Raw genomic sequence first — 61,821 nt, 5'->3', positions numbered from 1 at the left:
TATTATACCAAAAATATTTAGTTGCAGATACTTCATAAAAAGTTTAGCTTTGAAAGACCCTTTCACTTAGGTCATCTCCAACTGAAGGGTCCAGAGGGCCAAATGGCCGAAAATAGCTTGAAAACCTTCTCCAACCAAGGGTCAGGCCAAAGGGCTCGTGGGCCTCACTGGACAAAAAAGGGCCAAAGGGCCAACCGACCGACCCAAAACCAGCCAACCGGCCTTGGGCCGAGCCAAAATTCAAATTGCAATGGCTAGCTATTTGACATCAGCTAGCCATTATTTTTTAATTGTTTTTTGGAAAATTTTTCATTTTTTTTAATTCTATTTTTTTTCCTACAACTTTCTAAGCCATTAAACAACATTAAATTAAATTAAGTAACATGAAACAACATTAAGTTGTTGTAGTTTCTAAATTTAAATTGTAGTTTTTAAATTTAAGTTGTTGTAGTTTTTAAATTTAAATAATAAATTATGTTTGGCCTTCGGTTGGAGATGGTAAGAAATATGGCCCTGCGGGCCTATACTGTTCATTAAAATATTAATTTCTTGGAAGACCAGAGTGTCACGTCCCGATCCCAACATACGTCGAGAATCGACACGTGACAAGGAAAATAACGTTCGTTGAATACGGTATAAGTTACGGAATGAAATACCTTAACTGATAACCCAAAATAATATGAAGGTGGCTAAGTTCTCCACAAAATATTTACAAATATGTACATCCCAAAAAGAAGCATAATCTTTGCTTTACTAAGAACAAGTATGAGATGCTCAAAAGAAAGTCCCAAAAGATAAAGTACAAGAGTGAATCAAGGGCAACCTAACACTCCAAGTCTCTGATAACTGCACTGCTACCCCCACCTACAAACTTCTCGGAGTCTATTCAAACCTGTCACCTGTACGATCAGTGCCTACACCATCGGAATGGCGCACCAGGCAAACAACAACCTGGATAAGTTGCGAAGCTTTTGAGAGTGACAATAATATCAAGTATGTGAGAATAATGCTAATGCCAACCATCAAACACAGTTTACATATCTTGAATATAAATCATTCATAAGAAATCAATACCAACTTTTGTAAACCCCGAAGGAGTCACCCAGACATCCAAATGTTCGTCTGAAACCAATCACAACATCTCACAACCATCTTCTCATACAACACAATGAAAAGTAGAGTTAGAGCGACTCAATATGGCCGAAGCCTACACTTTGAAGCCATCTCAATTCAAATTCAATAAATCCCAAGGTGAGTACGATTCCGGACCTTCACTCAATGGAATATCGAAATATGAGGGATTCGAGACCATCTCTCAACGGAATCCAAGTGGATACGATTCTGGACCCTCACTCAACGGAATTGCTAAGTACAATACATAACAATAACTAAATGAAACCCAAGTTAGATACGATTCTGGAACATCACTCAACGGAATCACGGAATAGAAGGGATTCTGGACCATCTCTCAACGGAATCCGAGTGGACACGATTTCGGACCATCACTCAACGGAATCGTAGAAAACCAACAACCAGAATGTACAATAGCTGAAAGAAATGAGACAAGCACATGCTACTTAATTTACAAAAACTCAACAAAGGGAGATTAGGCACAATTACTAAATTTAGAACCAATCACCGAAGCGAAAGGTGAAACAATATCAAAGCAACAAATCCCCATCATAATGGTTAACGGTCTATTACTAGTCCTCACTTTAATCTCAACATGTCAATCATACAAATCAAACCACATTTCCAATATACATGCCACACCCCATTTCATAAACATAAATTGATGTCGAAGTATTGGAATAAAAATTTGAATAGAACATATTCATAAAACCAATTCATATCCACACAAGATCATAATTATGACAACTTGGTAATTACTAATATCACATATATTAAAGTCACTCACTTGGAGTCCGTGCTAATGTACCCTCCCACGATAATCAAGGCATCATATTCTATCACCGCCTAACAAAGCACAAGTCCACATTTAGATTTCCTTTGATAATTCACATACTCAAAAATTCTCATGTCTCCCACAACAACATTTAATGAGGAATCGAACCGTCGTTCTAATGTAGAGTCCATGATCTTACATCATTTGCTTTGTAAAATCCAATCACTAGATTTTCCCTTATAAGTCCCTAAGGTCCTTAAACAATATCTACAATAGCATACTAAAATTTGATGTCAATTCAATGATAAGATTGTCAATTGTTAGAATAATCAAGTGGCAGACCTTATCGATAATATATACAATCAACAACATTTTCATAAATCAAATGTCACGTATCGGAAAATTCGACTTTTTTCAAAAATTCTCAAATTTTACAAGAATGAAGATCTCAACAAGTAGAGTAAACTTTATATCTGTAGCCGAGTCCAATTTGGCCGAAAAAGCCCTCAAATTGGCTCGCACCCAAAGAAACCCTAAGGTGGGAGTTCTTCAATTCGGCTTCCTTGGTGTTCCAACACCCCAACCACCAGTTGGGTCTTGTTCCTGGGTCCAAGGGAAGTTGATTAAGGGTGATGGTGATACTCTCCGGAATGACAATTCGTTGTCGAAAACCCCCGGGTTCTCCTATGGAGTTCTACATGAAATAGACCTTAAAAACCCTTGATTTTCCGTGAGGATGGAAGGAGGAAGGTAGTTGAACAGGTTGCAGGTGAAGGAGATAGGAAAGTCAGTTGAGAAATGGTAGAAGTTGGCCTGAAGTTGGCCGGTTGTGAAAGAAATGGCAACTATGGCACACGGGTTCAAGAAATGGGGGGAAAAGAAAGAAGAATGTCCACCTTTCTATTTTTTTTTTCTCCTCCTCTAATAAAAAGATTAGTCCCCCCCTCCCTTTTACTCCTAATAACCGGTTCCCTTAACCCACTTATATTTTTGGGCCTTTTTACTCTCAAGTGGTCCACAATCTAAAGTTTCACAACTTCAAACATCCGTAACTATATCGTTATAATTTGGACTCGCAAACAGCTTTCGCCTATGCGTTCGTGGGTTCAAGATCTATTTAAAGACACTAGTTATAACTTCGAAAGGTCAACGAAAGATAAAAATTGATTATGAAACTTCCAACTCGATAATTAATCAATTACTAAAATTAAAATAAACGGAACTAAAATTAACTAATAAAGATAACGTAATCGCGAAATACGAAATTAAATTACGAGATACATAATGAATGGTGAATTTCCGGAGATGGGATTTCAAATAGAGGGTTAAAATGAGCCTTCTTACCCTCATTCGATGGGAGATGGTCTTAGACTATCTCCAACCCTTGGCCTAATATCTAAACTTTTTAGCCTAGAAAATTTAGGTTTTAACCTAGAAACAACTTTTATGCTCAAACCCCTTTGACCTAAAATTTTAGCTCTAGATTATTAAAGAATCAATTTAGGCTAATTTTTTTTCTTAAAGTAAAATTTTGTAAAAGAAAAAATTATGTAGACTATCAAAATTTAATTTTATGAACATTTTAACCTAAAAATATTTAGATTCTGACAAATACTGAAAAATCACTAACCGATACCATGAAACTCGTTAAACACTATGAAAAAAAATATGAAACACATAAATTTTTTTTTTTAATTACATAAGCCGTTAGATTTAAATTTGGACCGTTAACTTTTTTTTTTACCGTTGATTTTCATCAAATTAGATCTTAACCAGTTGATTCAATTAATTTATAAATATAAAACTAAATAAAATATACATATATGGTGGGTCAGCCATACTAATTATGGGCTAAATTTGGTTTTGTTTTAGGTTTTAGATCCAATTTTAAGCTTGAGTTGGGTTGAATGAGAGAGGGAAAGATAAGTTATAGATCAGGGTTGGCGATGGTTTTAAAGTAAAAGTTCAGAGGTAAACTGTCGTTTTTTATTCTTGTTATACTATCAAATCGACAAACAACATCGCGAAAAAACCAACGATGTCGGTGCACATTTTGTTACATTTCTCTTTTGTCCTTTCCTTCTCATAACGCACTGAAAAAGTACCAGGGACAGCATTATGACAACGCCATCAGTACAAAATTGACAATTAATTTAACCAGAAATTAATGACATTGACATTCCAATATATTATATCAGTTGGAAAATAAAACATATTTATTATTAAATTAATAGTTTAGGTAATGTTGGATATTCACATTACATTTTATAAATTATAAATATAGTTAATAATCAAATTATTATTTAAATATTAATTAACGTATTTATTTTTTATTAGTGCGTCACATAGTTTGTAAATATGATTTACAAAATTAGCCTACTTAGTATTACTGTAACATCCCACATCAACCAACAGAGAGGAGGTGATGTACCTTATATATACATGTCCATCTTCATTTAGCACGAGGCTTTTTAGAAAATCACTGGCTTCGGATTCTATCGGAACTCTGAAGTTAAGCGAGTTCGGGCGAGAGCATTCCCAGGATGGGTGACCCACTGGAAAGTTCTCGTGTGAGTTCCCAGAAACAAAACTGTGACGGCGTGGCGAGGACCAAAGCGGACAATATCGTGTTACGGCGGAACCGGTCTGGGATGTGACAATTACGCTTAATTACAAAATACAATCAATAATGTTGTTCCTCAAACAGGCGGATTTGTCAAGAATACTTACTTTCACGATCGGTTAGTTTTGATTAGATACACACCATAACATGGTAGTAAATAATGCTATTCACACACCAAGCCCAATAATATTATTGTATCGCGTCATCCAATAAAAAGTATACAAGTGTCAAGTAAAAAAGATTTACCATCGCACGTAAAAAGACGTGTTGACAGTTAGACTTGAAATGGAAGTTTTTGAATTAATATGCAATACGCAAACTAGATCACATAAACTAATTAAAATATGAGAAGATGCTCGTAATTCAGAGGGGAATGTACTTGAGAAACCCTTTTTCATGGAAAAATATTAAAAACAAAACATAAGAAACCCTTCACAAGAAGGAACAAATACTTTTTTTCATTTCTCCCAGATCGAATGACGCTACGTTGATGAAAGGAAATGAGATGACTTTACTGAGGGTTGGGTGAGCGGCTGTTGGCAGCAGAAACCCTAGACCCCCACTCAAGCAACTCTTTGCTGGTATCATCCTTGTGGGCTATCACCTCAATGAAGCACAAGCTATCCTTCTTCGCCCCGGTTGCAGTCTCAATCGCTTCAATCAGCTCCTCTTCGCAACGGACCTGCAGAATTGAAAGATTCGGTTACAAGGGGTTTTGCGATCCAGGAAACCCTTTGATTGATTAGTTGGAACAGATTAAGGAGACGATTAGAATGCATTAACAAACTAATTACCTTGGTTGTCCAGCACTTGCCCTCCCCGTTGTGGATGGCATCAACTAGTCCAGTGTAGTTCCAGTTCTTGATCACATTGTAGGGTCCGTCATGGATCTCCACCTCAATTGTGTATCCGCCGTTGTTTATCAGGAAGATGATGTTCTTCTGCCCATTTCGGATCATGGTGGACACATCTTGAACAGTCACCTATTAGGCATTGAAACAACGAAAGCATAAAAACATGAACGAAACGTCCGCTCAAAATTAGTGAGTGAAAAATGGAAAAGTTCAAAAAAGCTCTTTCAAATACAATGCATAATTTAAATTAAATTCAAAAGACGGGTGATTGATGAAATATTATGCTACAAATCCGATAATGTTAACCGAGAAAAATTAATAAGGTTCCTAATGGGTACTTTACAATTTACTGCTAGAGAAAAAGAACTAAATGTACCTGGAAACTCCCATCGCCGATGAAAGCAATCACACGCTTCTCAGGAACAGCTTGAGCATACCCAAGAGTTGCTCCAACTGACCAACCAATTGATCCATACTGCATTTGGAACTCATACCTGCAAACCCAATTTCAACTTCCCAAGTGAACAAAAAAACATAGCATAGAAAGAAACATGAAAAACCGCATTCTCTCCTTGGCTTACCCGCAACCAGCCGGCAATTTCAGTTTCTGGCAGTTAAACCATGAGTCCCCTGTCTCAGCAATAACAGCAGTTTCACTTGACAGCATATTCTGGATGTGGTGGAACAGTACATTAACCCTCAAAGGTTCTTTCGGTGCAGACTTTAGAGGGTGTCCGTTGGGAACAAAGATCCTGCTGTAGTTCTCATGAGCAGTTTTGTTGTGCTTGAGCCTCTTTGCCAGAGCTCGGAGGAAATCCTTCATGAGAACACAACCAAATGAAGGGCCATTTGCTATGGTCACGCGATCAGGCTGCACCACAATTGCCTTCTCTTTCTTAAGAAGCAGAGAGTATCCAACAGAGCTGTAGTCATTGAAAATCGGTCCAGCAAACAAGTATGCATCTGCAGACTCCACAATCTCGGCGCAAAAGGCAGTGCTCACAGCACCCCAGTATGTTCCAATGAAATGGGGGTGGTGCTCTGGCACAAGCCCCTTTGCAGATGGCATGACAGCCAGAGCATAACCACTAGCATCAGCTAGTTCAACAAAGGCATCGCCAGCATGTGCAACTCGAAGTTTAGGCCCCCCAACCATAACCGGCTTTACTGCCTTGTTCAAGAACTCTGCAGCTGCCTCCACGGCAGCCTCTAAGCCCAAATGATTGCTCAATCTGCAGACCAAAACAAACAAATATATAAATTTCACACCTAAAAAGTTACAAAACATTTCCAGACACTTCAACTAAATGGAACAGAAACCCGTAAATCTGTACCTTGGAGACAATGAAAACGGAACAGGATCCCGGCTAAAAGTAGGATGAGGAATTCCAGCCAAGTTGCAGCTTATGCTGATATAAACAGGCTTGCTTTCTTTCAAGGCGGTTGAAATTGCGGTATCAATCATTTCATGAGCATCTTCCAGATTATTTACCATAGCCTAGTAAAAACCCACCATATGAAAATTAGCAAACTTTCAAAACGAACCAAAAAGGAGCAAAACAATACCAAATTTAGCAAAACCAAACTCACTACAAATCTTTCGCAAAACTCATCAATAACCCAACATCAAAATTCAAAATAAAAAATAAATTAAAAAACCAAAATCTTGATTTCATGCAAACCTGATAGCAAGTGACGGTCTGGAAGCATGTCAGCTCTTGGCTAAAATCCGGTAAGCCAATAGTGTGGTGAAGAATCCTGTGCGTCCCGTAATCGTTCGAGTTGGGTCCTCCAACTATACAAATCAATGGAAGATTCTCACTGTAAGCTCCGGCGATAGCATTGAGAACACTGAGCCCACCGACAGTGAAAGTAACAACACACGCCCCGACTCCCCGCGACCGAGCGTAGCCGTCAGCAGCGTACCCGGCGTTGAGTTCGTTGCAGCAGCCGATGTTGGTGAGCCCGGGCTCGGCGATGAGGTGGTCGAGGAGGGTCAAGTTAAAGTCACCGGGGACAGTGAACACGTCAGTGACGCCGATTTGGACGAGGCGGCGGGCGATGTGGCGACCCAGAGTGGCGTCAGAGGAGTTGACGGTGGAGGGGGCAGTGCTTTGGATTGCCGAAGCGGCGCCGTTCGGGAGGCTGCCGACGTTGGTGCACGCCGGCTTGCAAACGTCGAGGGAACCGATTTTGGTGTCCATGGGATTTATGGAATTTGGTTTGGGAAAATGGTTTGGAAGGAGGTGAGTTTTTATAGGGGAAGTGAGAGGAAGATACTAGGGGCGTTTTTTTTCATGAGAGACGGCGTTTGGACCGTTGCAGTCGGTTCTATATACTGGGTGAATGAGTGGCGCGCAAGTATTATAATATTAATTTTTGGTTCAAAAATCTTAGATGGGAACGGACATAGATATTTCTAATTATCCAATTAAAACTCTCTAATTTTTTTCTCCTTAAATATCCTACTTACTAAACCTTGATGTTGATTTGTATTATGGAAGAAATTACTTTGTTAATAAAATATTACCTTTTGTAATGTGTGTTATGCTTAGTATATTAATATTACTCAAATTATAATCCTAATTTTTCTTTGATGATCCTACTAAGGCCTGATTTTGTTTGTATTCTAAAATAAGTCATTTTTGTTATAAAATATACCTTGTGTAATGTGCGTTATGCTTAGTAGATTGATATTACTTTGTTGGGCCTGAAATTCACATTTTTGACTTAATTGAAATCAGCTCAGAAGGGTGGCTGCAAGTCTTAAACCAGTGGAGAGATGCTAATGATTCGACCAGATACTGGATAAAGTATGACTGTCTTGAGATCAAAATCGGTTTCTGATGAGGGAGTTGTTTATTAAAGAATCATGATTGGTTTTTCAATCAGGGTTTACTTTATCACTTCATGCAACTAGATTCAGAACCGTAGTGCAAATGAAACTCGATGGTGATGAGTTTTGGTGAAGGAAATTGTGAAGATAATTTTGTATTTTGAAGTATATGCTGATGAATTGAAATGTAACCAAAATTATACCACTCGGTAAACTTGGACATCATGAAACTCACCTCTATAAATATAAGTGGTTTTGCAATCTTCAACCCACACAAACAAACGCTTTACGTTGAATCCTTGCTCTACATTAAATCTTCTCATGTCATGAGAAAAATACTAACTAATTGCTCCACTAACCCCTCTGCCAGCACATATTCAGTTTAATTAAACATCGATGGGTTAACAAACCGGCAATATATTCAGTTCGATTGACCATCAGTGAACCTGTAGAATTAGTCGGCCTAGGAGTACTTTCAGTTTGGTTAAACAACACTATTTCTAGTTCGGTTAATTATCTATCCCAAGATTCAAGCGTAGAAGATTCATCAATTCTTTCATCAAGAGAGGTCACTTCATCAGCATTCATGGTAAAGTTAGGTGTTCCATGATTGGTTATTAACAACTGCATTTCAGAGTTCGTATTCAGACAGCCGAACTACTTTCATCGTAAAGACAATCATTTCTTTTGAGTATCTTTGTCCCTAAATCTTGATACCAATTTGGCGCACTTATATTTTCACAAATATAGTTGAACCAGTCGAACCACATGCAAAAGATTGAATTTTGTAGCCATAAAACATAACTTTATCTTCATGTTTCAGAACCCAAGGTCGAGAGTGTTCCTTTCTTGACCAAAGTTGCTCGGTGCAGAAGTCAGTAGCCCATTTCATCACCACACTACCAATAGCAGAGCAAGGAAATTTTCACAGGGTGGGCTAGCTTAAAGATTTCTATCTTTATAAACAAAAGAAACTTGATATTGTATTTTTTCACAGTATCAACTAGTTTAAGAAAACTTGCACAAAGTAAGCCAATAATTTTTTGTTATTCAAAAATACATGTTAAAATTCAAACAGATCCAAACTTGAAACATATATGTACAAGAAGTCATGAGAAAAAAGATCTAAGAAAAATAGATGATTTGTAAACTGTATTATATAATTTTATATAATTAAGCTGAGAGAACTAAGAGTAGTGACTAAATATAGGTGGGCTACATTCGGAAATCAATGAAAAGTACATGTAAAATTTTATTTTTTCCCGAAAGCTAATTGGGCTATAGCCCATGGTAGCCCTTAATGTGGCTCCGCTAGTGTACACTACCACATTTTCATCTCATTCACCCAACCGAGTTTGATTGTGAATTGGCACACATGCATCAACAAAATGACATAGTTAGTTCATTAGTTACTCCAACCGCGCGCCATATAGGCTTTAAAAATTTTAGAATCAACACACTCAAAATATAATCCTATTTTTGTCCATAATGATCCTACCATTTCTTGATTTTGGTTGTATCATATCCTTGATTTTGATTTATATTCTAGAAATTATTTTCGTAAATAAAATATACGGTGTGTGATGTGTTATGCTTAGTATATTAATATCACTAAAATTATTTTGTGCAAATAAAATACAACTTTTGTAATGTGTGTGATATATTCTATTTTTTAACTAATGCAATATATATAGTTTGATTATATGGAATGAACGCACTAATATCATGTTTCGTAAAAACTCTTGATTTGACAAAACCATGTCCTATACCATTTACAAAATTTTAGTTTTAATTCTCATCACATAAGTTGAACACTTTGTATTTTGAGGCCAAATGACCACCATCATGGCACCATGTGCTAATCTTCTTCTTCTTCTTCTTCTTTTTTCCTTTGGGTTTTGGGTTGGAAATTTCATAGTTTTGTGTGGCTTAGTTTAGTGGCAAAGTCAAATTAGCAGGAATGCGTTGAATTCTAATATTGTGGACACCAATATTCAGACCGTGCATCAATAAGATGAACAAACTGTAAAAAAGAAATATTAAGAAAATTCTTTTGCGCTAAGTAGAATAAAATTTTAAGAGCATTGGATTACCTAAATTGATTTGTATTGGTATTTTTGTTGTGGCTCCATATATTCAGACCATCTAATACTCGTTACATTTAATATTATGTAACATACAAAGGGAATTCAAAACATTAGTACAGTTTTGTTCACAAAAAAATATATATATTAGTGCAGTAATTGTAACCGTCAGCTCAAAATGGTAAACGAAATGTTAAGGAGACTCTCAATGTAGGACTATTCATAAACTCTCCGACACTTCGTATTTTTAGTATAATAATTTATACCATTTCACTTTTAAGAGTCTTCCTAGCATGACGGTGGACACATTTTCTCGGTTTTGAAGAAAAAGCATCAACTAATTATTAGCTTTAATCCGGTTTTTCCTAATTCCTAAAAATAATAAACTTAAATCACAATCTCTTACGATCTAGTTGTATTTTTTTTCACTTAAAAGTGAGGTTTTAAATTCGATTATTGTCAAATACAAATTTAAACCACATTATTACTAATTCATTATAAAATTAAGACGCTAAGCATATTCTCTATCCTTAAGACGCTAAACCCACCCTCCATTCTTGAGTATAAATAATACTGTCTGTAAAAAAAAAAAAAAAAAATATCGTAGTCTCGTCAGCTTAGCGTTGTCGGTTTCTAGTAAGTGCGCGTAATTGTTCAAATCACAAAGACGACCACAAGGACAAGAATAGAAAGAAAAGACACGTCCTATGTCAAGGTTGGTAGTGTAAACGCGCCGTAAAGGCCGACAATTCCGTGAGCAAGGGTTTTAAAGGACTGAAATCCACGGTCTGTGGAAACCGGAAGAGTTGCTGGTAATGGAATTGGATCCTCCCTTCACTTGAGATCCTAAGGATCAACGTACATATACCGTTGATAAAAAATCATGCGGTCTTAATATTTTTCTTGTTATGTGTTTTATATAAAACAAGATTACTTTATTTTTAAAAATATAAAAAACATTTAATTGGAACCACACAAATTTTTATCAACAGTTCATGTACGTTGATTCATATGATTCCAGGGGCAATGATCCAAATCCGGAGATTGCACATTGCAGTCAGCGTTGAACACGTACGTACCAATTAACATGTCATAGTAGTGACGTGGCACGCAATCACAGGCATGAATGAATGTGAGCCTTTTTCTACTCTATAGTCACGGACCAGGCAGCCCTTTTTCTTCTATGGTAAATTATGGGGCCCTACACTCTTGTTAGACTATCTTCAATAAAAATATGAAATTATTAGAATCAAATTACAATTGTTAGTTGATGTAATAATTTTAAGTCTTATATCAATTTTTATATTTCTCCAACCGATTTCTCAAATGTTATTTTTTTAATAATGTAAAGATTTAAATGGTTGTTTTTATTAAAAAAAAATTTGAAACAAAATCTTATTGGTTGAAATGTTAGTGGAAAGGATTCAGCATTAAACTGATCAAAATAAATTTAACATTGATATCAAATTTGACTCCTATACACAAGGGCTTCGAATCCAATTAGCAGATAACATTTCGATTAAAATGATCTTTTATGTCAAAATGCATAGACCTATCTCTACCTAAGATTTGACATCACCCTTGAAGATATTCTTTAGACCATCTCCAAAGGCAATGTCCAATTATAAGAATCAAATTACAATTGATGACTGATATGGCAATCTGAAGTTTTATGTCAAATTTTGTATTTTTCCAACCGAATTATTAAATGTTATTTAATTATTTAAATAGAGCTTTAAATGGTTGTAATTATTAAAAAAACATTGAAACAAAATTTTTATTAGTTGAAATGTTAGTGGAATAAGGCACCCACCATTAAAATGAATTCAATATAAATTTGACATTGATGTCAAATTTGACTCCAAATCACAAAACCTTCAAATCCAATCAGTAAATAACACTTCAGTTGGAGAAACTTTTGATATCACCATTAATATGCACAGTCGCATTCCACTTAGGATTTTGACATCTCCTTTGGTTATGCTCTTAGTTGATCAAATTTTAGAAAAGAGGAATGATCAACGCTCATTATGTTTTTTTTTAATTAATGATTAAAGTTGAGATTTTATCATAAAATTAGTCAGCAAGTTGAAGTTTTACAAGGTTTGATTCTTTACATACTGATGCGATGAAAGTTAAGCACTCAAATTAAACCCTCTTTTGACAATTGTAGTATATGTATAAGTAGGGATCGTTCTGGACCGGGGATTAGGAGGGATTGCTAATCTAAACTAAACTGACTTACAAAAAGAAACTTAAAAACACTTAACTAGACTCTATAGACTCAAAACACTTAAAAACACAAACTAAAACAAATTCTAACTAATTAGACACACTAAAGTAAAGGGGGATTGGGTTTTGGACGAAAATAAAGTAAAACAAAACAGAAACTAGAACTAAACAGATTTGCACAAAATTGGTTGTTTTGGATGGATTAGTTAGAGGTCCATTCTTCACACATGACACACTTGTACATGAATCGATTTCCAATTGCTTTTCAATAAACTACTATGCTCAACACCCCAGATTAACCGTGATGCACAAATTAACCCTTAGATTTTCCTTTACTCATTGAATTGGATGAATGCATGCGACAACCCAAATCATTCTCTAAAAGTCCCCTATATGAATGCATAATAGAGATACAATCAGAGATCATTACGTTCAATGAAAATCGTAAGTGTTGACGAGACAATTATAACTATGAATGCATGATACAATTGCCAAGAATTCAATTAACGCGATTGTGATAAACAACCTTCACTACTCATGAATATAAACTTGTAACGATTAGGTGAAACTCATTTATATTCTAGCATCTAATTCATGCATGAAAATTAAGTATGCATCCTTAATAAACATACAAGAATCAGTTATGAATAAAATAGATAATTGAATTGCAATCACAACTTATCAAATCGCAATTGGAAGAAATCAATTCATATCTCAAGCATGTTCATGGCTTCAAACTTCCCCCTAACTAAATGGGGCTTTAGCCACTCATAATTGCAACAAAATCAGAAAATGAATTTAACATTGGAAACAAAAGAAAGAAAACACTTAAACGCTCCAAGTTGACAGCAAGCACGTCCAAGCACTTTTCTTTCCTTCCTTTGCTACGGCACAAGGTGTTGGTGAGTGTTTGAAGGTTTGTTTGTATGGAGGAATGGATGTGAAGATGAATGGATGTGTTTGGATGAAGGTTGTGTTGAAATGGGAGTGAATGATCTAAAAAATATATGAACTCCATTTATGTTACACACACTTCCTTTTATAGAGGAAGTGCAAGGCAAAGCATGGGTAAAATGGAGTAGTGTTGAAATGATTCAAAGGTGAAAGTGGAGTAATGATGCAAAGCATGGGTAAAATGGAGTGGTGTTGAAATGATTCAAAAGTGAAAGTGGAGTAATGATGCAAAGTTGAGTAATGATGCAAAGCATGGGTAAAATGGAGTGGTGTTGAAATGATTCAAATGTGAAAGTGGAGTAATGATGCAAAGCATGGGTAAAATGGAGTGGTGTTGCAACAATGAATGCAAGTAGGGAATATGAATGATTGTGCACATGGTAGAGAAAGGAAAGGGAGGTGGAATGGTGTAGAAATGAGTCAAGGGTTAAGGTGGAGTGATGATTGATGCAAGAAATTTGAAATGATGGAGGGAACAAGGGTGGTGCTAGGCAATGAGTGAATGAAATAGACAAGGAATGTTGTTGGAACTTAGGGACATTGAGGATTAAGAAAGATTAAATCAAAATAAGGTAATCTTGACTCATGCTTCCTCTTTGGTTACTGAGCTCTTTGTCATTAATTATTCTTTCTTTTTAACACATTCCAAGCCTCTTTAGTCTTCAATTTCGTCCATCACCTTGCTCCATGCATGTGCTATCCATTCCAAGCCCAAAACTGCTCCAAAATGCACCTTATTGCTTTATAAGGCCTATGGACCTACAAACATACGAAAATAGCTTAAAATACATAATTAACTAAAAAATAACAACATAAATGCATGAGAACAAGCTAACTCAGTTGCATAAATATGTTCCTATCACATACACAGGACATTGTTCTCACATTCTTACATTTCATCTTAGTTTTTTCCATCTAATTCATTTAATATCATACGCATATGTTAAATAAGAGTGTGTAGAAAGAAATAAAAGATGGGTGGTTATCATATTTCTTTGAGGGTACCGAGCATTATGTGTTGTAAAAGATTATAGAATGATCTATCTTAGGCACTGTGATTTTTAATCGTTAGATCTTGATTATTAGATTATTGGCTAAGAGTCTAACAGCCAAAACTCATGTGAAGCATTCTATGTGTTGTCCATTACAATGAGAATAACTTGCATGCAATCAGTGGCGGATGCATTGAGGGGTAGGGGGTGCTGACCCCCCGAACTTCGGTGAACGTCCATGGATACCTTGGGTGTTGACCCTCCGAACTTCGATGAATGTCCATGGATACATTGAGTGCTGCTCTTTTGACACATGCCTACCTTGATATTTGGAGGATATCAGGGTCATGCGTGTCAACAAGTCAAAACCACTTCTAGCAAAACTTATAACAAAAAAATTGAGAATGAAATATACGAGAATAAACAGCTACAGAACAAAGCATTTGCAATTTCATTTTCATGTTTTATAATGAATGGGTAATTGTTCTTACCTTCACATGCGTAAGTTTCAAAACCGTTGTTCATGCTATTTTAACTTGAAATCTCCTACGAATTAATGGTCGAGTACCATTATACAAAGGATCTTGAATTTTTTCAACTCTCCTTCTTATCCTTATGTAAAGTTTCACGATGATCTAAATGTCTATATTTTAACTCAGTAAAAAATGAACTAAACTCCAAATTGTTTAGTCATCAAATAATTATCTCAACAAATAGACAAACCGTGTCGTTTAATTAAATACTAAAATTTTAACATTAATTGAACAGTTATGATTTCAAAATTAATTGAACAGTTATGATTTCTAATTTGATTAATATTTTGTAAAACTAATTTTTAAATGGTGAACTAAAAACTAAAGTACTTGATTATCACAACAATAGAAGATAAAACGTGAAAAGTCCATGTAGTTGTGAGTTTGGACATGTTATGTACACTAACATTCCCTCGTAAAGGATGGAAAAAATGTTTCTCACACAGCAAATTAAGCAACACGGTCGGGGAGCATAAAATTCACAATTATATTTGACTGCTTGCACCATATGATTAAAGATAGGGTGAATCTAAAAGACGTTCAGGGAAGTCAAGTGTCTCGGATTGGCGGAGCGGTGGCGCCACGCATACTGACTCCCATGTCAAGGACGTGGGAAATGGATTCTCTAACATTTCAACTATTCAAGCGATACTTCATGTCATAATAAGTAGAAAACGTGAAATCACATGTTTGTGTCTACACGCATATTTTATGATATGTGAAGTAATAATTTTTTCATGTGACAAATATGTGATGGACTTGGAGTGAAGTTTTTGTACAAGCATTGTGTGCTCGGGCTTGTAAGGTCGTCTAATAAGAAGTTGCCATATTGTTACAAATAGGACGGGATTAATCAAAACATTTTGTATGGAATTGTGAAATAATGTGGGACCAGAGAAATAACCCTGTGATTTAGTGAAAATTTTTCTCATTAACTTGAAATACCATCACGGTGCGCAAGTTATTCTCATTGCAATGGACAACATATAGAATGCTTCACATGAGTTTTGGCCGTTAGGCTCTTAGCCAATAATCTAATAATCAAGATCTAATGATTAAAAATCTCAGTGCCTAAGATAGATTATTCTAGAATCTTTTACCACACATAATGCTATGTACCCTCAAAGAAATATGATAACCACCCATCTTTTATTTCTTTCTACACACTCTTATTTAACATATGAGTACGATATTGAATGAATCAAATGGAAAAAACTAAGATGATATGTGAGAATGTGAGAATAATGTCGCGTGTCGGTAAAGAATCAAACCTTGTAAAAAACCTCAACTTGCTGACTAATTTTATGATAAAATCTCAACTTTAATCATCAATAAAAAAAAACATAATGAGCGTTTATCATTTCTCCTTCCTAAAATTTGATCACCTAAGAGTATATCCAAGGGAGATGTCAAAATCCTAAGTGGAATGCCATTGTGCATATATTATAATGGTGATATCAAAAGTTTTTTCAATCAAAGTGTTATTTGCTGACTGGATTTGAAGGTTTTGTGATTTGGAGTCAAATTTGACATCAATGTCAAATTTATTTTTAATTCATTTTAATCGTGGGTGCCTTATTCCACTAACATTTCAACTAATAAAAATTTTCAATATTTTTTTAATAATTACAACTATTTAAAGTTCTATTTAAATAATTAAATAACATTTAATAATTCAATTGGAGAAGTATAAAATTTGACATAAGACTTCAAATTGCTGACATGAACCATCAATTGTAATTTGACTCTTATAATTTGACATTTCCTTTGGAGATGGTCTAAGAACATCTTCAAATGTGATGTCAAATCTTAGCCTTAGGTAGAGATAGGTCTGTGCATATTTGACATAAAAGATCATTCTAACTGAAATGTTATTTGATGACCAGATTCGAAGCCTTTGTGTATAAGAGTCAAATTTGATATCAATGTCAAATTTATTTTTAATTAGTTTAATTTAATTGTGACCCTTTATTCTACTAACCAATAAGATTTTGTTTCAACAATTTTTTTAATAAGAAAACCATTTAAATCTTTAAATTATTTAAAAAAATAATATTTGAGAACTCGGTTGGAGAAACATAAAATTTGGGGTAAAAGACTGTTTACTACTCTCATGTTTTGTGGTTTTCAACATTTAGTACATCAAGTTTTTTTCGTCTCAGATTCATACCTAAAGTGTAAATTTTGGGACAATCAAACTGTTAAATCTGCCGTTAATTGTGACGTGGCACCATGACTGGGCGCCACGTGTCATCCACTTTTTTTTTCTTTTCTTTTCTTGTTTCTTCTTCTTCCTTCTTCTGCAACTTTTTTTTTCTTCCTCCTTCTCCTTCTTCCTTCCTCCTTCTTCCTTCCCCCTTCTTCCTTCCCCTTCTTCTCCTTCTTCCTTCTTCTTCCTTCGAATCTGGGGAAGTTTTTTTTTTTTTTCTTCTTCTTCTTCTTCTTCGTCCTTCTTCCTCTTTCTTCTTCTTCTTCTTCTTCTTCTTCTTCTTCTTCTTCTTCTTCTTCTTCTTCTTCTTCTTCTTCTTCTTCTTCTTCTTCTTCTTCTTCTTCTTCTTCTTCTTCTTCTTCTTCTTCTTCCTCCGACTGCAACTTTTTTTTTTCTTCCTCCTTCTTCCTTCCCCTTCTTCTCCTTCTTTCTTCTTCTTCTTCTTCTTCTTCTTCTTCCTCCGAATCTGGGGAAGATGAAGGTTTTTTTTTTCTTTTCTTTCTCCTTCTCCTTCTTCTCCTTCTTCTCCTTCTTCCTTCCCCTTCTTCTTCCTCCGAATCTGGGGAAGATAAAGGTTTTTTTTTTTTTTCTTCCTCCTTCTCCTTTCCTTCCTCCTTCTTCCTTCCCCTTCTTCTTCTTCTTCCTTCGTCTTCCTCCGAATATGGGGAAGATGAAGGTTTTTTATTTTATTTTATTTTTTTTCTTCTTTCTTCTTTCTTCTTTCTTCTTCTTCCTCCTCCTTCCTCCTTCTTTCTTCTTCTTCCTCCTCCTTCCTCCTTCTTCTTCCTTCTTCTTCCTCCGACTGCACCTTTTTTTTTCTTCCTTCTTCTTCCTCCTTCTTCCTCTCCTTCTTCCTTCCCCTTCTTCTCCTTCTTCCTTCTTCCTTCTTCTTCATCTTCCTCAAAAAAAAAAAAAAAACCTTCATCTTTCCCAGATTCGAGGAAGAAGAAGGAAGAAGAAGGAAGAAGGAGAACAAGGGGAAGGAAGAAGGAGAAGGAGGAAGAAAAAAAAAAGTTGCAGTCAGAGGAAGAAGAAGAAGAAGAAAGAAGAAAAAGAAGGAAAAAGGAGGAAGAAGAAGAAAGAAAAAAAAAAAACTTCCCCATATTCGGAGGAGGAAGAAGAAGAAGAAGGAGAAGGAGAAGGAAGAAGAATGAAGAAGGAGAACAAGGGGAAGGAAGAAGGAGGAAGGAAGAAGGAGGAGGAAGAAAAAAAAAATTGCAGAAGAAGGAAGAAGAAGAAAGAAGAAAAAAAAACGTGGATGACACGTGGCGCCATGACTGGGCGCCACGTCACAATTAACGGCAGATTTAACAGTTTGACTAACGGATGTATGAGACTGTCCCAAAATTTACACTTTAGGTATGAATCTGAGACGGAAAAAACCTTGATGTACTAAATGTTAAAAACCACAAAACATGAGGGTAGTAAACAGTCTTTTACCCTAAAATTTGATATAAGATTTCATATTGCCACATCATCCAACAATTGAAATTTGATTCTAATAATTTAATATTTTTATTGAAAAGATTCTAACAAGAGTGTAGGGCCCATAATTTACTATAGAAGAAAAAGGGCTGCCTGGTCGGTGCCTATATAGTGGAAAAAGGCTCGCATTCATGCATGTGATTGCGTGCCACGTCACTACTATGACATATTAATTGGTACATACTTGTTCAACGCTGACTGCAATGTGCATGCATGCATACAACTTCCTTAAAACCTTTGCAATTACCAGCAACTCGTCCGGTTTCCACCGACCGTGGATTTCAGTCCTTTAAAATCTTTGCTCACGGAATTGTCGCCCTTCACGGCACGTTTACCCTACACTTGACGCGTGACGTGTCTTTTCTTTCTATTCTTGTACTTGTGGTCGTCTTTGTGATTTGAACAATTACGCGCCAGTAACCAGAAACCGACAACGCTAGGCTGAAGAGATTATGATTTTTTTTTTTTAACAAACGATATTATTTATATTAACGAAAAATGATGTGTTCAGCGTCTTAACCTCATAATAAACTATCAATAATATAGTTCAAATTCATTTTTGGTGAAAATCGAATCTAAGACCTCTTACTTTTAAGTTAAAAAAAATACCACTAAATCGTAGAAGATTATGATTTAATTTTGTTATTTTTGGGAATTAGGAAAAACCGGATTAAAGCTAATAATTAGTTGATGCCTTTTCTTCAAAAACCATGAAAGTACGTCCACCGCCGATTGTAGAATTTACCTTTTGAGAAATGATAGGAAGATTCTTAAAAGTGAAATAGTATAAATTATTATACTAAAAACATGAAGTATCGGAGAGATTATGGAGAGTCATGCTTTGAGAGTCTCCTTAACATTTCTCTTACCATTTTGAGCTGATGGTTACAATTACTGCACTTTTTTTTTTTTTTTTGTGAACAAAACGGCACTAATGTTTTGAATTCTCTTTACATGTTACATTATATTAAATGTAACAAGTATTAGATGGTTTGAATATATGGAGCCACAATTAAAATACCATTACAAATCAATTTAGGTAATCCTATGCTCATAACATTTTATTCTACGTAGCACCAAAGAATTTTCTTAATATTTTTTGGTTGTTTTTATTAGCACTCCACAAATTGCTGTTTACACCACATACTGAAAAAACCCCACACTTACTTTTTAAACTAAACATTATCTTAATACACCTCATTTACTTACCCAAATTACCCTCATACACCACTTGCTATCATACTAGGGCATATCCGAGGAGAAACCAATTTCGAAACGAGAAATGCAACTCTTAAATTGTGAATCTCAGGAGGCAATGCACTAAGAAGATGCTCTTCTCAAGGCCTCCTAAAAACCCTTTCTCTGAGAGAAGCAACTTTTGGGAAGAAAAATTGAGGCTTGTCTTTTTTGTATGCATGTATGCTCCATTAACATGGTCCAATACATAGTGCTTGCAACAACCCCAAATTTTCTGTCACCATTTTTGACAGCACCCCACATATTAAAACACCAAAATTTCCCAAAAATTAAATAGGTTTTTTTTAATCAACTTGAACAAAACCTGGATGAAATTGTTGGCACATTTTCAGAACTGGGTGATTAGAATAAACCAAAAACCAAAGTGGTGAGAGAAATAAGAATTACGGCACGTAAGTGATTTCATATTCGAGCATACAAGGCATTTGATATTTAGATTGTAAGTGAGGTGTATTCATCAATATATAGGGTGCCAATAAAACAACCCTATTTTTTTTTTACAGTTTGTTCATCTTATTGATGCACATTCTGAATATTGGTGTCCACAATATTAGAATTCAACGCATTCCTGCTAATTTGACTGTCGGTCAACACAGCTCGATTCGGAGTCCTAACGGATATTCAGGTCGGGATGTGTCATATTGCATTAGTTCCACGTAAAAAAATAGAATATATCACACACATTAAAAAAGTTGTATTTTATTTGCAAAAAATAATTTGAGTGATATTAATATACTAAGCATAACTGTCACAGCCCGTCCCGGAATTTTAATTCCGAGGACATGAAAAGACGAAAATGCCCTTAAACGGGACTAAGGGGCAAAAATTTAACAATTTGGATTGAGTTGGACACGTGGGATCCCCACATCCCTCAAAACCTTCCCCAATTCCCGTACCTTGTCTCTCTATCTCTCTTCCCTCACGACTCTCTCTCACTCTCAGTTCTCTCTCTTCCTCTCCGACGCTCAACCTCACCCAAAACCACCTAAAACATAAACAAACGTCCAAGATAAGACCACATTTGGACTCCTGGAACTTCCACGATCACGTAGACACCAATTTCAGGTAAGTTTTACTTCGGAAAACCTAGATTCTAAACTCCCCGTGAAAGTGCACTGTTCATGATCTTCGAATTGACTTTGTTTTAGGACAATCCAAGCTCACAGTGAGCTTAGTGAGGTTCCAAGGAAGCTCGGAGTGCTTCGTTGGAAGTTTTTGGACGTAAGAACACGGAGATCGACAAGTTCAAAGTTTGGCCGGAGCTTTCGAGGCGTTTTCCGGCGAATCCCCGGCGAGTTAGGAGTCGAGGTAGGTATCAATCTCTTCGTCTAGTCAAGTACTACAACTTTCCTTTTTGTTTCACTCAATTTCGTTGAGTATTGAAGAAGTTATACTCATTTGAAAAATACCCAGTTTCCGGCGACCTCCGAGGCTTTCGAGGCAGTTTCCGGCCAAACCACAGCGAACTAGGTGTTGTGCAAGGTACCATTCTCTTTTTCTCTTCAAGGGCTACAACTTTCGTTTTTGAATCACTTGATTTCGTTGAGAAATGACAAAGTTATGACAATTTGAAAAACTGCCCGGAAAACGGCCGCCGGAAAAACCAGTCAGGCGACCCAAGGAAGAAGAAGGTGCTACAGTTAAAAAAAAAAAATAAATAAAATTATTTTAAAAATATGTCGACGTCCGTGACGTCGAGTAGATCACCGTGGTATATTCATATACCCAATTTGAGCACCGTATGAGAAAGTTATTAAGGATTGTTGGTTAGGTGTTCAAATAACGTTTTATAGTTTTGGTGAAAATGTGAATTGACGATCCGACCGTTGGATCGTTACCAAACTTTGATACGTTGTAATACGTAATATTTGAGGATTATTGGAACTTACGGATTGGGAATCCGAGTTACGGATCTTCCGGAATTGGAATTGTAAGTTCATAAAATAAAATGTTAACCGTCACTTAGTTTTGGAAATTGACGGAGATCCGACCGTTGGATGGTAATGAAATTTTAGGAAGTTGTCCTAGAGGTATATTGTGGACCTCTGGAAGTTATGGATTTAAAATCTGAGTGGCAGATCTTCCGGATCGAACTACGTAGTGACGTATTTTATATAAGTTATATATTCTATCACTATGAATTCTGAGGTTGGAATTAATTATTGTTTTAGGCGCCGATCGTCATGACGCCTTGGCGTATTGTGCTAGGGAGTTGTAGGGCGAACTCCAGGTGAGTGGGCAGTTTTGTTTTCCGTATACATATATACTTGCCGTTTCCCAGAAATTGAAAATGCATGAAATTATGCTTTTAATGAAAATGTATAAAAGTATATGAGATATATTAGTTGAAATGCCATGCATAAAAGTATATGAAAAGTATATAGAAATGTGAATCGAATTGCCATGCATGAATTAATATATGATGCATATGTATGAATTGGTGCGGTGGACGCACAGGTAAGAATTGATTTATGATGCATATGTATGAATTGGTGCGGTGGACGCACAGGTAAGAATTGATTTATGATGCATATGTATGAAATGGTGCGGTGGACGCACATGTGAGTATTTATTTCTGTTATGATGATGTTGATGTATATTGAGCTCAAATCCTGCACCATAGTTTAGTGCTTATAGTATTCACCGCATCGCACGCTCGTCTTGGATCCAAGTAGATGCTAGTCGTACAGTCCACGTGGAGTGGGTACGACAGGCCAGTCGCGAGAGTGTTAGTGAGATTCCGACTGGTGGGTGACCTTAGATTATGTGCACAGATGATTTATGAGAAGCACTAGAGCGTAACTTATGTGCAGAAGGCCGTACAGGTCACGTGGAGTGACTCCGGCAGAGTGTGAGATTGATAGATTTTGAGCTCTAGGTTCAACCGTACAGGGCTATTAGAGGGCCTCCGGTTGATTACTTTCTTGCACCTGATATGATTATTGTTGATGCATCCATATTTAACTGTTGAATTAGACATGGCATGGCATGATTGATAAAGAAAAATGTTGAGATAGTAAAAATGAAGTTTTGAGAATATATATGTATATTTATATTTTACATTTCTGGGAAAGTATACAGGTTTTACGGAGAGGGGTTACAACGTTTTGAGAAATGTTTGGATTTGGAAAAGAATTGTTTTACTGACCCACTCAATTTTGGTTTTGCGCCCCTCCAGGTTCAAGAATCACAAAGGTGTGGTGACTACGAGGAATTCGACGGTGTTCTGACAGATTGGACAAAATTAGGACTCACCTTCGGGTGTATCAACTTATAAATTGTATCTTAAAGCTTCCGTACTGTGCAAATGGTTACGTCACTCTCACGTGACGGCCAGCATGCCCTCTTTCGGGATGGGGTCTGTCAGTTGGTATCAAAGCATGGTTGCAATCTTGGACATTTTGAGAAGTTCTAGTGAATTCTGTCAGAACTACACCGCCTCGTAGCAAACCACGTAGTTAGAGGAACTTAGTCTCCCTGATTTAGCGGTTTAGGGGGAAACTATTATTATGGTGATTCAGTATATTATCAAAATGGACATTTTAAGATGGGTAATGAGTTGAACTTGAATCACCTAAGAGAAATGATGAACCTGAGGGAGCGAAGTAACGGTTTAACCATTTGGAAAAGATGTTTTAGATTATGCAAGTCAAAGGAATCTTCCTTCTGACAGGGGGTCGAGACGACTACCTGGTTTTGGGTATGAATTTGCATCCTGGTGGAAACAGGAATGTTAATTGTTGTCACCAGAGGAATTAGCCGATTTAAAATTTTTTAAGGAAAAGTTTATCCCTCCGGCATTTATTGATGGTAGTAAACAAGAGTTTACAAATATGAGACAAGGAAGGTGATGATCGAGGGATATTATAGAAAGTTTTTAGACTTGCCTCGTTCCATCCAGATATTGTTGTTAATTTGGTGGAGGTGTTATGTTGTTTTAAGCTGGGTGGCAAAAAGGGAAGTGGTAATTTGGGTGACCACTATCCATTGTATTTCTTACCAAGAGTATACAAGATGTTGTTGAGCCTTGAGGACTCTGAGAATATGATCAGCTAGAGTAAAGAAGAATAAGAAAAGATTGGGAATTAAAAGAAGACGATAAAGTTAATGATTCGTCATATCAAGGATATAGAAAGATTCAGAGCTTCAAAAGAAGTGAAGCTAGAGTTAATTCTTCCAGCAGAGGTTTTAATGTCGCTGGTCAGAATAAAAGTGATGGATATACTGGTAATCCCAGATATTTGAGACAAGGTGTCTCGAGTAAAGGAAATATACTTTGTGCAGCAGGTACAAAATTAACACTTTGGGAAGTGTGAAATTAATGAATGTGTTTATGTGAACAGAGGGGACACAGAATTGTGAATCGTCCCTAGAATCAGTTGTACCCAACAGTTTTCCATGATATCATAGTGTCGATTCAGCAGAGTTATGGACTTAGTAGTTTGGTCGGATTGACCGTGAGTACAGAGAGATTTGATGAGTTATATGTTCAGCCGTACAGACCATGAGAAGTGGATTCGATTGACACATGAGAAATTGGTGAGTTATAGGCTCGGCCGTACCGACCACGCGGAGTGGATCCGGCCGACGTATTATTGAGATAAGAGTTGAATCAGCCGTATTGGTCATTCTAGTTGACTTCGGCTGATATATTTCTTATTATGTATGTTATTACCTAGAGAGTAGTAAATAAATGTAGTTGAGACGAGTGTATGTATTTTGCATTGAGTGACAAAATAGTAATGTTATATCTTTGAGAGTGGTTGCCTACTTATCGAGACAACGATGATTTATCAGTATTGCGGGCTGCAGACCGTAATATTAATAACTCATTCATGGATTCGTTAAGCAAGCAAACCGGTAGATTATTTTATGTTAGTATAATAAAATATATATTGTATCAGTTAATTCTGTTCCATTAGATTGGTTGGTTATAATTGTGATAAGACGGAATGTTACGGGAAACCAGTACTTTCCATCGATCTGGATGACCAGAGATTACTTTTGTAAGTATGCAAAATGGATTGAGTCAGGCCGTTATTAATGCTGTGAGAGCAAATAGATTGTTTTCGAAAGGCTGTCAAAAATACTTAGCTCATGTGGTACTAAAGGATGTTGCTCGGAGAAGTGTGAAAAATGAAAAAGGGGTTAGACTTTTTTTGATGTCTTTCTTGAAAGTATACCTGGATTGCCTTCAGGCAGAGATATGAGGTTCACTATTGAATTGTTGCCAGGTATAAATCTTATGATAGAGATTGGTTCATGATGAGTTAAGTGAATTGGAAATTCAGTTGAAAGAATTGGTTGATAAAAAATTTCATTCAACCTAGTACAACACTTTTGAGGAGCACCAGTTCGTTGGTGCGAAAGAAAATGGACTTAGAGATTGTTCATTGATTATAGACAATGGAATTGGTAACGATCGAGAACCGTTATCCATGATAGTGTACTGATGTTTAGTTGATAAGCTCAGAGATGTTTGTGTAATTTCAAAGATTGATTGAGGTCTGGTTATTACCAATTGAAGATTTTGAGCGACATTGATCATAAGATGGTTTTCTGGATTTGTTATGATCTTTTATGAGCTTTGGTGATGCTATAAGAAAACTCACGTTGTTTTAGGAGTTTATGGATGAAGTATTCCACGAATGTCGTGATAAATTGTTATCATTTGTCATTGACGATATTCTGGTACATTCTGAGCCAGAGCAGAGCATGTAAACATATTAAGTTGGTGAAGCAAAGATTGGAAGAATGTCGATTGTATGCAAAGTTTAGCAAATGCGAATGTTGGATGAATCAGGTGGTATTCTGAGATTTGTTATATACTCTTAAGGTATTCAAGTGAATCCTTAAAAGATAGCAGAAATTGAGAATTTGGAACAACCACGAGTCGTAATTGAGATTTGGAATTTCTTAGCTTACCAGGCTATCTTGGATGGTTGTGAAAGATTTTTTTAGTCATTGATTTGTCATTGATGAGACTGTTGAGAAAAGAGATTATGTATGAGTGGGAAGGAAATTGTGAGCAAAGGATTCAATAACTGAAGTATTTCCTCACTCATGCACGTATTTTGGTATTCCCAGAGAATAGTGGTAATCATAAATTTTTAGTGATGTTTCTTGAATGGTATTGGAGGCATGTTGATGCAAATGTTAGGGTGATTGCATACGTTTCACGATAAATGGAATCTCATAAGATGAATTACCCTACTGGTGATTTGGAAGTCACGATTACCATTCTTGCTGTGAAGTTATGGAGACATTATATTTTAGTGGGAATGCAAGATTTTTTTTTACGAATCCAAAAAGTCTTCAATATCCATTACTTGGAAGGATTTTGATATGAGGCAGCGAAAGTGAATTGTATTGCTTAATGAACATGATTGTACGATCAGGGTGATCGTAAAATTTGTTCTAGCTGAAGCACTTGGTGAGAAGACTACAGTAAGATTAATATCTGGCACGTTTGCCAAGAGTATCATTTTGTGGATTGAAAACCAACGGAAGAAAAATTAAGAATGGAAGATCGAGAAGAAGTTATACTTGTTAAGTAACAAGTTAGTACATTTACTCCAGTGTTGAGTAACAACCTTTCCCAGACAGTGCAACACTACTTATTTGTTTTATGGAAAAGAGAATTGGTTTACGGAACTGCTGAGTTTCTTAAGTATGTTGGTTGTGCAGTTTCCGAAGTAACGCCATAAGGATCATGAAATGTGTCATGTGAGTCGGTTTTTGATGACTTGTGAATGGAATGTTTCTGGGTAGAGAAAGATTCGATCGAGAAAGAGTTTTAGTAGACCCTGAGACTATGGATGAGTCTCCTTAAAGTATTCAGGTGATTAAGTTAACTTGAAGTAATCAGGAATGGCAAAAGAGATCAACAGATGGATATGCCACTAATCAAGTGTATAAGACAGATGGTTTTATATTTTCGAAGTTTTCACCTTGGAAAAGTGTGATTCGGTCTGGATAGGAAGGCAAGTTAAATCCTAGGTGAACCGAATTTTATGTGATCATCGAAGGGTTGGTGAAGTTGAATACAGATTTAAATGGCTTCCAGAGTTGTTGTAAGTACATGATGTGTTTCATGATTCGATATTTTGGAAAATTCACCACGAGCAGAAATGGCGAGAATTGGAAAGGAGACAAGATAAGATTTAGACACATCAGACCATTTTTGATCACTAAAGGAATCAATAAAGTTGCATACAAGTGGTGATGTCTTCAGAGTTGGCTAAGGTACTTAATGTATTTTGGGTTCGATACGTTGTCACTAGGTGGTAGATTCGTCACATGAGATTCTGGTGTAACTATTGAGAATTAAATTGGATTCGACTTGATAAGGAACCAAGGACGACTTTGGATTGGAAAAAGAAGGTCCTGAGAATTAAGACAGAGTAAGTAGTAAAAGCTTTGTGAAGGAAATCATTCAGTAGAAAAGTGTGGGAGAAAGAGAATCGGATGAGAAAGATTTACCCGAAGCTATTGTTGGAGTATGGTTGATTTAGTTGGTTGCTGGAATTTCGGGGACGAAATTCTATAAGGAGGGAAGATTGTCACAGCCCGTCCCGGAATTTTAATTTCGAGGACATGAAAAGACGAAAATGCCCTTAAACGGGACTAAGGGGCGAAAATTTAACAATTTGGATTGAGTTGGACACGTGGGATCCCCACATCCCTCAAAACCTTCCCCAATTCCCGTACCTTGTCTCTCTATCTCTCTTCCCTCACGACTCTCTCTCACTCTCAGTTCTCTCTCTTCCTCTCCGACGCTCAACCTCACCCAAAACCACCTAAAACATAAACAAACGTCCAAGATAAGACCACATTTGGACTCCTGGAACTTCCACGATCACGTAGACACCAATTTCAGGTAAGTTTTACTTCGGAAAACCTAGATTCTAAACTCCCCGTGAAAGTGCACTGTTCATGATCTTCGAATTGACTTTGTTTTAGGACAATCCAAGCTCACAGTGAGCTTAGTGAGGTTCCAAGGAAGCTCGGAGTGCTTCGTTGGAAGTTTTTGGACGTAAGAACACGGAGATCGACAAGTTCAAAGTTTGGCCGGAGCTTTCGAGGCGTTTTCCGGCGAATCCCCGGCGAGTTAGGAGTCGAGGTAGGTATCAATCTCTTCGTCTAGTCAAGTACTACAACTTTCCTTTTTGTTTCACTCAATTTCGTTGAGTATTGAAGAAGTTATACTCATTTGAAAAATACCCAGTTTCCGGCGACCTCCGAGGCTTTCGAGGCAGTTTCCGGCCAAACCACGGCGAACTAGGTGTTGTGCAAGGTACCATTCTCTTTGTCTCTTCAAGGGCTACAACTTTCGTTTTTGAATCACTTGATTTCGTTGAGAAATGACAAAGTTATGACAATTTGAAAAACTGCCCGGAAAACGGCCGCCGGAAAAACCAGTCAGGCGACCCAAGGAAGAAGAAGGTGCTACAGTTAAAAAAAATAAATAAATAAAATTATTTTAAAAATATGTCGACGTCCGTGACGTCGAGTAGATCACCGTGGTATATTCATATACCCAATTTGAGCACCGTATGAGAAAGTTATTAAGGATTGTTGGTTAGGTGTTCAAATAACGTTTTATAGTTTTGGTGAAAATGTGAATTGACGATCCGACCGTTGGATCGTTACCAAACTTTGATACGTTGTAATACGTAATATTTGAGGATTATTGGAACTTACGGATTGGGAATCCGAGTTACGGATCTTCCGGAATTGGAATTGTAAGTTCATAAAATAAAATGTTAACCGTCACTTAGTTTTGGAAATTGACGGAGATCCGACCGTTGGATGGTAATGAAATTTTAGGAAGTTGTCCTAGAGGTATATTGTGGACCTCTGGAAGTTATGGATTTAAAATCTGAGTGGCAGATCTTCCGGATCGAACTACGTAGTGACGTATTTTATATAAGTTATATATTCTATCACTATGAATTCTGAGGTTGGAATTAATTATTGTTTTAGGCGCCGATCGTCATGACGCCTTGGCGTATTGTGCTAGGGAGTTGTAGGGCGAACTCCAGGTGAGTGGGCAGTTTTGTTTTCCGTATACATATATACTTGCCGTTTCCCAGAAATTGAAAATGCATGAAATTATGCTTTTAATGAAAATGTATAAAAGTATATGAGATATATTAGTTGAAATGCCATGCATAAAAGTATATGAAAAGTATATAGAAATGTGAATCGAATTGCCATGCATGAATTAATATATGATGCATATGTATGAATTGGTGCGGTGGACGCACAGGTAAGAATTGATTTATGATGCATATGTATGAATTGGTGCGGTGGACGCACAGGTAAGAATTGATTTATGATGCATATGTATGAAATGGTGCGGTGGACGCACATGTGAGTATTTATTTCTGTTATGATGATGTTGATGTATATTGAGCTCAAATCCTGCACCATAGTTTAGTGCTTATAGTATTCACCGCATCGCACGCTCGTCTTGGATCCAAGTAGATGCTAGTCGTACAGTCCACGTGGAGTGGGTACGACAGGCCAGTCGCGAGAGTGTTAGTGAGATTCCGACTGGTGGGTGACCTTAGATTATGTGCACAGATGATTTATGAGAAGCACTAGAGCGTAACTTATGTGCAGAAGGCCGTACAGGTCACGTGGAGTGACTCCGGCAGAGTGTGAGATTGATAGATTTTGAGCTCTAGGTTCAACCGTACAGGGCTATTAGAGGGCCTCCGGTTGATTACTTTCTTGCACCTGATATGATTATTGTTGATGCATCCATATTTAACTGTTGAATTAGACATGGCATGGCATGATTGATAAAGAAAAATGTTGAGATAGTAAAAATGAAGTTTTGAGAATATATATGTATATTTATATTTTACATTTCTGGGAAAGTATACAGGTTTTACGGAGAGGGGTTACAACGTTTTGAGAAATGTTTGGATTTGGAAAAGAATTGTTTTACTGACCCACTCAATTTTGGTTTTGCGCCCCTCCAGGTTCAAGAATCACAAAGGTGTGGTGACTACGAGGAATTCGACGGTGTTCTGACAGATTGGACAAAATTAGGACTCACCTTCGGGTGTATCAACTTATAAATTGTATCTTAAAGCTTCCGTACTGTGCAAATGGTTACGTCACTCTCACGATGGGGTCTGTCAATAACACACATCACACAATGTATATTTTATTTACGAAAATAATTCTAGAATATAAATCAAAATCAAGGATATGATACAACCAAAATCAAGAATTAGTAGGATCATTAAGGAAGAAAAAGGATTATATTTTGGGTGTGTTGATTCTAAAAATTATAGAGCCTATATGGCATGCAGTCTAAGTAACTGCTGAGCTAACTATGTCATTTCGTTGATGCATGCATGCCAATTCACAATCGAACTTGGTTGGGCGAATGAGATGAAAATGTGGTAGTGTGCACTAGCGGAGTCACATTAAGGGCTACCATGGGCTATAGCCCAGGTAGCTTTCAAGAAAAAATAAATTTCTGCATGTAATTTTAATTGATTCTCCAATGTAGCCCACCATATATTTAATCACTAATCTTAGTTCTCTTAGTTTAATTATATAAAATTATAAAATACAGCTTACAAATCATCTATTTTTCTTACATCCTTCTTCTCATGACTTCTTGTACATATATGCTTCAAGTTTGGATTTGTTTGAATTTTAACATGTATTTTTTATAACAAAAAATTATTGGCTCACTTTATGAAATTTTTCTTAAGCTAGCTGATATTGTGAAAAATACAGTATCAAGTTTCTTTTGTTTATAAAGATTGAAATCTTTAAGCTAGCCCACCTTGTGAAAAGTTTTAGCTCCGCTATTGGTGGTGTGGTGATGAAATAGGCTACTTACTTCTTCCACCGAGCGACTTTGGTCGAGTAAGGAACACTCTCGACCTATGCATTCGGCTACAAAATTCAATCTTTTGCACGTGGTTCGGTTACTTCAACTATATTCGTGAAAATATAAGTTCATCAAATTGGTATTAGGATGTAGGGACAATGATATTCTAAAAGAAATGATTGCCTTTACAGTGAAAGTGGTTCGGCGGTCTGAATGATGAATTCTGAAATGTAGTTGTGAATAACCAATCATAAAACACCTAACTTTATTGGGAAGCTGATGAAGTGACCTTTTTCGGCAAAAGTAATTAAGAATCTTCGACGCCTGAATCTTGGGATAGATGATCAACCCAACTAGAAATAGTGTTGTTTAACCAAACTGAAAGTACTCCTAGACTGACTGATTCTACATCTTCAGTGGTGGTCAACCAAACTGAATATGTTGCCAGTTTGTTAACCCAGTGATGTTTAACCAAACAAATATGTGTTGGCAAAGGGATTAGTGAAGCAATTAGTTAGCATTTTGCTCATGACATGAGAAGATTTCATGTAGAGCAAGGGTTTCGCGTAAAGCGTTTGTTTGTGTGGGTTGAGAGATTGCAAAACAACTTATATTTATAGACAGTCTACTTTATCCAGTATCTAGTCGAATCATTAGCATCACCCCACTGGATTGAGACTTGCAGCCACCCTTCTGAGCTGGCTTCAATTAAGTCAAAAATGTGAATTTCAAGCCCAACAGAGCGATATCAATCAACTTAGCATAACACACATTACACAGGGTATATTTTATAACAAAAATGACTTATTTTAGAATACAAACAAAAACAAGCCTTAATAGGATCATCAAGGCAAAAAATTAGGATTATAATTCGAGTGATATTAATAGTAAGCATAACACACATTACAAAAGGTAATATTTTATTAACAAAGTAATTTCTTCCATAATACAAATCAACATCAAGGTTTAGTAAGTAGGATATTTAAGGAGAAAAAATTAGAGAGTTTTAATTGGATAATTAGAAATATCTTTGTCCCTTCCCATCTAAGATTTTGGAAACAAAAAATTAATATTATAATACTTGCGCGCCACTCATTCGCCCAGTATTTTGAATCGACTGCAACGGTCGAACCACCGTCTCTCATGAAAAAACGCCCCTAGTATCTTCCTCTATAAAAACTCATCTCCTTCCAAATCATTCTCCCAAACCAAATTCCATAAATCCCAGAAAAACCCTAATCCCAGTTTTGAAATCCCATTGCAAAGTTCTCATTTAGTATGCCCGTAACACGAGGCGTTACATCCATGTCATCATACAAGGAAAGTTTAGTTGGGCAAGTGCTGGACAACCAAGGTAATTAGTTTGTTAATGCATTCTAATCGTCTCCTTAATCTGTTCCAACTAACCAATCAAAGGGTTTCCTGGATCGTAAAACTCCTTGCAACCGAATCTGTCAATTCTGCAGGTCCGTTGTGAAGAGGAGCCGATTGAAGCGATAGAGACTGCAACTGGGGCGAAGAAGAATAGCTTGTGCTTCATTGAGGTGATAGCCCACAAGGACCAGAAAAGTGTTGCTTGAGTGGGGGTCTAGGGTGTCTGCTGCCAACAGCCGCTCGCCCAACCCTCAGTAAAGTCTTCCATCTCATTTCCCTTCATCAACGCTGGGTCATTCGATCTGGAGGAAAAAAAAAATTTGTATTTGTTCCTTCTTGTGAAGGGTTTCTTATGTTTTGTTTTTAATATTTTTCCATGAAAACTGATTTCTCAAGTACATTCCCCTTTGAACTACGAGTATCTACTCATATTTTAATTAGTTTATGATCTAGTTTGCGTATTACATATTAATGGAAAAACTTGCATTTCAAGTCTGACTTTCAACATGTCTTTTTAGGTGTTACACGTGAATCTGTTTTACTTGACACTGCATACTTTTTATTGGATGATGCGGTACAATAATATTATTGGGCCCGTCATGTGAATAGCATTCCTTACTACCATGTTATGGTGTGTATCTAATCAAAACTAACCGATCGAGAAAATAAGTATTCTTGACAAATCCGCTTGTTTGAGGAATAACGTTATTGATTGTAATTTGTAACTAAGCGTAATACTAGGTGGGCTAATTTTTTAAATCATGTTTACAAACTATGTGATGCACTAATAAAAAATAAACACGTTAATTAATACATAAATAATAATTTGATTATTAACTATATTTATAAGGGACACTTTGGACACGGTCCCTAACTATCAATATTCTTTGATTGAAATCTTGTTGGTTTTCAATTTTTGATCGAAGTCCCTGAAATTAATGTGATAATGTATTTCTATGTAGGTTACTATATTTTTTAAATTAAAAATTGAAATTTATAGTTGTTTGTATTAATGAGATTTTAAATAAAAAAACCCATAATTTGTGGATTAAAATTATTAAAATATAAATTATACTCTCCAATATATTGTGTGTGTGTGTGTGTGTGTGTGTGTGTATGTATGTATGTATATAAACATGGGTACATTCATTAAAATTAACAAAAAAAATTATTGTACCAAAATATGGGTACATTCGTCAAAACCACACAAAAAATAATAGATATTAGGCTTAATAATATTAGTAAATTTCTTTGATTAAATTTGACATGGATACATTCTCAAATCAAGAAAAAGAATGTACCCATATAAGTTTAAAAATGAATTAGAAAAAAATTGAATAGATTTTATATAAAAAAGGGTACATTTTACTACAACAAATTGATATATTTAAGAATGGGTATATTTTAAGATCAAAAATTTAAAAATTACATGAATGGGTACATATAAGATTAAAAAATTGGAAACCTTTTTATAAAAAAATTAAGGGGTACAAACTTATTCTAATATTTTTTTTTATTTTGGAAATGTTTTGAATTGAAAATTATTTAGGAGTTTAATAAAGGCGTGAGTATTAAAATCCTAAATCAATTTTTAATTTTTATTTTAAAAATTATATAACTGACATGTAAATTCATTATTGTATTAATACTAGAGACCTTGATCAAAATTTGAAAACTAATAATGTTTCAATAAAAAAACATTAGTAACTAAGGACCAGATACTAATTTTTCTTATTTATAATTTATAAAATGTAATGTGAATATCCAACATTGCCTAAACTATTAATTTAATAATAAATATGTTTTATTTTCCAACTGATATAATATATTGGAATGTCAATGTCATATAATTTTTGGTTAAATTAATTGTCAATTTTGTATTGATGGAGTGGTCATAATCCGTTGTGGTACCTTTTCACTGCGTTATAAGAAGGAGAGGACAAAGGAGAACTATAACAAAATGAGCACCGACATCGTTGGTTTTTTCGCGATGTTGTTTGTCGATTTGATTGTATGACAAGAATATAAAACGACAGTTTACCTCCTAATGTTCACCCTAAGATCATTTCCAATCGAAGATTGATCAGATAACTCGTTTTAACTAATTCTTTAACAAATTAATATTTTAATGAACAATGCAGTGTCGTATTTCTTATCATCTCTCATGAAAAAACACCCCTAGTATCTTCCTGTTTGGACTCGATTTTACACTATTGGCCCGTGGTATCAAGGCCGTTAAGTGGGTATGGTTCTAGACCGTTAAGATAATTTTGTTGGCATTACTATTGATTTTAATCGTAGTAATTGTCTTGAAAATATTGTTTGGACCCAAATTTACACCATCGGCCCGTGCAATCAAGGCAGTTGAGTGAGCATAATTTTCAACCGTCGGATGAAAAAGTGGAGAAAATTTTGTTATTGTTAAAGGGTAATATTATGGTTTTTATCATAATAATTATCTTTTAATATGAATTATCTGCATCTTCTTAAACCAGATATATAGGATGCGAATTCAATCCCAAGCAAGTAGTACAGTTCGAATTGATTTGGGATGTGACGGCACTTGGAAGCTAAAAATGAATTTGAAATTCATTTGATCAGGATGCATGCATGGATAGGTTTAAAGGTGATGGAATTATGATGATGTGATAGCATGTGATTTGATGGTCTTGGATAATGGTGAGATAAGAAACCTAGGTAGGCTAGGTTATTTGAGTAGTAAAGGGTGTTGTCAGATGAATTGATGATGGAATCACAATGCATGCTGTGTGAAATATTACTTCCCATATAATTAGGTACTGCGAATTTGGTGGTGATTATCTCCAAAAAAGGAACCAACCACAGCAATGCAGGTCGATTGGTGGCTGTTTAGATGAACATTATTTGTTCAAATACAAAGCATGCATGTTATATTGGGATTCGATGGGATAAGACTAAACACAGATTGAATTTGGTTGCATTTTTGATTCAGTTAAGAGTCTTGGGAGTAGTAAGGCTTATCTGAGGAAGAGTTTTAATAGCTTGGGAGTCTTAATCAGCTTATCAATTAGCGCTTACTCGTCCCTGTAAATACAAGACACCGTGCAACATTTGAAAGCCCCTCCAATTCAACACATAAACTGCCCTGAGCAAACCCTCGCTTTTGTGAAACCTCTCAACAACCTTGAGATTTTTATTTTCTTTTTTTGTAGACACATCTTCAGTTTGGACAAACAACACTGTTGTCGTAGAATCAGCTGACCGCGGAGCACCTTCAATTTGAATAAACAGCACTACATCGAGGCCGACTGGTTATCTATCCAAGTCTCGGTCGAGAAGGATTTTTAAGTCCTTATTGGCAGAGGTCATCTCATTAGCCTTCTCAGCGAAGTGAGGTGTTACAAATTACTAGGCTCGGCACATTGAACGCCGAGTTGTTTATGATTGGTTATTCATAAGTAGGTTTTAGAGTTCGGCATTCTGACGGCTGAACCACTTTCACAATCAAGACGTACATTTGTTTTGAGTACTTGTGCCCATATAGTCTGGTGTTGATTCGGCATGCTTATACTTTAACGAATATAATCACTGTGACCGAATCCGGTGCTGACAATTTGTGAACTTCGTAGAACTAGTAGCTTTGTCTTCAAGCTTTAGAACCTGAAGGCCGAAAGTGTTCCTTCCTCAGCCGCAGTCGCAAGATCGAGAAGTCAACCGCGCGCTCAACGCAACATCAACATATTTCACTCCTCGGTCGAGCTCGGCCGACGAGTTGACACGCTCTGCATACAATCGAATGACGTAGTTAGCTCATTAGTTACTCCGCTTACGCGCCACGTAGACTTGGTAGTTTTTAGGGTCACTTCCTCTCACTTCCCCTATAAAAACACATCTCCTTCCAAATCATTTTCCCAAACCCAATTCCATAAATCCCAGAAAAACCCTAATCCCAGTTTTCAAATCCCATTGCAAAGTTCCCATATTTTCTGTTTTCCGAGTAGTTGTCAAGAACGGTTTTTGAGTACGATCAAAACCCAGTTCAGAAGCCCATGGACACCAAAATTGGTTCGCTTGACGTCTGCAAGCCTACGTGCACCGGCGTCGGCAGCCTACCGAACGGCGCCGCTTTAGCAATCCAAAGCTCTGCCCCCTCCCTCATCAACTCCTCTGACGCCACTCTGGGTGGCCACATCGCCCGCCGACTTGTCCAAATCGGCGTCACGGACGTGTTCACTGTCCCAGGTGACTTTAACTTAACCCTCCTAGACCACCTCATTGCCGAGCCTGGGCTCACCAACATCGGCTGCTGCAACGAACTCAATGCCGGGTACGCTGCTGACGGCTACGCTCGGTCGCGGGGAGTCGGGGCGTGTGTTGTTACTTTCACTGTGGGTGGGCTCAGTGTTCTCAATGCTATCGCGGGAGCTTACAGTGAGAGTCTGCCATTGATTTGTATAGTTGGAGGACCCAACTCGAATGATTACGGGACGCACAGGATTCTTCACCACACTATTGGGTTACCGGATTTTAGCCAAGAGTTGACATGCTTCCAGACCGTCACTTGCTATCAGGTTTGCATGAAATCAAGATTTTGGTTTTTTAATTTATTTTTTATGTTGAATTTTGGTGTTGGGCTATTGATGGGTTTTGTGAAAGATTTGTAGTGAGTTTGGTTTTGCTAAATTTGGTATTGTTTTGCTCTTTTTTGGTTCGTTTGAAAGTTTGCTAATTTTCATAAGGTGGGTTTTTACTAGGCTGTGGTAAATAATCTGGAAGATGCTCATGAAATGATTGATACCGCAATTTCAACCGCCTTGAAAGAAAGCAAGCCTGTTTATATCAGCATAAGCTGCAACTTGGCTGGAATTGCTCATCCAACTTTTAGCCTGGATCCTGTTCCCTTCTCATTGTCTCCAAGGTACACATTTTGGGGTTTCTGTTCCATTTAGTTGAAGTGTTTGGAAATGTTTTGTAACTTTTTAGGTGTGAAATTTATATATTTGTTTGTTTTGGTCTACAGATTGAGTAATCATTTGGGCTTAGAGGCTGCCGTGGAGGCGGCTGCAGAGTTCTTTAACAAGGCAGTGAAGCCGGTTATGGTAGGGGGGCCTAAACTTCGAGTTGCACATGCTGGCGATGCCTTTGTTGAACTAGCAGATGCTAGTGGTTATGCGCTCGCTGTCATGCCATCTGCAAAGGGCCTTGTGCCAGAGCACCACCCCCATTTCATTGGAACATACTGGGGTGCTGTGAGCACTGCCTTTTGCGCCGAGATTGTGGAGTCCGCAGATGCATACTTGTTTGCTGGACCGATTTTCAATGACTACAGCTCTGTTGGATACTCTCTGCTTCTCAAGAAAGAGAAGGCAATTGTGGTGCAGCCTGATCACGTGACCATAGCAAATGGCCCTTCATTTGGTTGTGTTCTCATGAAGGATTTCCTCCGAGCTCTGGCAAAGAGGCTCAAGCACAACAAAACTGCTCATGAGAACTACAGCAGGATCTTTGTTCCCAACGGACACCCTCTAAAGTCTGCACCGAAAGAACCTTTGAGGGTTAATGTTCTGTTCCACCACATCCAGAATATGCTGTCAAGTGAAACTGCTGTGATTGCTGAGACAGGGGACTCATGGTTTAACTGCCAGAAACTGAAATTGCCGGCTGGTTGCGGGTAAGCCAAGGAGAGTGCGGTTTCATGTTTCTTTCTATGTTCTGGTTTTTTATTCAATTGGGAAGTTGAAATCGGGTTTGCAGGTATGAGTTCCAAATGCAGTATGGATCAATTGGTTGGTCAGTTGGAGCTACTCTTGGGTATGCTCAAGCTGTTACTGAGAAGCGTGTGATTGCTTTCATCGGCGATGGGAGTTTCCAGGTATATTTAGTTCTTTTTCTCTAGCACGCTGTAAATTGTAAAGTACCCATTAGGAACCTTAAATTTTCTCGGTTAACATTATTGGATTTGCAGCATAACATTTCATAAATATTGCGAATCACTCATCTTTTGAATTTAATTTAAATTATGCGCTGTATTTGAAAGAGCTTGTTTGAACTTTTCCATTTTCGCTCACTAATAGGTGACTGTTCAAGATGTGTCCACCATGATCCGAAATGGGCAGAAGAACATCATCTTCCTGATAAACAACGGCGGATACACAATTGAGGTGGAGATCCATGACGGACCATACAATGTGATCAAGAACTGGAACTACACTGGACTAGTTGATGCCATCCACAACGGGGAGGGCAAGTGCTGGACAACCAAGGTAATTAGTTTGTTCATGCATTCTAATCTAATCTGTTCCAACTAATCAATCAAAAGGTTTCCTGGATCGTGAAACTCCTTGTAACCGAATCTGTCAATTCTGCAGGTCCGTTGCGAAGAGGAGCTGATTGAAGCGATTGAGACTGCAACAGGGGCGAAGAAGGATAGCTTGTGCTTCATTGAGGTGATAGCCCACAAGGACGATACCAGCAAAGAGTTGCTTGAGTGGGGGTCTAGGGTTTCTGCTGCCAACAGCCGCCCACCCAGCCCTCAGTAAAGTCTTCCATCTCATTTCCTTTCATCAACGTAGCGTCATTCGATCTGGAAGAAAAAAAAAAATGTATTTGTTCTTTCTTGTGAAGGGTTTCTTATGTTTTGTATTTAATATTTTTCCAGAAAAAGGGTTTCTCAAGTATATTCCCCTTTGAATTACGAGTATCTTCTCATATTTTAATTAGTTTATGATCTAGTTTGTGTATTACATATTAATGCAAAGGGGTGTGCCATTCACACGCTCCAAATTATTTCTCACACACTTATTGTTAAATTCTGTTCGTTGATCTTCTTTAATTCATTTAATCCGACGACCGAAAATTAAAAAGATGTGTAAGAAGCAAAATGAGGTATGTGGATATCACACCTAAACTTGCATGTCAAGTCTGACTATCAACATATCTTTTTACGTGTTGCGCAAGAATCTTTTTTAATTCACACGTGCATACTTTTTATAAAATGTAAGGTGAATATCCAATATTGCCTAAACTATTAATTTAATAATAAATATGTTTTATTTTCCAACTGATATAATATATTGGAATGTCACTGTCATATAATTTCTGGTTAAATTAATTGTCAATTTTGTACTGATGGAGTGGTCATAATCCGTCGTGGTACTTTGTCACTGCGTTGTGAGAAGGAAAGGACAAAACAGAACTATAACAAAATGAGCACCGATATCGTTGGTTTTTTCGCGATGTTGTTTGTCGATTTGATTGTATGACAAGAATATAAAACGACAGTTTACCTCTTAACTTTCACCCTAAGTGAAATGGTCTTTCAAAACTTTTTATGAACTATCTGCAAATAAATATTTTTGAAATAATATTTTATGTTGCGAGCACAAAAATTTTGTCAAAACATGAGGTGTCGGAGAGTATATAGAATTATATTTTCAAAAGAGTCTGCTTAATATTTCCTTTCATCCTAATATTGATCCTAAACTTCTATTTAGTTTAGATTTAATTCATGATCACATATTTAGATATATGACACCGACGTGGATGACGAATTATTATATTAAGAAATCGTAATAAAAATTAGCGCCATGACAAAAATAGTGCACGTTTGTTAAATTCGACAACCTTAATCAAGAAATTTTTCGTTCAGGAATTGGTTATATATTATAGCGAAAGTTCAAAGACAAAATATAAATTTTCCTATTGCAAACATGTTTCCAATTTTTATTTTTTCGAGATACTAGCAATCTTACGGTTGACAAGTTTGTGGAGAAACATTTTAGTATGCCCGTAACACGAGTCGTTACATCCATGTCATCATACAATTAGAGGAAAGTTTAGTTGGGCAAGTGCTGGACAACCAAGGTAATTAGTTTGTTAATGCATTCTAATCGTCTCCTTAATATGTTCCAACTAATCAATCAAAGGGTTTCTGGATCGTAAGAAATTAAGAGGGGTGTATTCAATTGAGAATCTGAGAGATTTTAATGGATTTAAAAATCCATGGATTTTTATGGAGTTTAATTGATTTGTATAAAATTTTGATTCAATTCCCTCGAAATCTCATGGGAATAGGTGAGATTTGTGGATGCTTAAAATACACTACAAAATCTCTCCAATTCCCTCTAATTCCTCAAGTTTCTCAAATTCTTTAAAATCAATTTCTAATTGAATACACCTAGAATGTTATAAACTTCTTTAAAATCCTAATTGAATACACCCGGATTTCTAAGGATTTTAATAAACTATCTTAAAATTCTAATCGAATACACCTTGAATTTCAGAGAATCACTTAAAATCCTGATTGAATACCCCTAGATTCATTAAAAGAATTAAAATCCCTCAAAATCCCAATTGAATACACCCCCCTAATATTTTAATGTTGTTTCATCTTACTTAATGCTATGTAATGTTTAATGGTTAAGGAGGTATAGGGTAAAATAAAGAGTTTTTAAAATTTTTTAAACAAATTTTGTAAAAAAAAAATGTTAAAATAAAAACTGTAAAAATAAAAAAATTAAAAAATAACGGCTAGTTAACGTCAGTATGACATCTACTAGCTGACCGTTGCTTTTGAATTCCAGCCTGGCCCTGGGCCGGCTGGTTGGCCCTTCGGCCTTTTTTTTGTTCAGTGCGGCCCACGAGCCTTTTAGCCTGGCCCTCGATTGAATACGGTTTTAGGGCTATTTTCGACCATCTAGCCCTTTGGACCCTTCGGTTGGAGATGACCTTAGGATCTTTCAAAGCAAAACTTTTTATGAACTATCTGCAACTAAATATTTTTGGCATAATATTTTATGTTGTGGGTACGAAAATTTTGTCAAAAAATGAGATGTCGGAGAGTACATATAATTCAACTTTTAAGAGAGTTTGCTTAATATTTCCCTTCACCCTAATATTGATCCTAAACTTCAATCTAGTTTAGATTTAATTCATGATCACATATTTATATATATGACACCCAAGTGGATGGCGAATTATTATATTAAGAAATCTTAATGAAAATTAGCGATATGGACAAAAATAGTGCACGTTGGTTAAATTCAAGAACATCAATTAAGAAAATTTTCGTTCAGGAATCGGTTATATATTATAGCGAAAGTTCAAAGACAAAATATAAATTTTTCTATTGCAAACATGTTTCCCAATTTTTATTTTTTAGAGATACTAACAATCTTACGGTTGACAAGTTTGTGGAGAAATTTTTTAGTATTCCATGTTTTGATGATGATGAATCATTGTCCCACCATATGCCCATTATCTGGATTACTCAGACAATCATTTCAGTTCTAGTATTCCAATCTCAATATGCAATGCAAGTGATCTTCTCACTCTTGATTTGTCCAATAATTCTCTGAGTGGCGAGATTGCCCAATGCTTGGCTACAATGAGTACACTCAAGATACTTAATGTGAGGAAAAACAACATTGCTAGAACTACTTGTGAACACGGAAAATTCCTGAAACGAAAGAGACAAGAACAACGTGCACAAACAAATATTTGTATTTGATGATTTTGGGTTACAATCTCTCTCTAATTTGATCATCTGATTCGATCTCCGTAAGGTGTTGATTTGTGGATGTTTCGTTGATCCAAGGGCCGTCGAGGCTTGATCTTGGATGAACTGTTGGAAGTTTCTTCAAGGGGCCGTGGGCTTGATCTTTGAAGGTGGATTTGAGCGGATCTTCAAGGAGCCGTTGGGGTTTGATGAGTGTTTCTTCAAGGGCCATTAAGGCTTGATCTTGAATAACGATGATGAACGGGTCTTCAAGGGCTTTTGGGCTTGATCTTGAAGAACAGTGATGAACGGATCTTCAAAGGCTTTTGGGCTTAATCTTGAAGAACGGTTGGATATGTGGATTTGTCGACGTTTGTTGATCCAAAGGGCCGTTGGGGCTTGATCTTGGATGAACGGATGATGAACGATGGTGTTTTCTTCAAGGGCCGTCGGGGCTTGATCTTGAATTGGTGGAAGTTCTTCAAGGGCCGTTGGGGCTTGATCTTGGAAGAACGATGAACGAAGAACGAAGAACACTTTTTTCAAGGGCCGTCGGGGCTTGATCTTGAATTGGTGGATGACTGTTGATCCAAATGGTCGTTGGGGCTTGATCTTGGAAAAACGATGAACGAAGAACGAATAACACTTTCTTGATTCTTCGGGAACTTGGATGCTTGAGAGCTTCGGAGTTTCAGAGCTTCAGAGCTTCAAGGTGTCATATGAATTGGTTCCCCCCAAATGAATGAAATGGGCTTGTATTTATAGAATTTTCCAAGGCCTAATTTTGAATATAATATCCCAGATGAAATAAGTCGTTTCTGCCAGGTGTTGACACGTGTCCTATTTGATGACTTTTCCAACTCATTTCAATTTTCGTTGAGTTACACGCTACGTGTAAAATTTATGTAATACATGAGCGTTGACACTTTGATTTATTGGTCAACATTTATTTACCAAAATTTCGATGTCTACAAATGCCCCCACTTCAAGTCGCGTCGTGTACATGTGCTTGTCGCGTGTAGGAGATGCGTTTTGAAGTCCCTTACTGTAGACGTCGATCCAAGGGCCGTCGAGGCTTGATCTTGAATTCGGCTGGAGATTTCTTCAAGGGCCGTTGAGGCTTGATCTTGAATTGGGCTTGAGATTTCTTCAAGGGCCGTTGAGGCTTGTTCTTGAACTTTTGTTTGAAATTTCTTCAAGGGCCGTCGAGGCTTGATCTTGAAGGTTGAAATTGGACCACAAGGAGCTTCATGTGGTAGATGATCCTTGGCTTTGGTAGTGGATGAATCGGCACGTATTTTGTTGCGCTTGTTAACTTTCCACAGCTTTGATCTTGAACTGGGTTGAAGGATTTTCTGGATTCCTCCAATTGTTGATTTTCCATAGCTTATTCTTGAACTAGGTTTTGATTCAAGGGTGATGAATCGGCACGTGCAGCCCACAACGCCTAGTAAGTCGACCCAAGAATTTGAGGGTCAAAACGAGTTCTTCATCTCAAACTCTTTCTGCCGAGTTGACTGTGCATGCTGCATTCTTCTCTGCTTGTTTCTTCAGGCAGATATGGCAGCTTCTCGAGTTCTTCAGCTCGGACTCCTTCTGCTGAGTTGACTGTGCAGACTGCATTCTTCTCTGCTTGTTCCTTCTGCACCTTGTCTCCACATGCTGCAATGTATCATTTTCACTTGCCTTATCTGTTCTCCAGGCAGATGTGGCAGCTTCTTTGGAAGTACAGCAGCAGTGGGAAACGAGTACTCGAGAGCAGTGCTAGGTAGGCAATCAGGGAAGGGTTCCAAGCAGTCGGTTCCTTACCCGAGTTTGAGTGGAAGTTCCGGCATATTGTTTTCTTTATCATTGTCTTTGTAGGTAAGAACAAGGACAAAGGAAATGACAGGGAGAACGCATGATATGAGATACTCTTGCTTTCTACCCTGGTGATATGAGATACTTTTGCTTTGGAGTCATTGGCTTGCAGAGGTACCCTAAGGAATAAGGAACATTGAATGACTCGAGAGGCTTCGTTGGGAAAGCATTTTTTGGAGATGAAGAAAGGCTCTGTATGTCTGCCTTGTTATGGAAGGCGAAGGTAGACAATTATAGGAAGTTCTTTGATTCCTGTAGAGGTACTATTCTTTCACTCGTGTCGGCAACTAACGCGTGATTGAACAGTAAACTTCACGTGCTTTCTCCTTCACCGAAAATCTTCGACAAATTGCCCGTGATTTGCGAAAAGTTGAGTGTGCATATGACAGGTGATGACGCGGCTGAAAAAGACTGGCGCCTCTTCGATATCTGGGATTGGCGCTTCGACAAATTACCCGTGATTTCCGCAAAGCTGACTTTGCGTGTGACAGGTGCCGACGCGTCTGAAAAAGCAAGATGCTTCTCCGATTTCTGAGCTTGCCTCTTCGATTTTTGAATGGCCTCTTCGAATTCTGAGCTCGCCTCTTCGATCTCTGAAATCCCGTCGAGTGGTGATTTTTTATAGAGGCATGCAGTTCGTTTCAAAGCACACTTGAATTTTCGCTTGTGAAAACTCCCTTCTTGCACTTCTAAGATCTTGATTCGTCCGACCTTTTCTTTCTTCAACACTTTGAAAATGTCAGGACCCTCCGATCGTCGTTTTGACTTGAATCTTGGTGAAGAGGCAGTCCCGCCTTCTCCAGACAACATATGGCGCCCATCCTTCATATCCCCTACTGGTCCTCTTATTGTTGGGGATTCGGTGATGAAGAATGATATGACCGCTGCGGTGGTGGCCCGGAACCTTGTCACTCCCAAAGATAACAGACTACTTTCCAGGCGGTCTGATGAGTTGGCTGTTAAGGAGTCCCTGGCTCTTAGTGTGCAGTGTGCGGGTTCTGTGTCCAACATGGCCCAACGCCTATTTGCTCGAACCCGTCAAGTTGAATCGTTGGCAGCTGAAGTGATAAGTCTCAAACAGGAGATCAGAGGGCTCAAGCATGAGAATAAACAGTTGCACAAGCTCGCACATAACTATGCCACAAACATGAAGAGGAAAATTGACCAGATGCAGGAATCTGATGGTCAGATTTTACTTGATCATCGGAGGTTTGTGGGTTTGTTCCAACAACATTTGCCTTCGTCTTCTGGGGCTGTACCGCGTAATGAAGCTCCAAATAATCAACCTTTGGTGCCTCCTCTTCCTGGAGTTCCGCCGAGTGGTGTGGCTTCAAACAGTCAACCACCGGCGCCTCTCGTTTCTGGAGCTCTGTCGAGTGGTGAGGTGCCACCTGATCAATAAAGGCTTTTGTTTGTTTGCACTTTTTTTTTTTGGCATGTAAATGTTCCCTCTGTATTTTTCCAGCAAAATCAATGAAATGGACTTTATTTCTCTCAATGCGTTTTTTTTTTTTTTTTGCTATATACATACATATATTATGTATGTATATATATATATATATGTATGTATATTTTTTTTTACGTGGAATGATCCACCATTCCAAAACCCTTCCCCTTTGCATGGTGCTAGCCACCAAGAATCCACCTTCTCTCCTTTTTATTAATTTTTTATTTTATTTTTTATTATTTTTTATTTATTTTTTTTATTATATATATATATATATTTTATTTATTTATTTATTATTTTTTTTCTTTCTTCGCTTTCACATGGTGCTGATCCACCATTCCCATTTTCTTTTCTTTTTTCACGTGGTGCCAGCACCACTTTGCTCCACCATCCCTTTTTTTTTTAATATGTTTTTCTGTATAAATTTGGGTGGTGGGTAGAGGAATTTGCAGGGAGCGGACGAAGACGGACGGAGAGCTGGAGTTTGAGGAAGCGCTTCTCGGTCGTCTAGTCGTTTGACAGCGGTCTTTGAAGTTGTTGGCAGCTGCGAGGCAAGAGACGGAGGAGGTGGAGGTGATCTTGACGTCGGATCCAACTAGAACCCAGAGCATAGCCACTGAGCCCAACCACCGAACACAGCCGCTGCACACCCGTTGTACTGCTACTGAGCACAGCCATTGCGCATCCGTTGCACTGCCACCGAGCACCGCCACTGATCGAGCACAGCCATAGAGCACCGCTACTGAGCACAGGCACATAGCACAGCCCACTCATCCCTCGGCAGAGATCCAAAGCAAGAAGAAAATTCCAAAAACTGAGGAAAGTTCCTGTTCCTGTCCCAACGATGATCCTTGTGCCATGGGACCTGGTCCAGGCCGCATGGGTTGGATGGAGAGAAGGCAGGGAGGAGCCTGGTGGATTTTAGAGTCGAGATCGAATTCAGACGGAGAAGGAGAGACTTAGACGACGAGATCGAAGTCCTGAACGAAGTTCTAAACCCTGACCCAGAACCTGCATACCGATGATGATGAACCATAACCTAATACCCAAAACCAAACAACCAGAACCCACATCCTGCAGTAGAGACCAATGTCGAGGAGCAGTCTGGGGACGCCATCGTCGGGGAGAGGCTGTTTAAGGCACGAAGGGAAGGTAATTTTGCTACTGTACGAAGGAGACCGCGCGATCTCCTTGGTGATATCCCTCCACCGCTTGCAGACACAGGCACAAGCGACGACGTTTTTACGGTGAGGCCACTTGTCCTCGCTGGCCTCCACTCTCCGTATGATCTCATCGAGCAGCTCCGGGAGCATATCCGACCACGAAGACGACGAAGATGAGTCAGCACAGTTCGAGTTACGGACGACTCGGCGGTCGCCCCCACGGGCCTGATCCTCGTCGCTGAGCTTCAATTCCCTAAACGATTTGGAGAATTTCCGGGAGGGAAAGGCTTTCCGCAGCGACATGGGTTCAGATTTGGGGCTTTATGGTTCCTGATTATTTGGCTTGTGTGCATCTTCCATCCAGCAGCTGCCAACCCTCCATGATGATACTCACTGATTGTTTCATCAACAAGTATTACAAGATCTCGTGTTGAACCAGACATACGGATGCTCTGAGCTGCAGCAATGGCTCCACAAACATACACATGGGCAGAATGTAGGATTGTTGCATATGCTTCTCTATGGGCTCTTTCCGAGTAAAAGCTTTCTTTAGCTGTGAGAGGAGTTTGAGAGTGGAGAAAGCATGAAAATGGTCTGTGACCTATGGCAGAAACTCGTTGACGCAAACACAAAACTTCACTCCATTTTGAACTGGTGTCTTCGGATAAAAAAAATGCCCAATTCAAACCAAAATGCCTCCAGTCCTGCCAATGCAAGCCTTTTGTTCCTGAGGAGTTGGCCTGCCCCAGCTCAAGAAAATCATGCCTTGGTTGCGGTTGCGTCCAAGTCTGAAATATTAGTCAAAATCTGAGGTGGAATTGAGAAGAGATGGTGGCGCCGCCGTCGCAACTGTTTCGAAGCCGTCGAAGTCGCAGGAGACGGACTGGTGTGGGGGTTTATGGCGTTGTCGCTTTCTGCTATGCCTAGGTTGGCAGCGGCAGATGAAGAGGGAGAGACCCGTTGCTTGATGGGCTCCAAGAGCCTGACGGTGAGGTGGAGGTATGGGTGCACGCAGGAGGCTTGCAGAGAGCAGGCGAGCATCGCGAGCAGCGTAAGCGGAGGAGAGAGAGGAGTCGCGATCTGCTTTGCCTAGGTTGGCAGCGGCGGATGAAGAGGGAGAGACCGAATTTGGGTGCCCTCTGGGTGCCCTAAATTTCTACAGAGACGAAGGGAAAGGGAGGAGAGATCCACGGAAGTCATGGCAATTTCAGATCTATAAGGATCGGATCGGGTTAAAGGTCGAGATCCCGCCGGAGATTGATCGGACAGATCGAGATCTCGGAGCCTTGTTCGAAATTCGCTTCTCACGTTCTCCCTCAGCATATCTCGCCATAGCACGCCTCGAGAGTCCGACCATATGAAGAATTGAGCCAGGGGAACCAGTGACAAAAGAATCGAAACCGACGAGCCTTTCGTCGTGGCCGGAGCCGCTGGACGGGTACAGGGCTGGTGCCCTTTGTTGCTGTTGGGCCTAGGCATATACATATATTTCCCTTTTTTTTTTTTTTTTTTTTTTTTTTTTTTTTGTACAAAGAAATTGTAATAGCATTAAAACTTTTAATAAAATCCTTATTCCTTATTTTGGTGTGACTGAACTCAAATTTTGAATACTCGAGTTACCTACGTACCCTTCTAAAGAAAGAGATCAAGTCAAAACGTAGTTCAAATACATACATATTGTTTTGTATTTTCTTTTTGTGCCGTTTGCAGTTTTAACTCATGCAGGCAAGGAGTGTTGGTGTCGTTTGCAGTTTCAACTCATGCAGACAAGGAACATTTGGTGCCGTGTTGCAGTTTCAGCTCGTGCAGGCAAGGAGCGTTGGTGTCGTTCGCAGTTTCAACTCGTGCAGACAAGGAGCATTTTGTGTCGTGTTGCAGTTTCAGCTCGCGCAGGCAAGGAGCGTTGGTGTCGTTCGCAGTTTCAACTCGTGCAGACAAGGAGCATTTGTGCCATGCAGTTTAGGCTCATGCAGACGAGGAGCTTTGGTTTGTGCAGTTTAGGCTCATGCGAACAAGGAGCATTGTGTCTTGCATTTTAGGCTCTTACAGACAATGAGCTTTGGTTCGTGCAGTTTAGGCTCGTGCGAACAAGGAGCATTGTGTCTTGCAGTTTAGGCTCTTACAGACAAAGAGCTTTGGTTCGTCAAGCGATCTGAGAGAGTCGTTCCTCGCAATCTTCATAGCAAGGAGCCTTGACCGAGTGATTGAAGAAGTCTTCAGGAAAGAAATCGCGCATCGTGATGGGGATGGACGATCTATGTGTCGAAATTTCATCATCTTCAACACGTTCACGTTGCTTTGAAGGTTGACAGGAGCTGCTTTACCCCCTTTCCGATTGGCGGATTTGTGGAGTAGGCGTATGCTTCTTGTGTAATTTCTTAGGAGTGACTTGAGTCCATCCTTCAACTTTGCTTGTCTTGGAGGATGCCCCCAGCGGTTGAAGTGAAAACTTTGAGTCGGAAGAGCCAGAAGTGAAGGTGGTATAGTTTGACTTCACCACATCGTCAAGATCTAGCTCGATGATTCCTTTCTGAGCCAGCTTCATGATGAGATCTTTCAGCACGAAACATTTTTCTGTCGGATGACTGATGAAACGATGGAATTTACAGTACCTTGGACTGTCAGTGCGATTCATCTCTTCTGGCCGTTTGCACTCAGGCAAACTGATCACCTTCTTGTCCAACAGGTCATCCAGCATGGCAACTACATCAGAGTCGGGGAATGGATAAATCTTCTCCTCAAGCTCCTTCAAAGTGCGTCTACGCATCTCTTGATCACGAAAAGCTTCGGTTTGAATCGCCTTGCCTCGTGTGGATATTTTGACGGGAGATGTGTTGACCGTCATCGTTTCCTTGGTGGGTTTCCATGCATCCTTTTCCACCTTTGTCCCAAGAACTTTGTCGTTCTTGTAGTCGGCGATCGGTTCTTTCTTCCCATGATGGGCGATGCTCAACTCCATGTCATGGGCACGAGTGGCCAATTCCTCGAAGGTCCGTGGTTTAATGCCTTGAAGGATGTATTGCAAACCCCATTGCATGCCTTGGATGCACATCTCGATTGAAGAGGTTTCCGAGAGCCTGTCTTTACAGTCGAGGCTTAGAGTGCGCCATCTGTTGATGTAGTCAATGACTGGCTCGTCCTTCCACTGCTTTGTACTCGTTAGCTCTAGCATGCTCACAGTGCGGCGGGTGCTATAGAAGCGGTTGAGGAATTCCCGCTCTAATTGTTCCCAGCTGTTGATGGACTCAGGCTCTAGGTTTGTGTACCACTTAAAGGCGTTTCCTTTCAGCGAGCGCATAAACTGCTTGGCGAGGTAATCCCCTTCGGTTCCTGCGTTGTTGCAAATTTCAATGAAGTGGGCAACGTGTTGTTTCGGGTTTCCCTTTCCATCAAATTGCATGAACTTTGGTGGTTGATAACCCCTCGGCATCCTTAAGGCGTCGATCTTCTTTGAATACGGCTTTGAGTACAACCCGGAGGTATTTGAGCTCCCTTCGTACTGTGCCTTAATGATGTTGGTGATCATCTCTTGCAACTGCTGGATAGAAAGAGATCCCATGAGTGCCGCTGCTTGGTCTGGCTCCAGCTTCACATCGTTTTTCTCCACTTGAGGCTCATCTTCTTCGTCATCTCTTCTCTTTAGTGGATCATCCTCTGGGTCGGGGTTCTCGTCGTCCTGTGGCTCCAGTTGGTGGACGAGTACATCGATTTGCAAGTCTTTTTCTTCCACAGTTCGGGTTAGCCTTGCGATTGCTTCATTCATCTGAGCCAGTTGTTCTTCAACGGAGGTAACGCCGATAGTCATGACTTGTGCGACCAATAGACGTGACTTTCCTTTAGACATCCAGGATGCTGATGAAGAACGTCGTTGGCTGCTTTGGGATGTCCTCTTATGTGCCTCAGCATCATGCTTCGGTGCCCCCAGCGAGGTCAAGTTGATGACAGACTCACACCTTGGATGCTCCTCTTGCTCTTTTAGCGGCACCAATTTTGAAGTGGCATGTTGAGGAGCGGTCGTGGCGCCAATGGATTGTCCGTTTGCGGCAGAAGTGCTTAGGATCTTTCCCTCAGTGGTTGCAAGAACGGCTTGTCCCTTGCTTGATGCCATTGACTTTGAGGTGTGCTTGGATTCCTTGAACGGAGAAAGAGATGAGAGGTAGAGATGATCCCACCGGGCGTGCCAATTTGTGAACACGGAAAATTCCTGAAACGAAAGAGACAAGAACAACGTGCACAAACAAATATTTGTATTTGATGATTTTGGGTTACAATCTCTCTCTAATTTGATCATCTGATTCGATCTCCGTAAGGTGTTGATTTGTGGATGTTTCGTTGATCCAAGGGCCGTCGAGGCTTGATCTTGGATGAACTGTTAGAAGTTTCTTTAAGGGGCCGTGGGCTTGATCTTTGAAGGTGGATTTGAACGGATCTTCAAAGAGCCGTTGAGGTTTGATAAGTGTTTCTTCAAGGGCCGTTAAGGCTTAATCTTGAATAACGATGATGAACGGGTCTTCAAGGGCTTTTGGGCTTGATCTTGAAGAACAGTGATGAACGGATCTTCAAGGGCTTTTGGGCTTAATCTTGAAGAACGGTTGGATATGTGGATTTGTCGACGTTTGTTGATCCAAAGGGCCGTTGGGGCTTGATCTTGGATGAACGGATGATGAACGATGGTGTTTTCTTCAAGGGCCGTCGGGGCTTGATCTTGAATTGGTGGAAGTTCTTCAAGGGCCGTTGGGGCTTGATCTTGGAAGAACGATGAACGAAGAATGAAGAACACTTTTTTCAAGGGCCGTCGGGGCTTGATCTTGAATTGGTGGATGATTGTTGATCCAAATGGCCGTTGGGGCTTGATCTTGGAAAAACGATGAACGAAGAACGAATAACACTTTCTTGATTCTTCGGGAACCTGGATGCTTGAGAGCTTCGGAATTTCAGAGCTTCAGAGCTTCAAGATGTCATATGAATTGGTTCTCCCCAAATGAATGAACTGGGCTTGTATTTATAGAATTTTCCAAGGCCTAATTTTGAATATAATATCCCAGATGAAATAAGTCGTTTTTGCCAGGTGTTGACACGTGTCCTATTTGATGACTTTTCCAACTCATTTCAATTTTCGTTGAGTTACACGCTACGTGTAAAATTTATGTAATACATGAGCGTTGACACTTTGATTTATCGGTCAACATTTATTTACCGAAATTTCGATGTCTACACTACTATTCCTGAAAAATGTGATTAGAAACTCTGGACCTCATCCAAAATCAGATCAAGGGTCAGTTACCAAAGTCTCTAGCCAGGTGCAGAAGGTTAAGATTTGTAAACCTTGAAGAGAATCAGATAATAGACACCTTCCCATGCTTGTTGAAGAACATCTCCACCTTGAGCGTTCTTGTTTTGCAGTCCAACAATTTCTATGGATGCATTGGATGTCCAGTAGTGAAGACCAATGGCACCTGGCCGGTTCTTCATATCAGAGACTTGGCATATAACAATTTCAATGGTGAAGTACCGTCATTCTCTCTGACATCATGGCAAGCAATGAAAACAAAGATATTGGTTTCCTGTCGACAGTCAGTGTTTTGCTAGGTGAAAACCTTCATGAAGGAGTGGGTGAATTTTTTTTATTATGAGCATGCTATAACGATTACAAGCAAAGGTTTAAAGAATGATCTGGCAAAGATTCTTAATATCTTGACCTTGATTGACTTCTCATGCAACAATTTCAGTGGGCCAATACCCAAGGAAATGGGAGATCTGAAATCACTATATTTGCTCAACTTGTTGAGTAACGCTTTCACAGGTGAAATTCCATCATTTGGTAACATGCGACAACTCGAGTATTTGGACCTGTCACAAAACAAGAGGAGCGGGCAAATCCCACAACAACTAGCTAAGCTTAATTTCCTTGCATTCTTGGATCTTTCAAATAATCAATTTACCGGCAAGATCCCAGTTGGTACTCAAATTTCAACATCTCCAAGAGACTCATTTACAGGGAACAAAGGATTATGGGGGCCTCCGTTGATGGTAGATAACAAGGCAAGATTGTCACCACCACTAACATTTAAGGGAAGCCATCCAAATTCTACAAATGAGATTGATTGGGATCTTATTAGTATCGAAATTGGATTTGCATTTGGCTTTGCAGTTGCTGTTGGGTCACTTGTGTTCTTCAAGAGATGGAGTAAATGGTATTACAGGGCTACATATAAAATCCTTGTGAAGATATTCCCTCTACTTGAAGAAAGAATTGGTCCTCTTTGTTGAGCTATATATTTTCACAAACAAAATATATTAGCAAGTCTTATTAAAAACAAGAAGACTTAGGAGAAAAAAAAAAAAAAAAAAACTAACTCTACACCCGCACACACGTGGACTATGACAAGTCTGATGGAGTTTGTCATCTACATGGCAACCAAATATAGAGATCATATGTGTCTATAACTCTTCAAAACTCCCACGTCCACTCAAGAGATGGCCTTCTCTCAGCATCTCCACACCCCAGGAAAATAGCATCCCACTAACTTCAACTGCCATATCCACCGTTTGCCTATAAAAAGGCATCAAACCAAAGCAAACGGGGAACAAAAAAATAAGAAGAGGAGAGACCCTTCAGAAATTACGAGATGATGGCGAAGAACAAATGACAAAGAAGAACAAAGCAAGAAAGCAAGGGGAAAACCAACAAAACATTTAAAAGGTAAAGATCCATTTTTCTAAATTTCTCTGTTTTGGTTTCTCTCTGTTTTGCAGGAGAAAAAGAAGCACTTTGCTTCTTCAACCTCTCCCATTCCCCGAAGCAAAAAAAAAAAAAAATGAAGGTGGAGAACTCTAAAGAAGCAACCCCAAATCCTTTCCCTCTCTCTCTCTCTCCCGGATTATTCACCGAGACCCACAAAAAAAGCTTGGGAAATCTCTTTCTTCCCTGCTCAGCCGATGGCAACAAGTGTTGATGCAGCACCAACCGTTGATCAACTCCGACGACAAAATCCAAGCCACAAGTGGTGGCAACGGCGAGCCGATTTCCCTAGAGTCCAGATTGCAGCAACGACCTACAACCATCGCCGGCGCAGCGATGACTGACGGGGAACCCACCAAAAGCAACACGCTACAACAACCGCCAACGTCAAACGAGAGCCAAGACAGCGCAGTAGCCGTGCGCCATGATCCCTGGAAGATCAACAGTTGGGAACCGCCGCAACCCCATCTGCCAACAGTAGCAGAAGACAGCCCCAAAGTCTCCAAGACGCTGCAATGGCTCTAGCACCACCGTCGTTGCGCCTTTGCCCTCATCAACACCTTGCAACTTGTGATGCCCAACGGAGATCTCACCAAAACGCAATAGCAAACCGGCTTCCCACAGCCTCCTGCAACCTCTTGGGTGTCTAAAGAGGTTTTCGACATCTCTCTTTCTCTTTTCAGAGGTACAATGGAGAAGAAACCATCACTGTGCACGTTTGAACAAGTGGAGAAGAAGAACCACCATGCCCAGCTATGGTCCCGAAGTTTCCCGACGAAACTAGGATAATTTCGAACAAAGGCTACAAGCCGCAGGTCTTTTGTTCAAGAAATAAAAAGGATGGAAGGAAGCATCACATGGATAAAAGCAATGGCAAAAAGAGAAAAGGAACAGATGCCAACATTTTCTTTTCCTATTCCAATTTTGAGTGCATTGTGCAAGGAAAGAAGTTACAGTGGAAAAATAAAAGCATACCTTCATGCCACTCAAGTAAGCATTATGAGAATGGCCCCCATAGATTAAATTTCATGCATAAAACAAGAAACATCAACGGCAGCTGCTCTATGACACCAAGGATTGAAAAAGATCACTATTTCATAAAGAAATAAAGTGGAGATGACTCACCGAATTTGCATGCAAAAAGAAGATTGTGTTAGCCTCACAAGAAAACAAAGACATGCAACAGCTCTCATTGACTTCGTTCTAAAAGCATTGCCACATCCTCAAATGGATAGTAGAAGATAGCTATCTTCCTGACTCCATGAAAAAGTCCTATTTGGACTTGGAAAGATAAAAGAAGGAAAAAGCTTGCTGACAAATTGGAGATAAGCTCGGGACAAATGAGTTTAAAGTCCCATGTAAGATGGGATTGAAAGTCCAAAAGATTATAAAAAAACAGGGGCTGCTTTGAACGAAACCCGTGTGGCATGAATTCCACGAAAAGAGAAACTATTGTAGGAGGGAAATAGATATATTTTTCTCACACGTAAAGTCCTACTGGACTTAGAAGAATTCGAATTCACAAAAAAGGAGAGAATAAGCTTGCTGTCAACTTCCTTTGAAAAGGCACTCTCGTGAAAATCAAAAGGGAAAAGCCCTGGGATCTTAACCTTTCTCAAACTTTATTGGTTAAGGCACTACAAAGGAAGGAAATATTGTTGCTACTACGTTCTCAAAGAATCGACCAAAAAGGAGGAAAATACTTTAAACCGTGTGCAAAAATCATACAAAGATAGTCCTAATTTACTTGGGATTAAAATATGAGGGAAGCTTTTTGATAAGCTAATGCAAGCTGAAGCCCGTTGGCCCACCATTTTTTACCACAGTGGACTTTGTAGACTTGAGCACCCATTAAGTTAGATCAAGTCAACAAAACTTGCAACATAAGCAAAAAGACAATGACAACATAAATCATTTCAAACACCATGGACACAAGCCATCTCAAAGTATAAAACTCGATGGACGTATCACCTCAAATTAGTGGATTTGCACTACGTCAAAATGGATCAAGCTCCTGTTAAATTCTTGAAGTAGTCAAATGGCACGAAGCCACGACAAATGTCAAATGGCACGAAGCCGTATCAAATATCAAATGGCACGAAGCCACAACGAGTCTCGAAAAATCACGAAGCTACGTCTTACTCCACTGGCTTAAAGTCCTCGCCTGCATGAGCTAAAATTGCACAAGGCATCAACTGATCCAATGGCTTAAAGTCTTTGCCCTCACGAGCTAAAACTGCACAAGGCATCAAAAGCTCCAATGGCTTAAAGTCTTCGCTTGCACGAGCTAAAACTGCTCAAGGCATCAAAAGCTTCAATGGTTTAAAGTCCTCGCCCGCATGAGCTAAAACTGCACAAGGCATCAAATGTTCCAATGGTTTAAAGTCATCGCCCGCAGAGCTAAAACTGCACAAGGCATTAAACGCTCCAATGGTTTAAAGTCCTTGCCCGCCTCGCTCGCATGAGCTAAAACTGCACAAGGCATTAAACGCTCCAATGGTTTAAAGTCTTCGCCCGCATGAGTTAAAACTGCACTAGGCATTAAATGCTCATTGCTTGCACGAGCTAAAACTACACAGGGCATCAAACCCCAACAAATACATAAGGAACTATGAGTGACTTGATCCCTCAACGAGGGTACGTAGTTAATCTAGGGCTCTACCTAGACGTAGTCACAAAATCAAATAAACACCAAAATCCCTAAGTTATGATTTATTCATATTAGAATCAAAGGGTATTTCTTTCCCAAAGGAAGGGTTGTAATTAATAGGTGCGTAACCTAGAATGGGTCGAACTCGAATTAATAAAACCCTCTTCCAAAAAATGAACGAGGGTGAAATTGTGTCGAGTGAATTATTTGTTTACATATTTGTGTACAATTTTTTTTGCTCAACACTCATCGAAGACATGTTCACATAAATCAGAGGTGGAGACGTTGAAATGGTTATGAGGAGCAATGCAACTGGACTCCATGTTATGCTTAGGGTAAGATCTAACAAATAAAAACTACGCTTTATGGTTTCGCATTTTAATTTATAACTTGTGTTGTAGTTAGTTTTGGAAGTTATTTTGTATCTTTCTGCATTATGGTTAATAAATTTTCTTGTATCGTTGAGGTTTCTTAAAATGGAATTCATTCTTTTTGTTTTTTAGCTCTGTTCTTAACGGGCTCAGGTGAGAGTAAAGTCCGGATCACGTAGTTCCTGGCTTTCGTGTACATAGCATAACTACTTTGACTATAGAAAAGATAAGGTTTTTTTCGGCTACAGCTAAGAAGGAGAATGTGAGTTTTGGCCCTGGTCGCGACATCGGGTCACCATACATAAGTTGAATATCAGAGTGCGCAACGAACATGACTAACAAAAATAATAATAATATTATTAAACAAACGAGAATGCCGGAATGGCTACAAAACCCTAAGAGACTACATTGTGAATGATTTGTTCTCAAATGAATAACAAGCATGCTATTTATAATAAACTAACCCTAATCCTAAAAGGTAAGAAATTAAAACCTTAATGCTAATGGGCTAAGCCCAGAAAACCAAACATTCAAATAAACTAAATACTAATATTTTTCAACACCCCCCGTTAAACTCATGGCGGTATACAACATGGGTTTGCAAACAAGCAAATGCAGACTGGCTCCGTTAGGCGGATTGGTAGGCATGCAATCTTGATTTGAATTGACTTGACTGGACTTGACTTGACTTGACTGGCGAACTTGACTTGACTTGATTCTTGATTCTTGATTCTGATCAGTGTTGACAGTATGAAGAACCCGTCACTAAACGGACAAGATTTCCATATCTCAATTGAAGCAACCAACAAACAAACACAAACACTATCACTCGAGTGCTCACAATTCCAAGCACCCAAATGACGGTCACAAAACAATCTCAAACAAGCCAACAACTCGTGTGGCCTAAACACAAACTTAACCATGTTTTCCCCTTTGGCCATGTGGGCCTAAAACAAACAGCCAAAAAAAAAAAATTTCCTGTTTTTTTTTCTCTTTCTCATTTTGTTTTCCTTTTTCCTTTTTTTTTCCTTTTCTTTTCTCTTGCCTTTCAACTTCTCTTTTTTTTTCCTTTCTTCCTGGGAAGAGATTCCAACGGATTTAACATATGGCAAGGTGCAACAACTATCGGTGGGGGATGGTGGTGTTGCGTAGCAGGTATGATGTGGGCGAGAGCAGCAGGCAGTGGGGCAAATTCTGGTGGGGAAGCAGTAGGTCGTCAACACAAGTGAAAAAATTAACACACTTGTTTTCCTTGCAAACTGTCAACAACAACTAGGCAATCTGAACATGAACGACAACAGACACAAGCAAACGGATACCAACCCAAAATAGATTAAATCCCAAAGGATGAAACCTGCTCTGATACCAAGTTGAATATCAGAGTGCGCAACGAACATGACTAACAAAAATAATAATAATATTATTAAACAAATGAGAATGCCGGAATCGCTACAAAACCCTAAGAGACTACATTGTGAATGAATTGTTCTCAAATGAATAACAAGCATGCTATTTATAATAAACTAACCCTAATCTTAAAAGGTAAGAAATCAAAACCCTAGTGCTAACGGGCTAAACCCAGAAAACCAAACATTCAAATAAACTAAATACTAATATTTTCCAACAACATACTTAGAGGAGCAACCATTGCTTCGTAGTCTACAAGAAGTGTTCCTCCTCGAACCCTAGGAAAGTGCTTTTGTCTTTGTAATGCCATGGTAAACTCATAACTTTTCATTGTATGAATCGTGTAATGTGTTTTTCTTTACTTGGTGTAAAAGTTAGAGGCCAAATTTTTCTATGGAAATAAGATGGATGAGATTTGAAAATTTAATTCTTGCTTTAGCACTAGCTACGTTTGTCTTGCTGCTTTCTTTGCTTCAACTCGATTTCATTTGTTATATTGTAGGGAAAGAGATCCTCTTCGGATCTCTTCCTCCAAAGCCATCAAATCAAGTGATCCGGGCCTTTAAAATTTGATCCAACGGCAAAAAATTATTATAACTTTTAAAAGTTTTTACTAACTTATCTGTTTTTAGCTGTTAGATCAAATTTTAAGGCCCTGAATCACTTGATTCGGTGGCTTTGGAGAAAGAGATCCATTGTAGTAAGTTGCGATGATGGTTAGGGACTTCATCGTCTTGAGTTCAAACTTCCCACACCTCTCAATGTGGAGATTGATGTAGAATGGGAGATTTGGCCAAATACTCTTTTTTGAAGGACTAAAAGCATCTTCAAAGGAGATGTCAAATTACTAGGTGGAATGTCACTGTGCATATTCAACTGAAGTGTTACTTGCTGACTAGATTTGAAGACTTTGTGATTTGTAGTCAGATTTGACATCAATATCAAATTTATTTTGAATGATGAGTCCCATATTCCACTAATATTTTAACCAATAAAAATTCTGATTCAACCTTTTGGTAATAAATACAACCATGTAGAGCTGTATTTCAAAAAGAAAATAACATTTGATAATTTGGTTGGAGAAGTATAAAATTTGACATAAGAGCATTTTCAAAGGGAAAGAGATCCTCTCCGGATCTCTCCTCCAAAACCATCAAATCCAGTGATCTAGGCCCTTGAAATTTGATTCAACGGCAAAAAATTATTATAACCTTTAAAAGTTTTTACTAACTTCTCTGTTTTTAGTCGTTAGATCAAATTTTAAGGCCCTGAATCACTTGATTCGGTGGCTTTGGAGAAAGAGATCCATTGTAGTAAGTGGCGATGATGGTTAGGGACTTCATCGTCTTGAGTTCAAACTTCCCCCACCTTTCAATGTGGAGATTAATGTAGAATGGGAGATTTGGCTAAATACTCTTTTTTTAAGGACTAAAAGTATCTTCAAAGGAGATGTCAAAATACTAGGTGGAATGTCATTGTGCATATTCAACTGAAGTGTTATTTGCTGACTGGATTTGAAGACTTTGTGATTTGTAGTCAAATTTAACATCAATGTCAAATTTATTTTGAATGATGGGTCCCATATTCCACTAATATTTTAACCAATAAATTTTCTGATTCAACCCTTTGGTAATAAATACAACCATTTAGAGCTGTATTTCAATAAGAAAATAACATTTGATAATTTGGTTAGAGAAGTATAAAATTTGACATAAGAGCATCTTCAAAGGGAAAGAGATCCTCTTTAGATCTCTTCCTCCAAATCCATTAAATCAAGTGATCCAGGCCCTTGAAATTTGATCCAACGACAAAAAATTATTATAACTTTTAAAAGTTTTTACTAACTTCTTTGTTCTTAGCCGTTAGATCAAAATTTAAGGCCCTGAATCACTTGATTCGGTGGCTTTAGAGAAAGAGATCCATTGTAGTTAGTGGCGATGATGATTAGGGACTTCATCGTCTTGAGTTCAAACTTCCCCCACCTCTCAATGTGGAGATTATTGTAGAATGGGAAATTTGGCCAAATACTCTTTTTTGAAGGACTAAAAGTATCTTCAAAGGAGATGTCAAAATATTAGGTGGAATGTCATTGTGCATATTCAACTGAAGTGTTACTTGCTGACTGGATTTGAAGACTTTGTGATTTGTAGTCAAATTTGACATCAATGTCAAATTTATTTTGAATAATGGGTCTCATATTCCACTAATATTTTAACCAATAAAAATTCTGATTCAACCCCTTGGTAATAAATACAACCATTTAGAGCTGTATTTCAATAAGAAAATAACATTTGATAATATGGTTGGAGAAGTATAAAATTTGACATAAGAGCATATTCAAAGGAGATGTCAAAAAGTCAACATCACCAATAACGGTAAAAAAAAAAGGAAAGAAAGAATAAGTTGTGTTTTCCAACCAAAATGCCAATTCCTATGTGACATTACATGGAATACCAACTGAGGGGAGTTGCTGTCAAATTTGACAGCAGCTTCAAATCTATTTTCAGTGGATAATAAATGTTTTTTATAAATTTTTGTTATTATCTTTTGTTTTAAAAAAACTAAATGCAATTATGAAAAGTAAATGATGCAATTAATAATAGTTTAAATTTGAAATATCGAAAACAAAATTTACAAAATGGTCAATGTGCTACATAAGCATTCAAACTTAAATTTTGTGTTTAAAACTTAATATTTCTTTTGGAGATAGTCTAAGGCTTTAGATTGCCACATAAGCAATCAATTTTAATTTAATTATTATAATTTGACATTTTCTTTGTAGATGGCCTAAAAAGACTTCTACCTTTGTTTTATTTTATTTTATTTATATTTTTACCCTTTTTTACATGTTAAAAGACTAATCAACCCAATGGTTTTAATTCTCTGTCCCTTCTCCCTCGAAACCAACGTGGAGAATAACCACGTTCCTGCCATGTGTAATGATTTGTATGAATTTGTAATGCGCAGATGTTGTGTGTATAACACAATCTTAAACAGAAAATGCTAAACATAGCTTTATTCAAAATTATAGTTTTGTAAGATAATCCTTTTAATTAAGGGATAGTTTAGTTGCGGTCTTTGGTCCCTAACTGTTATAGACTCAAACCTTATTGGATTGAAGTCCCTCTCATGCCACATAAATGACATAATAATAAAAGAGTGTAATAATACCAATAAATACTCAACTGTTTTTTTGCTTTCATTTACACTGCCAATTCAATTATTCAAGATTGCTTATGGGTTTTGCTAAAAAAATAAATAATAATTTCTTATGAGTTATAAAAAAAGGGATTTTGTTTTATTTTTATAAAATATGAGTAAATGTATATAATAAAAATTGGCTACATTTTACATATAAAAAATTAGTACATTTATATAAAAATATGGGTACATTTTACATACCAAATCAATACATTTAATACAAAAAAGGCGCACGTTTTATATAACAAAAAATGGGTACATTTTATATAAAAAAAAATGGTATATTTGAGATTAAAAAAATAAATGGATTTTACATTAAAAAATAGGTACATTTACATAAAAAATGGTACTTGAAAAAAAAAGATATATTTTGCATATAAAAAAGTGGTACATTGGTAAAGAAAAATGGGTACATTATAAATAAATTATGGGTACGAATAAAAGGTTAAAAAATTATAAATACAGATAAAAGTTTAAAAAATAAGGGACAAAAAGAAATTAATATATGGGTACAAATTAAAATTTAAAAGAAAATTGGTACAATTAAAAAAAAAGGTTGTAAATTAAAAATGGGTACAAACTAGAAATAGAAATATATGATGAAAATTTTAGCCATAAATATAAATATACCAAATGTAACGGTTCTAGCACTAAATGAATATATTTAAAAATAAAATTTAATTATCTTGACATGTAAATATTTTATTTTTTAAATAATTAATGACTATTAAAATCTAAGGACCTTGATCAAAAATTGAAAAGGAATAAGGTTTTACTCAATGTAGTAGAAAAACTAGGGATGAGAATAGGGGTGGGCACTTAGAACCGAAAACCAAAACCGAAACACGAACCAAATCGAACCGCATCGAACGGTTTGGTTTTGCGGTTTTGAAACGGTTTCGGTTTTGAAACCAAACCGCAACATAGAAAACGGTTTGGTTTTGGTTTTGGCTTTTGAAAACCGCACCAAAACCGAACCGTACCGAAAATATTAATAAACATTTAATTAAATGTCCATATTATATTTCATATTTTAATTGGTTGTTTGTAAGAATCCATACACTTAGTATGGGACTCAACCACACTAGAATATCATCATTCATCACTTTCTTTCGTTCATTAACTTGAAGGACCTTTGTTATTTTATACCATCACACACACATATATGTACAAGGGTGGACTAATCTTGTTATCAAGAGTCGAACAATGATCTAATGAAGTCCACTCATTTGAAGCATGATATCACATATTCTAGTATCAAAGTTTCGCTCACGTTTAATGAATTCAAATTATTCAACTTGTTTT

The 61,821-nt window shown here is 37.9% G+C and overlaps 3 protein-coding genes and 3 long non-coding RNA genes across 6 annotated transcripts; 5 read left to right on the top strand and 1 right to left on the bottom strand.

Moving 5' to 3' along the window:
- Positions 1-4,803: 4,803 nt before the first annotated feature.
- LOC103425929 (pyruvate decarboxylase 2-like) lies at positions 4,804-7,742 on the bottom strand. The gene is made up of 6 exons (XM_008364028.4): positions 7,066-7,742; positions 6,718-6,881; positions 5,965-6,615; positions 5,760-5,877; positions 5,324-5,512; positions 4,804-5,211 (listed from the first exon to the last, which is right to left on the bottom strand). Exons 1-6 carry the CDS (start codon positions 7,585-7,587, stop codon positions 5,041-5,043), a joined length of 1,815 nt encoding a protein of 604 aa, XP_008362250.2. The 5' UTR covers positions 7,588-7,742; the 3' UTR covers positions 4,804-5,040.
- Positions 7,743-20,841: 13,099 nt separating this feature from the next.
- LOC139195328 (uncharacterized) lies at positions 20,842-23,267 on the top strand. Its single transcript, XR_011580148.1, has 5 exons — positions 20,842-21,030; positions 21,114-21,273; positions 21,379-21,447; positions 22,137-22,195; positions 23,144-23,267. It is a non-coding gene; the product is annotated as an uncharacterized lncRNA (long non-coding RNA).
- Positions 23,268-24,093: 826 nt separating this feature from the next.
- Positions 24,094-30,185, top strand: LOC139195327 (uncharacterized). Its single transcript, XR_011580147.1, has 5 exons — positions 24,094-27,844; positions 27,928-28,087; positions 28,193-28,261; positions 28,951-29,009; positions 29,958-30,185. It is a non-coding gene; the product is annotated as an uncharacterized lncRNA (long non-coding RNA).
- A 1,738-nt stretch (positions 30,186-31,923) lies between these two features.
- On the top strand, positions 31,924-32,692 carry LOC114824573 (uncharacterized). The gene is made up of 2 exons (XR_003772860.2): positions 31,924-32,180; positions 32,293-32,692. It is a non-coding gene; the product is annotated as an uncharacterized lncRNA (long non-coding RNA).
- A 3,388-nt stretch (positions 32,693-36,080) lies between these two features.
- Positions 36,081-38,976, top strand: LOC103425939 (pyruvate decarboxylase 2-like). The gene is made up of 6 exons (XM_008364039.4): positions 36,081-36,750; positions 36,934-37,097; positions 37,200-37,850; positions 37,934-38,051; positions 38,254-38,442; positions 38,548-38,976. The coding sequence occupies exons 1-6, from the start codon at positions 36,229-36,231 to the stop codon at positions 38,716-38,718; spliced, it is 1,815 nt and encodes a 604-aa protein (XP_008362261.2). The 5' UTR covers positions 36,081-36,228; the 3' UTR covers positions 38,719-38,976.
- Positions 38,977-47,043: 8,067 nt separating this feature from the next.
- LOC139195064 (receptor like protein 22-like) lies at positions 47,044-52,415 on the top strand. Its single transcript, XM_070820253.1, has 4 exons — positions 47,044-47,144; positions 47,308-47,453; positions 51,388-51,718; positions 51,875-52,415. Exons 1-4 carry the CDS (start codon positions 47,044-47,046, stop codon positions 52,413-52,415), a joined length of 1,119 nt encoding a protein of 372 aa, XP_070676354.1.
- Positions 52,416-61,821: the final 9,406 nt, after the last annotated feature.

The sequence above is a fragment of the Malus domestica genome, chromosome 04, assembly GCF_042453785.1.
Source record: "Malus domestica chromosome 04, GDT2T_hap1".
In the NCBI taxonomy this organism is placed as follows: Eukaryota; Viridiplantae; Streptophyta; class Magnoliopsida; order Rosales; family Rosaceae; genus Malus; species Malus domestica.
The sequence above is the reverse complement of the archived record's forward strand: the minus strand, read 5'-3'. Positions and strand labels throughout refer to the sequence as shown.

Bases quoted from the DNA above. Each gene is read 5' to 3' on its own strand.
- LOC103425929 (XM_008364028.4), bottom strand. From the start codon at position 7,587: ATGGACACCAAAATCGGTTCCCTCGACGTTTGCAAGCCGGCGTGCACC. The intron at 5,513-5,759 runs GTACATTTAGTT...AATGCCTAATAG, and splicing joins TCGGCGATGGGAGTTTCCAG to GTGACTGTTCAAGATGTGTC. The intron at 5,212-5,323 runs GTAATTAGTTTG...TCAATTCTGCAG, and splicing joins GCAAGTGCTGGACAACCAAG to GTCCGTTGCGAAGAGGAGCT.
- LOC103425939 (XM_008364039.4), top strand. From the start codon at position 36,229: ATGGACACCAAAATTGGTTCGCTTGACGTCTGCAAGCCTACGTGCACC. The intron at 36,751-36,933 runs GTTTGCATGAAA...GGTTTTTACTAG, and splicing joins AGACCGTCACTTGCTATCAG to GCTGTGGTAAATAATCTGGA. The intron at 38,052-38,253 runs GTATATTTAGTT...GCTCACTAATAG, and splicing joins TCGGCGATGGGAGTTTCCAG to GTGACTGTTCAAGATGTGTC.
- LOC139195064 (XM_070820253.1), top strand. From the start codon at position 47,044: ATGGCGTTGTCGCTTTCTGCTATGCCTAGGTTGGCAGCGGCAGATGAA. The intron at 47,145-47,307 runs GTATGGGTGCAC...AAATTTCTACAG, and splicing joins AGCCTGACGGTGAGGTGGAG to AGACGAAGGGAAAGGGAGGA. The intron at 47,454-51,387 runs GTTCTCCCTCAG...AAATGTGATTAG, and splicing joins GTTCGAAATTCGCTTCTCAC to AAACTCTGGACCTCATCCAA.